The sequence below is a fragment of the Canis lupus genome, chromosome 1 (genome assembly GCF_003254725.2).
Source record: "Canis lupus dingo isolate Sandy chromosome 1, ASM325472v2, whole genome shotgun sequence".
In the NCBI taxonomy this organism is placed as follows: domain Eukaryota; kingdom Metazoa; phylum Chordata; class Mammalia; order Carnivora; family Canidae; genus Canis; species Canis lupus.
Window position 1 is genome coordinate 101,764,133 of NC_064243.1, and position 71,852 is coordinate 101,835,984.

The window sequence follows — 71,852 nt, forward strand, 5'->3', positions numbered from 1 at the left end:
TAAATAAAGGTGATGGAAGGTAAGGAAGAACCTGTGATGTTGGATTGATATAAACTCATGATTTAAAATTTGAGTGTCTTATCTAACTCAGGTGCTCAAGGTTAACATCAATATTGATAGTTCATACTCTTGATGATATATTATGAAAATGGCATTCAACCTCTGTGGTCTCACTCTCCAAAACACATACCCTAGTGTAATAAGAAAACATCAGACAAATACCAATTCAGGAACATTCTACATAAGATCTGACCAGAAAAAAAAAAAAAAAAAAGACCTGACCAGAACTCCTCAAAACTGTAAAGGTTTTTAAAAACCAGGAAAGTCTGAGAAACCATTACAATGAAGAGAAGCCTAAGAGAGTGTGACTGCTAAAAATAATGTATCTTGAAAGAGATCCTGAAACAGACAAAGGGCATTACATTAAAAACTATGAAAAATGGGATGCCTGAGTGGCTCAGTGGTTGAGCACCTGCCTTTGGCTCAGGGCGTGATTCCGCAGTCCTGGGATGGAGTCCCACATCTGGCTCCTTGCATAGAGGCTGCTTCTCCCTCTGCCTGTGTTTCTGCCCCTCTCTGTGTGCCTCTCATGAATAAACAAAATCTAAAAACGAAGAAAACAACCTAGGAAAACTCCATATGAATAAAGTATGGAAATTAGTTAATAATAACATATCAATGTTGGTTCATTAATTGTAACACAAGCACTATACTAACATAAGATGTTAATAATAGGGGAAACTAGGTACAGGGTAATTGGGAACTCTGTACTATCTTTGCAGCTTTTCTGTAAAACAAAAACGTTTAAAATAAAACTTGAATTTCCTCATTAAAGTCTTAACTATTTCTTTTCAAAAAATGTGGTTTTGTATTTTCTGTTTCTATTTGGTGAATGATGCCTTGAAGTAATGAGCATAAACCTAGTGCCCAGACCTTGGTTTCTAAATACCATTCTCTAAGAAAAGAAACCAAAGCTTCTTGAAGTATCTGATTCTAGGACTGGGGCAAGGAAAGCACATGATAACAAAACTAGATAATGTGTAGGAAACAAGTCTTTTCAGATATTGGACAAGTAGTACAAGACTTTGATCCCTGAGAGAAGAGAAATAAATGAGATCCTATAATTGCAATGGCTTTCTCTCTGAAGACATATTACATTCCACAAAGTACAGAGGAGGAACCAAGACAGAGCACTGATTAGCTAAGTTGACACAAACCAATAGTTTCAGGAAACCAAAGTGACTATATTTATGGGACAGAGTGTGGAAGAGGAGTTGGTATTTCCATGAAACAAGACCTCAGTACCTGCGGGTGGAAGAAACTCTACCTCTGCCCTCTGAATTATGGAGGAGCCAATGTGGTGGAACCTTAGAGGAAAGCATCTTTGGAGACAGACATTTGCTTCACGACTCTTCATGGAAACAGAACCAAAGAATCTGGGCTGGGACCTGGAAGAGATAGGGTGTGAGGGTTCCCAGAGAAGAAGATCACTGGGCCCTTTCAGGCTTGTGGTAGGCCAGACATTTCCAAGAAATGACCATAGAGGATGAAATTAACATCAGGGCCTTTGGTCAGGCTTGTAGGGTGGATGGTTTGGTGGGCCTCTGGAGGCCGTTAGCATTAGGCAGGTGGATGACCTAACTGGGAACAAATTTGAAGGCATGAAGCCCCAGATCACCACATAGGACAGGTGCAATAGCCTGCCATTATGGCCAGACTGGGTTCAGATATCAGGTAGTTTATATAAACTGAGCTGCTTTCTCTGCTTGTCCTGACTTGTGGGGTCAAGACCTACATTTCCCATAAGCGGCTGTTGCTCCAGGCCAACCATCTCATTCTTTCCCTGAATGTCCACCTCAGGCCTAATCTGGGAACAAAATTAAGGAGGTGAAAGGGGGTGGAATTTTTTATTTTATTTATTTTAAAGACTTTATTTATTTATTAGAGATAGAACTAGCACAATGTGGAGAGGGAAAGGGAGAAGCAGGCTCCCTGCTGACCAGGGAGCTTGACTTGGGGCCTGGCCCCAGAACCCTGGGATCATGATCTGCCTGGAAGGCAGATATTTACCCAACTGTGCCACCCAGGTTCCCCAGGATTTTGTATATATTTTAAAGGTGGAAGTGTAGTAACAGGATTGGCTGATTTATTGGGTGAAATAGCTAGAGAAAGAGCAGTGGTGAAAGATCACACCAGGGAATTCTGAGATTAATAACTGGAAGAACAAAAAAATATATTAATTAGTTAAAATAACTGGAAGAGCAAATGTCATTAACCAAGATAGGAACAGCTGGAGAGGAGTACATCTTTGGAGATAAGATTGGGGATTTGGTTGGGAGTATGATAGTTTGAAGTGTCTATGAGACAAAGAGGTGCAAATATTGAGTACCATTTTAGGGGCAGTGTCTGGGCTAAAATATTAAGCTAGGAAATATTTTTATCATGTAGCTAGTTTATATTCTGTTATGTAGAGGCAAATCAATATTATTCATTCATCCTCTCTACTTTTTTTGCTCAAAAGTTGTTTTTCTACCCTAAATTATAAATGTATACCTTTATTTTTCTGTAGAATTTTATCTGGGTGTTAAAAAATGCATTTACTTCAATCTCTTTCCAATTTGTTATGCTGCAAAGTGTGATGAATCAATGTTATCTGTAATATTTCTATTTTGAAATTTTATTTATTTATTCATGAGAGACAGAGAGAGAGACAGAGAGAGAGAGAGGCAGAGACATAGGCAGAGGGAGAAGCAGGCACCATGCAAGGATCCTGATGTGGGACTTGATCCTGGGACTCCGGGATCACGCCCTGAGCCGAAGACAGACGCTCAACCACTGAGCCACCCAGGGATCCCTCTCTTCTAGTTTCTTGAGGTAGGAACTTAGAATAGTGACTTGAGACCTTTCCTGATTTCTAATGTAAGCAATTTAGTGCTATAAAGTTCTCTTAACACTGTTTTAAATGCATCAGACATATTTTGTTAAGTTATTGTAAAGGCAACTTACACTCTTCCTCTTGTATTTCTCCTTTACTACTCACACAGAACATCTCAGTATACTTCTGACACCAGATATGTCAGAGTTCCCCTCACACACACACATCAAGCAATTTTGCAACACTAGCTGAATGTCCTACAATTTAACTAAATTCTGATGCTATCTACCCAAAGATAGTATCAGATCCCACAGACTAAGGGCTCAGTCCCAACAGACTCCAGACTCCCCACTCCCCACCCATGCCAATCACAAGCCCCATGTAATATTGGGACACCTGGATGGCTCAAAGATTGAGCGTCTGCCTCTGGCTCAGGGCATGATCCTGGGTCCTGGGACCGAATCCTGCTCATGCTGTGATCCCAGGATCCAGGATTGAGTCCTGCATCACGATCCCTGCAAGGAGCCTGCTTCTCCCTCTGCCTATGTCTCTGCCTCTCTCTGTGTGTCTTTTTTTTTTTTTAAGATTTTATTTATTTATTCATGAAAGACACACAGAGAGAAGCAGAGACACAGGCAGAGGGAGAAACAGGCTTCATGCAGGGAGCCCAATGTGGGACTCGATCCCGGGACTCCAGGATCATGCCCTGGGCCAAAGGCAGGCGCTAAACCGCTGAGCCACCCAGCGATCCCCTCTCTGTGTGTCTCTTAGAATAAATAAATGAAATCTTTAAAAAATAATAAAATTAACATGGAAAAGCATAGGCTCAAAAATAGCTAAAATAATTTTGACAAAAAAGAATAAAGTGGGCGAAATTACCCAATATAAGTACTTACTCTATTGGTACAAGGCAATGTATAAATGGACATGTAATCGAGGCCATGAAGCATAGACAAAGGGATATAAACATCGGTCAGAGGAACAAAAGAGAATCTAGAAGTAAGCCCACATAAATACGCTCAACTAATTTTTTACTTTTTATTATTATTATTATTATTATTATTATTATTATTATTATTATTATGAGAGAGAGAGTGTGTGCACAAGTGCAAATGGGGCAGGGGCAGAGGGAGAGCGAGAGAAAGAATCCTAAGCAGGCTCCATGTCCAGCATGGAGCCCATGCTGGGCCTGATCCCCACAACCCTGAGATCATGACCTGAATTGGAATCAAGAATGGGACATATAACTGACTGAGCCACCCAGACACCCCTCAGCCATTTTCTAACAATTGTATTGAGATATAATTCACACACCATGCAATTTTCCTATTCAAAGTGTACAATTTAACATTTTTTTAGTATATTCATAGGGTTGTGTAACTCACCACAGTCTAACTGTAAAATGCTTGTTGCCACAAAAAGAAATCCTGTATCCATTAGTGGTCATTCTTTATCTACTCCCTTCAGCCCTAACTAACCACTAAAATGCTTTATGTCTTTGTGAATTTGCTTATTCTGGTTATTTCACATAAATAGACTCATACAATACATGATCCTTTGTTACTGGCTCCTCTCACATAATGTTTTCAAGGTTCATCCATGTAGAATGTATACTGGCACTTCTTTATTCTTATCACTTATGGCTGAATAATATGGGCACTTGGGCTGTTTCCACTCTTTAGCTACTATGAATAATGTTGCTATGAACATTTGTCTACTAACTTTTGCATGTATGGATGTTTTCGTTTTTCTTAGGTATATACATAGGACTGAAATCGCTGGGATCATACGGTAACTCTATGTTTAACTTTTTGAGGAATTTCTAGAACATTTTCCAAAGTAGCTGCATCATTTTAACTTCCCACCAGCAATGTTATGAGGGTTAAATTTTTCACATCCTTGCCCATATTTGTTATCTAACTTTGATTTTAGCCATCCAAGTGAATGTGAAGTCGTATGCCAATGTGGTTTTGATATGTATTTCCCAAGGGCTATGAATGTTGAGCACTTTTTTTTTTAATTTTTATTTATTTATGATAGTCACAGAGAGAGAGAAAGAGAGAGAGGCAGAGACACAGGCAGAGGGAGAAGCAGGCTCCATGCACCGGAAGCCCGACGTGGGATTCGATCCCAGGTCTCCAGGATCGTGCCCTGGGCCAAAGGCAGGCGCCAAACCGCTGCGCCACCCAGGGATCCCTGTTGAGCACTTTTTTATGTACTTATGGAGCATTTGTCTATCTTCTTTGGAGAAATGTTTATTCAATTCCTTTGCGGATTTTTAAACTGTTATTTGTGTTTGTGTTATCTGTAAGTGTTCTTTACATATTATGGATACAAATCCTTGTTAGATATCTGAACTAATTCTTTTCTTTTCTTTCTTTTCTTTTCAGACAGAGAGAAACCAGAGGAGGAGGGGCAGAGGGAGAGGGAGAGAGAATCTTAAGCAGGCTCCACGGCTAGTGTGGAGTCTCATGCGAGGCTCCATCTCACAATCCTGAGATCATAACCTCAGCTGAGATCAAGAGTTGGACACTTAAACGAATGAGCCACTCAGGTGCCCCTGAACTGATTTTTGACAAAGGTACAAAAGCAATTTAATGGAGGAAGGATAGACTTTCCAACAAATAGTGCTGGAGCCATTAGACATCCATAGCCAAAAAGGAAAAAAAAAAAAAAAAAGACAGAGAGAACTTTAACCTCATGCTTCTTAAAAAATTAGATTTATTTATTTTTTTAAATTAGACTTAAATTTGCTCCAGTAATCACCAATGAAAAAATAAATATATTGCATCTTCATTGTGACAATTAAAGACAAAATAAGTAGGTCCTTCCATCTCTCAGTAGTCTATATTTATTTCTGCTTCTGAAGATTATGTGATTAGATTAGGACATTAAATTTAGTTGCTGGGGAGACATCTGTTGATTACCGTTTGAAATTAATGTATTTCTTATATCAAAATAAATTTGATTCACTTAGTGACTACTGTCAAGCTTTGTAGAGGGTTTTTTCCAACAGAAGAAACCTAAAAGATAATGGCTGGAATGAAAACTTACCACAAATTTTCCGGATAAAATATACCCTATCTCTGGGGCGCCTGGGTGGCTCAGTGATTGGGTGTCTGCCTTCAGCTCAGGTCCTGATTCGGGGGGTCCTGGGACCCAGTCCCACCTCCTGCTCCCTGCTTCTCCCTCTGTCTCTGCTTCTCTCTCTGTGTCTCTCATGAATAAATAAAATAAAATAAAACTTAAAAAAAAAGATACTCTATCTCTATACATTTGTGAAATGTGGAAAAGGCTGCAAAAACCTGGAAGTTTACTGATACGTCTTAACTTACATAAGGTTTGTCTCTACGGTCTGAAAAAGCAATGAGGAAGATATTCAGAATTTCAAAATTCAAACACAAAACCGACTTCATTTTCGTTGACTGTGTTCCTTTTACTTTTTACACTGGAACGTTTTTCCAATATTGCTGTCTTAGTTCAACTGTAACAGCTTTGTTCCTCCTTTAAAAAACACAGAACTCAAGTATTTGGAGATATTGCTTCATCACCGCACAATTTTTATTACGTTGTATGATTTTCAAACCTATAGATGTACTGTTAATCATACTCTACTCATAGCCATATTGTTTATAGTCAACGTTTTATTACTATAATTGTTTCAAAGATCTTCTGAGACTGTAGTTGCGTTTTAAAAATTTCCTCAGTTTAAAAGTTCCCATCTCCTATGCTTTTTGTCATCGTGCCTCTGGCGAGACGAGTTGCATGGAAGCACATAAAGGCATAACCCAATTTCGGAAGGGTTGAAACATTATTAGGAGTTAATGAAATATTTCAAAGGTTGAAATACAGGAACAATAGGGTAGGTAGAACGGAAAGTATGACCCATAAACTGCTATTTTTCTTTATAACACGTATCATTTCCAGGTATATATCTTTTCTATTTTTTTTCCTTTTCTATTTAATTTCTCCTGAATTAAAATGTCAGCCTGAGAATGGAGAATCGTTATTACGTGTTCAGGTGTGTCCCCAGAGCCTCTAACAGTGCCTGGCATACAGTAAGCGCCCAATAAGTGGAGGAAAGACGCTAAGGAAAGAGCGTTAAGAACCCCGGCACGCGATGCTCTGACCCACTCGCACACCTTCCAGAGGCCCCCGCCCCCTGCAGCTGGGGATCGGGACGCTCGCGCAGAGTAGCCAGCTCCACTCCTGCATCCCTTCCAGCCCAGCCCGCGCAACCCCGCCCACTGTGCCTGCGCAGCCCCCCACCTCGCCCATTGCGCCTGCGCATCCCCGCCCCGCTCTGCACGCGTGTCCGGCGCGTACCCAGGCTTGAGCGCCTACTGGGACCGGCCCGCTGCGCCCGCGTACTCCGAGCCGTCCCGTCCAAGCCTGGGCGGGACTCGGTCGGCTGGACGGGGTTGACGCGGCCCTGGTTCTGAAGTGGGAGCTCCCAGGCTGGGGGAACGCGTCACACGACTGCGGGCGGAAGCAGGAACCACCGGCCGGGTCCGCGCCTCCGAAGGGCCGCCCCAGGATGCCCCGCGCCGCGCCCGGCCTGGACTCCATTTCCCAGCGGCCCCTGCGGCCGGCCCCGCTGCCCGCCCGAGCGTCGCGGCGCCTTTGTGAGCCCGCCGGTGAGGCCGAGAGCGAGGCCCCGCCCCGGCCCTCGGGGCGTTGGGCTCCAGGAGGCAACGGCGCGGCGGGAGTTGCCAACCCGCAGGGAGGAGGCGGTGAGCACGCCGCGGGCGGGCGTGAGCCCTGGCGGGCCTGCGGGAAAAGAGCGGATATGCGAAGGGGCCTATGACCGTGGGAGAGGGTGTCACTGTGTGTGAGCCCCTGTGACCCCCTTGTCACCGTGTCCGTGCTTCTGTGTGTGACACCGTGTCACCGTGTGTGTGTTCTCGTGTGACACCGTGTATATGCCGTGTGTGTCACCGTGTGCGTGCCCCTGTGACTGTGCGAACGTCTGAGATTATGACAGCGGCGGTGAGTGCGGCTGTAAGGTCGTGAGACCCCGTGAGGTTGTGTGACATTATGTTCTGTGACGGTGCGACCCACTGTGAGGTGATGGATGCCAGCTCCAGGATTGTGTGGCTCCTGCAGTGAGAGGGCGACATGCTGGGTGCCTGGGGAGACTGTCGTTTAGGAGAGCCTGGGAGGGGCCGAGATGATGGAGAACACCTGAGTGGGAAGGAGAGGGGAGCCGCCGCCCCAGCTCTGGAGCACAGCAGAGGAGGCTGCAGGACTTTAGCCCTCCATGGCACAGAAGGAAGGTCTTTCCCTTCCTCTCCTAGGTTCTGCCCTATGTGAGGAATTGAAGAGGAAGAAGAGAGGCCTGCCGTGTGCTATTTATGAACATAAACACAGGACTGGTGTTTACTGAGCCCAAAGGATGTGCTAAGCACTATGCTAAATGCTTCATATGAATCATCTCAGGATCCTCCCAACCATTAATAGGGAATGGGTACCATTTCACAGATGAGGAAACTGAGGATTGGAGCGGTTATCTAAATCATGGAGGTTGCAGAGCTAGTGAGTGGTAGACAGGTTATCTGAGGGGAGGTGTTCTGATCCTAAGAACCTAGTGGTTCTTACCATTATGCTGCTTCTGCCTTAGTCTCCAAGGCAGAGAGGTTTAGTGGAAAATAACTCATGATTAGGGGTTTCTGTGACTGTTAATGCATAGTCCCCTCCTTCATCTCTTTGAGGAAATTGCTCAGAAAAGTTAAGAGATTGGTTTACAGGTGCAGTTTGTCATAAATCAGGACTTCAAGCAGAGCGTTCTCTTTTGCTCAGTGTCCTCCAGACCACAGGACCCCACTGATGCCTACCCTGTGTAAAGATGTTTTTTTCTGAGGCATTGTTTGTAGCTTTATCTTGTTTTGTAGTAAGGGTGGTAACATATTCTCTTTTACCATCATTATTTGGTGGGAAGACTATAAAAAGTCAGATCTAGATTCCAGTTGGACTCATTTATTACCACAAAACCTCGGAAAATTTCGATAATGTCATTGATAGGCAACTTTCATATGTGAAGGGGGGAAATAATCCTTACTTGATAGTACCATTTATGGTTTCTTCCTCTCTCCAGGTCTATTTTTCCAGACACTGCCTTTCCAGTGAGGAGCCTGAAGTAGGAGGACAGAGGAAGTCATAAATTCTTAAATTCTTAAAGCCATGTCCAAGGTAAAGAAAGATTTCTTCTCCCTTCTGCTTTGTTTTTTAGGTTTCATAAGAACATCTTGCTTTTCTTCTGAAATTCCCCAGCTAATAAAGCCCCATTCAAGTGACTTTGTCTCATATTCTCCCAGTCCAGTAAAGGAGGTTCCCCAAAGCCCAGCGAGCTTTTTTTCCTCAATCAGCATTTTCATCTTCATTCAAGAAATAGCACTCCTACAGGTTAGGTTTTCTGTCAGGAGCTCTCAGGAAGCAAAAATGCACTCCTTAGTGGGATATGATAGCCTTCAATGTAAGGGATTTGATTTATTGAGGTCATGGTGTATTCTGATGTGACCATTAGCTTAGAGCTTCTTCACAGACTTAAGTTTGGGAGGAAGGCAAGACAAGGGCTATTGGACAGTCCTGGTCATAGCACATGACAAGATCCTTTGCTCAAGGTGATCTTGAAGAAGAGTATGTGTTGAGTTTTGAGTATTAAAGTGAGGGTCAGCTAGGGCACGGATTTTTTTCCAAGATACTCTGGGTTTTGAAGAATAGGGATCCATGGGAGTAATAAGGTCCTGACATAGGGACATTCTGAATTAATAGTAGGCTACAGCTAGCATATTCTAGGTCATCCAGCTAAGATTAGTGGAATTACTTATGGAAAAATAGGACATTTTCTGAAAAAACAAGAGAGTACTTGAATCTACATTTTTAAATGGTGGCATACACATCTATAATGAAAACAATACAAAAAAAAAAGTACATAGTATGGAATGGGAGGCAGAAGAAACAAATGAAGAGATCAATATAAAGTGTCCAGAAACAAATACAAGTATAAATAAGAATGGAATATATTTATTCATTCACTGAACATAGAGTTATTAAAGACTTATTATATACTAAATGCAGACAGTACTGTGGTAAATGAAAACAAACAATGTCTTTGTTTTCATGTAGTTTAATGTCTACTAATTTATTATATGATGTGATAGTATTTCAAATCAGTGGAGACAGAATGGATTATTCATTTAGAAAACACACATTGAGTTAAATATATTCTGTAGGTTAAATGTAAAAAATAAAACCATATGAACTGTTGGATGAAAATATAGAGAATGGCTGTAAAGAGGAAGATGAACCAGAAGCAGAAAACCACTAGAGCAGCTCTGTCCAGTAGAACTTCCTGTGATGATTGATGATAGAAATGTTCTGTATCTGCACTGTCCAATACAGTAGCTACCTGTGGCTGTGGAACACTTAGATATACTAGTGTGACTGAGGAACTGAATCGTTAATATTTGATTTATATTTAAATAGCCACATGTAGGGCAGCCCTGGTGGCACAGCGGTTTGGCGCTGCCTGCAGCCTGGGGTGTGATCCTGGGGACCCGGGATCGAGTCCCACATCAGGCTCCCTGCATGGAGCCTGCTTCTCCCTCTGCCTGTGTCTCTGCCTCTTTCTCTCTGTGTCTATGAATCAATAAATAAAATATTAAAAAAAAATAGCCACATGTGACTAGTAGCTAGTGTATTGGGCAGCACAGATCTAGGCTAATAAAATAATAGCCAGGAATCTTCCTAGTGGAAGTGATCTTGTGGTCAGTGGTCAGTGATCTTGTCCATGTCACTCATTTTACAGATGAGGAAAAACAGGCCTGTGAGGAAAAGGACATGCCTATGTCACCAGTTAGTGATTATATCAGATGCAGGAAGTTGTAATATATGTTGAGGGTCAGTATAAATAGATGATGGTGAATGATAATTTGAAGAGGGTGGTAGAAAGTAATGAAGGACTGTGGAACAGTGATGAGTTTCCCTTTGCCTGGAACCTCATTGGCTTCTCATTTTACTAGGAATGAAATCCAGTGTCCTCTCCACAGTTTGTAAGGCCCTTGTATGATCAGCTCCTGGCTACCCTACTCCTGAACCCATTTCTCCAAGTCTTTACCTTTCTGTGTTGCAGTCACACTGGTCAGTTGTTCCTCAAGCTTACTAAGCTCTTTCCTATCTCTGAACCTTTGCATTTGGTCCTCCCTCTTCTGTAATTCTCTTCCCTTAGATATTGGCATGGTTTATCTCTCACTTTTGGATTGTTGTTTAAATATTACTACTTCATTGAGGTTTACCGTGGCCATCTTATCTAAAACAAACAACTTTGTCACTCTAAATCACCTTACTTTGTTTTTTGTCCTAGTGTTTAACACTACCTGACATTGTATACCTGATGTTTAATGTCTTTCTACTTTGTTAGAATATTAACTCCACAAGCAGAGGGACTATATTTTGTTCACCTCTATGTTCCCAAAGCTTGGAGCATTGTAAGTACTAGGCATTCAGCAAATCGTTGTCAAATTAATATATAAATGAACAAGATTGTGAATTCCTCATCTATGAGTGAGACCAGAGAGGGAAGAACCACCTACCTCTTTTCTCCTGCTGCTAAATTGGTAATGGAAAAAGAGAAAGCAGAGGTATAGATGTATATAGATGTATTTAATGTATAGAATAGACAGAGCCCATCAGTCCAAATGGTATTTCTGGGACCCCACCCCAGACCTTCTGAATCTCTGATGGTAGGCCCCAGGAAACTGCATTTTTATTAAATCCAAGTATACTTTTAAAGCACTTTTGAAAGCCTCTTGTTTCTAAAGATTATATTTAAAGTGCACCTCTTAAAAACAGCACTTTGTTGGTTGTTAGCTGTGTGCCTGTCATAATCTCTATGCTTGCCATGATTCTCTATACTCCTAGCAAGGCACTTGAGTGGCCTGTGTACCTTCCATGATTCCCTGTGCCTCCCAAAATCCCACGTCTCCTTCAAACATTGATTTTTTTAAGAAATCCAGTCTAAGAATCTTTGTCTTTTAATTAGTGCCTGGTACATTTAATGTAATTACTGAATATTTGTGTTTAAGTCTATAATATTGCAGTTTGTTTTCTACTTATTCCATCATTCTTTGTTCCTTTATTTCTTCTTCTTTGCTTTCTTTTGGTTAAATCAAGTACTTTCTCCTTATTATCTTGTTAATTATACATTATTATTCTTTTAGTTACCATTATAGGATATTTACCTGTTTCTCATTATGTAATTATCTTCTCTCTTCCTTCTGTAATCTTCCCTCTATAATTAGCATTCTTACACTTTCTGAGCAAGATGGGACCCCTATAGTCTTACTGTCAACTCTAATTTATTATTAGTAGTAGATATTATATTTATAGTTATTCCTTTGGGGCTCTTGATTTCATATTGATTTCATTTCCATTTTCTTCCAGTTTCCTTTTACTCGTAAAACAATTAGTATTTCTTTGAGGGCAGGTCAACACTTTTTTCCCCAGCATGAACGAACTTTTCATTAGCTCCTATTCTTGCTAGGTCAAAATAGTGTAATTTTAAATTTTTTATGAGGTTAAGTAAGTTTGGGAAATCTCAGTCTAAGTGGAGAGAAGATCTAGGATTTATTTTAAGGAAATAATTAGAGACCTCTGTTGAATTCTTAACATAAAGTAGTAGTATATGAGAACTGCACTTTAATGTTTATAAATAGCATCAACTATTCTTACATCATAGTGAAAAATTAAGATTCATGTAAATGAAAATAAACAAGGCATTAGTATATAAGATATAGCATATTTATACCATGTAATGTTTGCTATCCATCTAACAAAAATGTTAAAGTGAATATGGATAATCATCAACATGTCTGTATAAGGAAACATTTGGACAAATATATACTAGCTATAAATTTAGATTGCTTTTAGGAAGTGGGGTGACATGGTGGATAGTTGTAGGGATGGAGGACTTGCAATTCTTTTAACTTTTATAAAAAGGAAAAAAATCACTAAGGGTAGAAATACTGGACATTATTTGCTAAGCTTCTTTAATGATTACAAATTGTATGAAGTACCTGTTTGCTCAAATTAAAATAAATATTAAAGTATTTGAAAGATATTCAAGTCCCATTGGCCAAGAGGAAAAGGTCAGACAGTTGAAACCATTAGTTTATGTGTGCACCTAAAAAAAAGGTCTTTAAAGAACTTTACCTAGCAAAAGCTGCCTCACCTCTGTTTACAAAGGAAAGGTATGTAGAACACTTTCATTTGAATAAAATGTTAGTTTGAAGTGTTTGAGTTTTATTTTTTTTTAAGATTTTATTTATTTATTTGAAAAAGAGAGAGCACAAGAGGTATGGAAGGGCAGAGGATAGGGAGATGCAGGAAGCCTGACATGGGGCATGATCCCAAGACCCTGAAATCAGGACCCGAGCCAAAGGCAGACGCTTAACTGACTAAGCCACCTTGAAGTGTTTAATAGCATTGACGATTGACAGTACCCAGCCTTATCTAGGACAAGTTTTATCTTTTAAGACTCGGTCTGTGTTCCCCTCCTTCCCTGAAGCCTTTACTCACTTTCCATATTTCCCTTTATTAAGTATTTTAGAGATGGAGGCCTGTAAGAATCAAGCTGATGACATAACTGACATTCTTTGAAGGCATAATTCTGCTTCCCTTATAGCCTCCTTAAATATTTTTATCCATTACTTGGGCACTAGCAGTTCACATATTGACTCATTTTTTCCATTAAAAATATTTCTGCAGGGGCAGCCCAGGTGGCTCAGCGGTTTAGCACCACTTTCGGCCCAGGGCGATCCTGGAGACCTGGGATCGAGTCCCACGTCAGGCTCCCTGCATGGAGCTTACTTCTCCTTCTGCCTGTGTCTCTGCCTCTGTGTGTGTGTGTGTCTCATGAATAAATAAAATCTTTAAAAAATAAAAAATAAAAATATTGCTGCATAGTATCATTGATGTGCTTAAATAAATCTTCAATAGGACCATTACTCTGCAGAGTCACATTTAATAGGAGTGATGTTCATATTTGATAACCAGTAGGGCAAGGGCACACACCAGAACTTACCCTAGCTGGGATACTGGAGGCTTCTGCTGTGCTGGGCATTCCCCTTAAGTTGCTGGGTTGTGGGGAGATCTGGAATGGTCACTAGAAGGGCTCAGTGCACTAGCTGTTTCCCAACCACTGTGTCAGTAGTTTAATATTTAACAAGTCAGTTCAGCTCTTCAGATGTGTACCATTAAGTGCATCTATTGTATCAGCTCAAATAAAGAGTAGGCTTTGCTCTGTGACATGCCAAACCTAAGAAGCATATAGCAAACCACATGCAAGCCCGGATAAGTCTGGAGCAGATTTACCTCATTAGAAAGAGCACACATTTGGAATTTTTACACTAGGTCTTATTCTATTTTTTTATTTTTTATTTTTTTGGTCTTATTCTATGTTATAAAGATCCTTAATTCAACATAGTATTACTTGTGAACTGTCCTTTACCAAAAACTCTCACTCATTAGATCCGCACAATTGGGTATGTTCCTCTAGTGAGAACTATAGGGATTTTTTGGTGCCCATCTGAAATGTTCATAAATAGTGCTTAAAAATACTATTATTTTGTCTCTACATGAGAAATTACCAAACTGTCTGAAACTCAGCAGAGTTATCAGGAGCTGTTAGATCATCTTTTATTGCCCCGATTGTTCTGTTACGGCATACACTTGTTTGTTATACTTGTAGTGTAGTGTCGTGTTTTTATTACCTATATTATAAACATTTATTTATGTTCCCACTTGATAAAGCTAGAACATTGGCCATTCCATTGAGGAGTTTGGAAATTGTAGATTTAGACCATATAAAATTCATAGGGCTAAACTCCTATTCCTGCTGCTTCTTTTAAAGCCTTTCTTCACTGCTCTAGTCTATCCTGATTTTCCATATTGACAAATGCATTAGCATTTAGTATGAATAACAATTATTTTGCTCTTGTTTACTTGCTTGCTCTTTTCCCCCTCAGTAGAGACTGTTAGAAACTGCATACTTTCCATGACAATATTAAAACTAAGCACAGAGAAGTCATTTTAGCAACTGCTTGATATATGTTGCACAGAACCTAAGATACTGCCAGAAGATTTCGCTATATACAATATTTCTCTCGAAAAGTACAGTTTAACTCTTCAAACTATGCCAGTCTGAGGTGAAGAACACTAGTTGAGCATAAAAGAATATGTTTATGTCATTTCAGGATTTGGTGACATTTGGGGATGTGGCTGTAGATTTCTCTCAAGAGGAGTGGGAATGGCTGAACCCTGGTCAGAGGAATTTGTACAGAAAGGTGATGTTGGAGAACTATAGGAGCCTGGTATCACTGGGTAAGGAGGTTCCCCAGAATTCAGAATCTGCACATAGGGCTGCTTTCCAGTGTTGGGGAAGCCTCTGATGTACTTCAATAAATTTCCCCTTCTTGTGCTCCCCAAAATAGGTTGAGTGTTGTAGAACTGGCAGCTTCATTGGACTATTCATACAACTTCATCTTCCCCATTCTTGAGACTACTTCACCTCTTCCTCTACTCCCTTCTTAATACCCTTGACTTTCTGATGACCAAGTACCTTGATCTGATTTATGGGCCTGGCTAATTCCCTTTTTATTTCTTATAAGCAGGAGTTTCAGTTTCTAAGCCAGATGTGATCTCATTATTGGAACAAGGAAAAGAACCCTGGATGGTGAAGAAGGAAGGGACAAGAGGCCCATGCCCTGGTGAGTGAGAAAGACCTAGGGAGGTAGAAGAGGACATTGCAAGGAAAAACTCAACTATTCTGAGAGGTTCCAGCTTATAATTGATATTTTGTGGGTAATTTTTCTTAAAGGCTCAAGGTCTGGTAGGAAGCACTGAGGTGCCATTGGCATGAACTCCCTAACTTACTGTCTTTGTATATATTCTCTCACAAATTACTGTCTTCTCTGACAACCTTTTCCTATTCTCTGGGTCCAAGATGTCAGTGTCTGTTTGTTCTTGGTTTTTAGTTTTGCAGGGGTTGCTCCATCATATTTTTTAAAAATCTAGACAGCAATGTCAGTTTTTTTTTTTTTCCTTTTCAGTCACTCATTCCTTTTAGAGTGAAGGTTTGATTCATTTATTCACTTATTCTTTTACCAAGATCAGTGAGTTTTTACTTTGACAAAATCATTCTGTTAAATTCTTGAGGTTATTCAGAAGCTTATTAATCATCAAAGAAAGATTTCCAGTTATTCAAGTCTGGGTAACTGAAAATAAGTTTAATAGAAATAAGTCAGAAGAATATACTGGTAGGGGGAAAATAGTGCACAAGATGGAGACTTCTGAGTGAAGAAATGCAGCATGCCACTAGGTGGGGAGAGGCTCAGAAAAAAGTCTGATTTAGAGATGCTAGTATGATTGGATGAGATCACTTAGTTTTATAGTTTGAGATAAACCCTGGTTATTGGGGCCTTTGTGGGAAAGTCGATCTTTGACAACTTTCTCAGTGTTCTGTCTGGTAAATGATCTCTTTACAGTTTCTGTCTTGGGTGAAATTTTATAAACTTTAAGTTTTCTAAACAATTATAGTTTCATTTAGTTATCAAATTTATTTTCATAAAGTAAAAGTAAAAGTGATTTTTTTTATATTTGTACTTTCCAATTTTAATTTAGATAGCTATTTTTTAAATTATTAGGTAAGTTAGTCATTAATTCTATTTTAAAAATCCAGCTTATGGATTTATTAGTGTTACCATTATTCTCTTTTCCAATTCTTTATTTTCTGCTTTTCATTAATTCTATCATTCTAGTTTTCTTAAGTTTTGTTCTCTGGTTTGCTGAAATAAATGCTTATCTATTCATTTCATTCTCTTATTCACTAAATATTTGAAGGACTGCGAATTTTCCTCGGAATATACCTTCAGCTATCCTCCAAAGATTCTAATATTTAATGTTTTTATTATTGCTTTTTCCTAGATAACCTACTTTTGAAAATTTTATTTTACTTGAGAGTTGTTTAAAAGTGTAGTTTTATGCGGGCACCTGGATGGTTCAGTTGGTTAAGCCTCCAACTCTTGATTTTGGCTCAGGTCGTGATCCCAGAGTCCTGGGATTGAGCCCTGAGTTGGGTTCCCCATTCAGCAGGGAGTCTGCATGTCCCTCTCTCTCTCTCTCTCTCTCTGCCTCTGCCCTTCCCCCAACACTTGCTCACTTTCTTTCTCTTTCTCTGCAATGAATAAAGAAATCTTAAAAAAAAAAAAAGTTTGGGATTTATTAACATACTATTATATTTGATCAGATAAGAATTAGCATTAATTCTTTGAAAACTTAGAATTTTGTATGGCATAATATGTAGTTGGTGTTTGTAAAATGTTCCATAGGTTCCAAGGTGTCTTTATTTTCAGTGTTAAGAGCTTGTTACATGAGTTTTACTTTTTTATTGTTATTAAAGTCTGTCTTTACTTATCTTTCTTATTTCCATCTATTTTTTCTTAATAGCTTTATTAAGGAATTATACAGTAAATCAGATCCATGTACATCATAAAATGTGATGAGTTCTGACTTTGTATACACCCATGAATCAAGACATAGAGCATTTCCATCACCCTGAAAGATTGCCTCTGCCTCTTTGCAGTTTATTTTTCTCCACTCCTGGCTCCAAACAATAAATGATCTTTGTCATTTTAGACTGGTTTCCATCTAAACTAAATGGAATCATGTAGTATATATTGTTATGTCTGGCTTATTTTACTCATAGTTTTGAAAACCATACATATTTTTGCATGTATGAATACTTTATGCCTTTTATTGCTGAGCAGTAGTTTATTGTGTAAACATTTTATTTTTCCTTTCATCTGTTCATGCACATTTGGGTTTCTAGGTTTTGGCTATTATAAATAAAGGGGCTCTGAAGCTGTCATTTACAGGACTTTGTATGTGCATGTATGTTTTCATTTCTCTTGGGTAAATACCTAAAAGTGCAAAGAGTTATACAATAGGAATAGGTTTAGCTTAAGAAGCTGCCAGTTTTCCAAAGTAACTGAATTTTAATTCAGTTATTTTTAATTCCCAATAGCAATGTATAAGACTTCCAGTTAACTCCATAACCTCACATCTTTGTCAGTTTTTTACTTTTATTCATTATAATGGTGTTGTATCTCACTGTGGTTTTAATATGCAATTCTCTGATGATGTAATGTTGAACATCTTTTTGTGTGTTTATTGGCCATTCTTTCATGAAGTGTTCAGATCTTTTGCCCATGTTTTTTATTAGGTTGGTTTTCTTGCTATTGAATTGTAAGAGTTCTTTATATAGTCTTCATATAAGTTTTTTTTTTTTTTTTTTTTTTTGCCATTTATATATATTAGGATATACATGTGCCAACTCTGGCCTATGTTTTGGTTTTTCTGCTACTGTCTTTTGAACATCCAAAGCTTTCGATTTTCATAAAGTCCAATGAATTTGTCATCTTTGATACTTTTTGTGACATATCTAGGAAATTCTTGCTATTCCTTAAGTCACAAAAATTTTCTTCTGATTTCTCCTATACATTTTGTAGTTTTAGCTTTGACATTTTGGTATATGACCCATTGAGCTAAGTTTTGTGTTTGAGGTTTTAGGTGTCTGTCCCCCCCACATTTGGATATTTCAGTTACTCCAGTATCTTTTTTTTTTTAAGATTTTTTAAAAAAAATTTTTGTATTATTATTTATTCATGATAGTCACAGAGAGAGGAGAGAGAGGCAGAGACACAGGCAGAGGGAGAAGCGGGCTCCATGCTGGGAGCCCGACGTGGGACTCGATCCCGGGACTCCGGGATCACGCCCTGGGCCAAAGGCAGGCGCTAAACCGCTGAGCCACCCAGGGATCCCCTTTTTTAAAGATTTTATTTATTTGAGAGAGTGAGTACATGAGCCAGCGGGGGAAGGAACAGAGGGAGAGGAATAAACAGAGTCCCCAGGGAGTCTGATGTGGGGCTCGATCCTAGGACAGCAGGATCATGATCTGAGCCAGAGGCAGACCCTTAACCAGCTGAGCCACCCAACCACCCCAACTCCAGTATCTTTTCTTGAAAAGACTTAACATTATACCACCTTGTTGGTACCTCTGTACCAAAAGCAGTTGACTTTATCTATATGGGTCTAGTTCTGAACTCTATTGTCACATCAATCTATATGCCTATCATTTCAACAGTACCAGTCTTGATTACTGTAGCTTTATAGTAACTTTTGATATCAGTTAGTTCAACTTGTAAAATCACTTTAACTACTTAGATCATTTGCATTCTCAAATAAATGTTAGAATGAAGTTGAGAATTTCTACCCAGAAACCTGCTAGGATTTTGATTTGAATTATATGGAATCTATATATACATCAACTTGGGAAGAACAGACATCCAAATTAACATCAGTTGAATTTAATTCATGAATATGGTTTATTTAGCCATTTATTAGTCTTTTTCTTTTTTTGTAAAGATTTTATTTATTTATTTATTCATGAGAGACAGAGACAGAGAGAGAGAGGCAGAGACACAGGCAGAGGGAGGAGAAACAGGCTCCAGGCAGAAAGCCTGATGCAGGACCCAATCCTGGGACTCCAGGATCACGCCCTGGGCCAAAGGCAGGCACTAAACCGCTGAGCCACCCATGGATCTCCTGTAAATTGATTTTTATATTAACTTTGTATCTTACTATCTTATAGGTTTATTTAATAGCTGTTCTAGTACTTTGTAGGTTTCTGAGGATTTTCTGCATAGACCATCATGTTATCTGCAAACAGTTTATTTCCTCCTTTCTGATCTTATAACTTCTTTTTCTTGACTCAATGCAATAGTAAGGACATCCTCTACAATGCTGAATCAAATGATTAAGAAGAGATACACTTGCTTATTCTCAATCTTAAGGGAAAATGTATTCAGTCTTTCACCATTAAGTTGATGTTTCATAGATGCCCTTTATCAGTTTGATATTTCTTTTTCTTTTAAAAATTTTATTTATTCACGAGAGACAGAGAGAGAGAGAGAGAGAGAGGCAGAGACACAGGCAGAGGGAAAAGCAGGCTCCCACAAGGAGCCCGATGTGGGACTTGATCCTGGATCTCGGGATCAGGACCTGAGCCAAAGGCAGACACTCAACCGCTGAGCCATCCAGGTGTCCCAATATATATTTCTATTCCTGGTTTGCTAACAAGTTTTATAATAAATAGATGTTGAATTTAGCCAAATACTCTTTCTACATATATTGAAATGATTATATGATTTTCCACCTTTAATCTGTTAATGTGGTGGATTACACTGTTTTTCACATATTAAACCAATCTTGAATTCCTGGGATAAGTTCTACTTGGTAATCATGATGCTTTCTTTCATAGTTCCTGGATTGGATTTACAGTAATTTTATTAAAGGTTTTACATTCATGTTCATGTATTACATTGGTTTTGTAAAGCATAATAGGAATTTTGGCTTTATTATAAATGTGAGAAACCATTGGAAAGTCTCGAGCAGAATAGATGACTGGTGAATGGAAAGAAGGCAACAAATTAAGACCTGTGGCAGGTTAATAAAAATCAAGCAGTTTGATACAAAAAAAAAAAAAATTTTTTTTTTCTTTTTTTTAAGTAGGCTCCACACCCTGGAGCCCAGTGTGGGGCTTGAACTTCATGACCCTGAGATCAAGACCTGAGCTGAGATCAGGAGTCAGACACTTAACTGACTGAGCCATCCAGGCACCCCTAATCAAAATTGCTTTTATGTGAAGGCATTTTAGCTTTGGGATCAATTAAAAGTTTACATTTGGTTGGAATATATCACATAGAAAAAGCCTGGCAAGAGACTTTTTAAAAAGTAGGCTGCATGCCCAGTGTGGGGCCTAAACTCATGATAAAGAGTCGCATGCTCCACTAAGCCAGCCATGTGCCCCCAAAAGACAGTTTTTAGGCTACAAAAGTTTAGCCATAGTTGCATGTACAACCTAAGGCAACCAATATTATCTGGTATATCTTTGGGTCTAGGGATCTTATATGGAAGTTTTTTAGTCACATTGACATTATGGAATTGGCTTTTTAAAAAATAATGAACTTAGCTTGAATTCAGGATAACCTGAGGCAAGACAGGACAGTTGTTTGGAAACTGTAATATTAGATATAAAATTATTGTTTTTAGGTAACTTCTTCAGTTCCTATTTATATCCTAACTTTTAAGTTTTTATTCTTTATAATCTCATACTTTTTAGACTACATCTTACAACTATTAAGTCCCTAACTTTCCTATTTTCAATTTTTGTTTGGAAGTTCTTCTCTTCGGATGAACAAATACAAAAAACCTTTGTTTTCTTGATATCTTTTAGATTGGGAGTATATATTGAAAAGCAATGAATTTTCATCAAAGCAAGTTATTTATGAAGAAACATCCAAAGTAGTAAAAATGGGAAGAAGCCATCTTACTTATAGCCTTGACTGCCCCAGTTTGAGAGAAGACTGTAAAAGTGAGGACTGGCTTAAGAACCAGTTAGGAAGTCAGAAGGTACATTCCAGACAACTGATCATCACTCATAAAGAAATCCTCACTGAAGATCAAAGTAATGAATATACTAAATCTTGGCAAACTTTCCATCAGGATGCACTATTTGATATAAAAAAGACCTGTCCCACCAAAGAAAGAGTACATAAGCATGAACCACAAAAGAGAAGTTACCAGAAAAAATCAGTTGAAATGAAACATAACGTTTATATACAAAAGAAACTTTTGAAATGTAATGAATGTGAGAAAGTTTTCAACCAGAGCTCATCCCTTACTCTTCATCAGAGAATTCATACTGGAGAGAAACCCTATGCATGTGTTGAATGTGGGAAAACATTCAGCCAGAGTGCAAACCTAGCTCAACATAAGAGAATACATACTGGGGAGAAACCTTATGAATGTAAAGAATGTAGGAAAGCCTTCAGCCAGAATGCACACCTTGCTCAACACCAGAGAGTTCATACTGGAGAGAGACCTTATCAGTGTAAAGAATGTAAAAAAGCCTTTAGCCAGATTGCACACCTGGCTCAACATCAGAGAGTTCATACTGGAGAGAGACCTTTTGAATGTATTGAATGTGGAAAAGCCTTCAGTAATGGTTCATTTCTTGCTCAGCATCAGAGAATTCATACAGGAGAGAAACCTTATGTGTGTAATGTATGTGGGAAAGCCTTTAGCCATCGTGGATACCTAATTGTACATCAAAGAATTCATACTGGAGAGAGGCCATATGAATGTAAGGAATGTAGAAAAGCTTTCAGCCAATATGCACACCTAGCTCAACATCAAAGAGTTCATACTGGAGAAAAACCTTATGAATGTAAAGTATGCAGGAAAGCCTTCAGCCAGATTGCATATCTTGATCAACATCAGAGGGTTCATACTGGAGAGAAACCCTATGAGTGTATTGAATGTGGGAAGGCCTTTAGCAATAGTTCATCACTTGCACAACATCAGAGAAGTCATACTGGAGAAAAACCTTATATGTGCAAGGAATGTAGGAAAACATTCAGCCAGAATGCAGGCCTTGCTCAACATAAGCGAATTCATACTGGAGAGAAACCTTATGAATGTAATGTTTGTGGGAAAGCCTTTAGCTATAGTGGATCTCTTACTCTACATCAAAGAATTCATACAGGAGAGAGACCCTATGAATGTAAGGATTGCAGGAAATCTTTCAGGCAGCGTGCCCATCTTGCCCAACACGAGAGAATTCATACTATGGAGTCATTCTTGACTCCTTCCTGTCCTTTACCCTCCATGTCCAGTCAGTTACCAAGACCTGTAGGTTTTATCTCCTAAATATGCCTCAAATCTGATTCCTTTAATCCGTTTCCATCCCATCCTCTTTATCCAGTACACAGTATTGGTAGTCCTATTTCAGTATGGACTATGGAAATACCTTTCTGATTGGTCTCCCTGTATTTACCATTTCCTTTGTCAGTTGCCTATGAAGCAGTCAAACTTGTATTTTAAAAGTTTGATAATATCACTTCCTCATTGATACCCTTCATTGGTTCCCCCATAGTTCTTGGGTTGAAGAATATATTTCTCAAAATAGCCTAAAAGACTGCTCTGCCCCAAATTCTTTGGATACGTATCCAGAATTAACTCGTATTCCAGCATCAAATAGATCTGGCTTTTAATCCTTGCTCTTTCCATTTTCTAGCCCTCTAGTTTCAGGGAAACATTTTGTTATTTTTAAGGTTCAGTCTTCTTATTTATATTATGGGAATAATAATGGTACTACCTCAAAAGTTGATGGGAGAATTAAGTGAAAGAATGCATGTAAATTGCTCACAGTGCCTAGCATAAAGTTAATAAATGTTACCATAAAATGAAAAGATACTGTGGTATACAAACAAGACTTGATCATCTCAGCAAGATTCATCTGAGAAACAAGCAGCAGTTCAACACTTAAGAGATTATAAAGATTTTTGATTAGGAACAGTAGTTATTGTTCTAAAGGTGGGTAATAAGTGTATCTAATACAGTAGCATTGATGTTAAAGTCCATAATGATATAGAGTAAGATTATCTTTGTTCGTAAGAAAAACCAACTTCATTAGATACTCAGTAGTTCTAAGCCAGATTTTAAAAATTACTAGTGAGAAGTTGAACTTACTGAGATGTATTCATTTACATTTACACAAAGGCAAAATAGGTATTTTTAAAAAGAAAAAGATCAACCACCAAAGAATAGAAAATATAAGTTTGATGCCCTCTCTTTCAGGTGGTTGAACTGTATGAAATCTATGTCGTTTAAAACTGAAAAAGGTGTTAAGCTAGTCCTAATCTGTAATTCCAAAACTACAGGGGAAAAGAAAACTATAGATCAAAACTAAAGAAAACTATTCATAAACTGGAGCCCCACAAACATGTCTTATTTGGTACTCATCAGGTTTAAAATGAATACAAAAAATATATATATCTTTATGTGGGTATGTGTTTTCCAGTTATCCAGTTAAAACCACTCCTTCCCTTACATCTGACTTATTTTATGCTTTATGTTACTGCCTGAGTCCTGGAGGCTTTGAATACACAATCAATTCAGTAACCAATTCACATATAAATATAGGTACAAATAAAATAATGAAATGGAGGATAAAAAGGAAGACTTGAATAGACAGTTTATCCTTCTGCAGGGGAAGACTATTCTCAAGATGTTGGAGGCCCAAAATTAATCTGCAGATTTTCTGTACTTAACAAAATCCTAAGAATATTTTTTTTAAGGTTTGAAACATTGTGTGCATGTGAATATACACACACATACATTCATACAAACACATAAAATACATAAATAAAGGTAATTTGTCACTGGCTTCACAGTATTGGTAAAATTGATTCTGTCCTGTACAAAACCAATTCCTCCATTCTTTTATCCAAATGTGAAAAAATTATTAGAAGACATAATAATATAATTTATAATCACAGAGTGAAAACAATCTTCCTAACAAGACATGAGATCCAGAAGCCACACACAGATTTAGATTGGACTGCATAAGATTTATGCTATACTTTATGCTATACTTTGACTATAGTCAAAGACAGTATAAACAAGGTTTTAAATATCAGTATTGCAGATGATTATTACAACATATATGAAATTCATACCCTTAACATAAAAGTGCTCCTACAAATCACTTAGAAAATGACATTACTATTCCCATGGGCAAAGGATTTAAAGAGGCAACAGGTGACTGATGAATATATGATGAATACATATCTCACTAGACTTGGAAGAAATACAAGTTAAATCAATGAACTATCCATCTGTCAATATCAAATTGATACTGATTCCTGCAAAAGCAGGAAAGGAGATACATGTATGAACTGATGTGTAGGAGTATGAATTTGTATAAATTTTCAGAAAGTCAACTTGTCGATATCAGAATTTTCACTGGGGAAACCCAAGATTTTTTTTTTTTTTTTTTGCACTTAACAGCATACAAATTTATCTTTTTTCCATATCCCATAAAGTAGATAAAACAATGTAAGAGATAACAAAGATCAAAAAGGAGAGGGTCATCAATGGATGAAAAGAATTGAGCAAGTAAAAGACAAAATGGAGGAAAAGTGTTCATTCATGAAATGTAGCAGAGGCTGCTTTGACCTGAAATGTTTGAATGACAGGGATTTCAATAAGAGGAACTACTCTGCCCAAATGCTGTGTACAGAACATCCCTAGACAAGTTAAGGCTTCAAGCTGGTCGTGTATAGAGGCTGGGGAAGGGAAGTTGGAAATAAGGAGAAACAATGACAAGACTATTAAATGCTTTTCTATTTGGAAGCCAACAGCTTCTTCAGTCTACCCTCTTCTGTGAGTAAATGGATAGGATCCTTACATCACACCATCCACAAAAATCCAGTTAGGGCAGCCCAGGTGGCTCAGCGGTTTAGCGCTGCCTTCAGTTGAGGGCATGATTCTGGAGACCCAGGATTGAGTCCCACGTCGGGCTCCCTGCATGGAGCCTGCTTCTCCTTCTGCCTGTGTCTCTCATGAGTAAATAAAACCTTAAAAAAAAAAGAAAAAAAAAAAAAAGATCCAGTTAAATAAAATCCTAAATGTAAAACTAATGAGTAAAAGTATTGTAGTATAGTAGGATATGTTTACTAACTCATGTTGAACATGTTTCTAAAAAAGAAAATGCTCTTAAAATTCAAAACAGGAAGAGAATATTTGTAATATAATACAAAGGGAAAGATGTAAGAACACCTATAAAAAAACAAAGGACACCTAAGCAAGTATAAAAATGGAGAAAATACGAGAATAGGCAAATCACAGAAGAAATACAGATGGTTGATAAATAGAAGTCCCTGCTTAACCTCACTTGTATTTGAGATGCAAATTTAAATAACGTACCATCAAAAAGTGATAGCTGTATGGAGCAATGAGTACTTCTCACTCACTTTGGAGGCAATGAAATTTTTTCACATGTTCAGTATAGTCGCTGTGGAGGGCAGTATGGTTAGTACATGAAACTGTGGAAAAAATCTAAATTTCTATGAGGGATGACTAGAGATATTAGTAGCAGTTGGAAAGAATGGACCGGTGATATTGACTGACATGGATGGATTTGACTAAAGGACATTGAAACAGCATATTCTGCAGATTTGCATGGTATTATATATTTTTAAAACATTTCTGGGCAGCCCTGGTGGCACAGCGGTTTAGCACCGCCTGCAGCCCAGGGCGTGATCCTGGAACCCTGGATCGAGTCCCACATCGGGCTCTCTGCATGGAGCCTGCTTCTCCTTCTGCCTCTCTGTGTCTCTCTGAATAAATAAATAAAATCTTTAAAAAATAAAAAATTAAAAAAATTAAACATTTCTAATATATTTAGATAAGTATGCAAATGCTTAGAAAAGGTTCTGGAGAGACACACGCAGAGAAGACCTAGTGTTATCTGTAGTATTTGAAGTTCTAATAATGTAATAATATAAGAAACTTTATGAAAAAATTATCTTTTTTTTTTTTTAAATGTTTATTTATTTATGATAGTCACAGAGAGAGAGAGAGAGAGGCAGAGACACAGGCAGAGGGAGAAGCAGGCTCCATGCACCGGGAGCCCGACATGGGATTCGATCCCGGGTCTCCAGGATCGCGCCCTGGGCCAAAGGCAGGCGCCAAACCGCTGCGCCACCCAGGGATCCCCTGAAAAAATGATCTTATGGAAACTTGGGTAGCTAGCATGAGAGATGGTGGCTAAGTCAAAATCTTTTTGGAATTTGGAGAATCTCTGACTTGGCAGCCTTTCCCATGCATACAGAGACCCCAGTAACCCTTCCTCTTCAGGAAAAATCATCTACAGCTTCCTGCAGTAATCAAGCCATTTTTTTTTAAGTAATTTTTACACCCAGCATGGGGCTCAAACTCAAAGTTGAGATCAAGAGTAACATGCTCTGCTGACTGAGCCAGCCAGGCACTCCAAGCCATTATTATTATTCTTTTTTTTTTTTTTAAGATTTTATTTATTTGTTTGAGACATAGAGGGAGAGAGGCAGAGACACAGGCAGAGGAACAAGCAGGCTCCATGCAGGGAGCCTGACGCGGGACTTCATCCCAGGTCTCCAGGATCACACTCTGGGCTGAAGGCAGCGCTAAACCGCTGAGCTACCCGGGCTGCCCATGCCATTATTATTCTTAAATGCTTATTAGACAGTTAAGGATCATAACATATGAAGAAAACTATCAGCATAATAAGGACCAAGAGACAGAACTAAACCTACAGTTGAGAAAGTTTCTGTAATGACAGAAGAAAACTAAAAATTTATGTTAGGTTCCAACAGGTAAAAATGGAACGCTATCAAAAAAAGAATTAGATAATAGTGTATACTTGAAATTAATTTTTAAAATATTTCATCCATTTATTCATGAGAGACACAGAGAGAGGCAGAGACATAGGTAGAGGAAGAAGCAGGTTCCCTCCAGGGTGCCCAATGCAGGACTTGATCCCCATCCTGGGACTCTGGGATCACGCCCTGAGCTGAAGACAGACACTCAACCAACCACTGTGCAACCCAGCCGTCCCAAAACTAGTATTTAAATACTGTTAACTATACTGGAAATTAAAATGTTTAAAAATCACTTTTTTAGGGCAGCCTGGGTGGCTCGGCCGTTTGGCACCGCCTTCAGCCCAGGGCATGATCCTGGAGACCTGAGATCGAGACACAAGTCAGGCCCCCTGCATGGAGCCTGCTTCTTTCTCCCTCTGCCTGTGTTTCTGTGTGTGTGTCTCTCTGTGTCTCTCATGAATAAAATCTTTTAAAAAATGACTTTTTTAAAGAAAAACATGAATAGGAAAAAAAAAATCATGTTTTCTGGAAAGAAAAAAGAGAAGTCAGAACTCCTGAGAATGAAATACTATTGCTGAAATAAACTTAATAAAAGTTTTAAAGAAAACAGAGGAAACTTTACAAGCTCATAAATTAAAAAGAAAATAAGAAACAAAAAAGACATAGAAGTTTAATCAATAGGAGTTCCAGAAAAGTTTACATAGAAAATATAAGGGATATATCAAATAAATGATTGAGAATCTTTCTAAACTGAAGCAAGTTATGAATATTCAGCTTAGAACAACTCAGTTTTGGGCAGACTGAACTGGCAAAAACCACAATTACAATAGAAAAAAAATATCCAGAATTATGCTTGTGAAATTTCAGAATACTGAAGATGAAACCATCCTGAAAAGCTTTTAAAATATGTGAATGTTTCCTAAAAAGAACATTAAAGTTAGTGTTAGTTTTCTCTCCTGTTAGCAATATTAGATAACAGAACATAGAACAGGATCTTCCAAGTTATAAGGTAAAATCACTTTGAATCTGGAAATCTATACCCAAAAGCATAAGGCCAAAGACTGATACTCTGTATATGCAGTTTGCTTCAGTTTACTCTCATTTACCCTTCCCTAGGGTATTAAAGGATTAGGTTTAGTAAAATTTGGATAGAACAGGAAGGCAGTAGCAAGAAAGGCTTCAATAAACAATGGATCTAACCTGAGAAAGTGTTATTGAGGATGATGAAGATGATTGTTTTACAACCATCAGACCAAATTACTGGTAGGGGAGGAATCCAGGGACTCAGTGAAGAAAATCTTCAGAAGGATTGGAAAAGGTTACATTACATAAGTATGAAGTCGGATCATTTTAGCAATATGGTAAAGGCAAGTCTGTCCTTAGGAAAACGGAAAGAAAGGCAATTACTGGCTCTGGGAAAAACAGAGGAAACCATAGCAGTTGTCAGATCTGAATACAAAACAAGCCCCCATGAAATGTGGTATGATTTTGGAAAATAGAATATAAAAAAAGAAAATCCAGGGCACCTGGGTGGCTCGGTTGGTTGGGGATCTGCCTTTGGCTTGGGTCATGTCCCAGGGTCCTGAATCAGGGGTTCCTGCTCAGTGGGGAGTCTGATTCTCCCAATTCCTCTCCCCCTAATCATGCACTCTCAAATAAGTAATCTTTTAAAAAACTCCATTTGATTGGGCAGCCCAGGTGGCTCAGCGGTTTAGCACCGCCTTTGGCCCAGGGCCTGGTCCTGGAGACCGAGGATCGAGTCCCACGTCGGGCTCCCTGCATGGAGCCTGCTTCTCCCTCTGCCTGTGTGTCTACCTCTCTCTCTCATTAATAAATAAATGAAATCTTAAAAAAAAATTCCATTTGATTGATATTAGGAAGAGACTCACTCCTTTAAGCACATACCGGGATAATAACATTGGACCTACAGAGAAGGATATGTAATCACATATTGCTTGGCTCTGACGCTTCAGAGAATATTTACATTGTGATAATGATCAAGTGCTATTTTATTTCCAGCTTTATAATATATAGACAAATCACTTAAGTCTGTCTCTGTATGTATATAGACCTACTGTCTACTTAATGTAAAAGGCAAATGTAGCTGATAGACTGGATGGTGGGAGGTGGATAGTAATAATGAGACCGAATAAAGCAAGGGTAAGGGGCAATATTCCCAGAGAAGGGATTCAAGAGATCTAAAATTGAAGAAATTAAGAATGAAGATTAAGAAATATAGATTAGCTATGTTTCAAAGTAAAATACAACACAGTAGTGAATATATAATCCATAATCATAATATATGATTATGAATATGTAATCATAGTAAAGATTACTAAAAGGGTGCCTGAGTGGCTCAGTTGGTTAAGCGTCTGTCTTTGGCTCAGGTCATGATCTCAGGGCATCCTGCTCAGCGGGGAGTCTGCTTCTCCCTCTGTGTCTCTCAAATAAATAAAATCTTTTAAAAAATATTACTAAAGAGTCTATAAAGTTGATAAATGGAGAACAAGCAACTGTCATAAACATTCTGACAGAGGGGTGCACAAGTGGCTCAGTTGAGCATCTGATTTTGGCTCAGGTCATGATCTCAGGATCCTTGGGTCAAGCCCTGCATCAGGCTTCCCACTCAGGGGCAGTCTGTGTCTCCCTTTGCCCCTGCCCCTGGTCAGCTCATGCTATCTCTCACAAATAAAAAATCTTAAAAAAAAAAAAAAAAAGATTCCGATGGAACCCTAATCCCAATTAGCTTAGAATAAAGGTTTTTATTAGTACCTATAATTGAAAGGTATAATGTATATATGGTACAGCTTCAGGCAAGTACTAGACTCATGAGATTAGTAGCTCTGCTCTGTTTCATACTCGGGCAAGCTCTCTCTTTGTGAGGGAAAAAAATGGCATCTGATATTAGACTTAAAATATCCTTCGAGCTTTTAGTCTCAAAAGGAAGGTGATTTCATTGCTCTTAGCTTCCATGTCAATCAGAGAAGAAAAATACAACTTGTTCCAGTTTAGGCTATGTGTCCACTCTGGATCAATGACCGGATCCATATGAGATACTCTGGCCAGTCTAGGTTAAGTGCACATACTTCCAGCAGCAGGACTGGATCACTGGACTGAACAGTTCACAAAAATTCACATGGAACAGAGGCAGTGTGGATGCTGGTTAAGATTCTGTTCGCGTAAAGAAAAAACTTGACCAGAACTGACAGGAGGGCATTTATCAACTCACTCACAAAATATGTGAATATTCCTATCTTTTGCTACAGAAAGACTGTTTGATTAGGTAGTGCTGACTCAGATCCTGTAACAAAGGTAAGTTAAATTGCCAAGAGTGAAGTGGACTCAGTACACTGTAACTTATAATTTAGCTATCTTGCCACTAATCCTAAAACAGCTGCATGCTAGTTAAGGCCACTTCAAGAGCCTAGGGCTTGGGTGACAAGTGGTTGAGCCTCATCACCTGAACCATTCATGCTAGAAGTTCTTTTAAAACCCTGCAAAGGGAGCACCTGGGCTCAAGCCTTGGGCTCAAGGCATGATCCAAGGGTTCTAGGATCAGGTCTTGCATTCATTTCCCGACAGGGAGCCTGCTTCTCCCTTTGCCTATGTCTCTGCCTCTCTGTGTCTCTCATGAATAAATAAAATCTTTAAAAAATAAAGAGGTGGAACCAAGATGCATCCAGCCATTTCTCCCTTTTGTAACCAAATTAAAACAAGGAGAGTAAGAAACATGTAAGAAATGTAAGAACTTCCATCTTTGATGAAGTCAAAAAATATCTACAATTCTGAGCTTCAAAATCCATAAGGAAATACTGCTAAAATGTGGTAAATTGATGCTGTATAGAAGAGTATGATATCCCTCCAAAGCAGTGTCATATCTGGAAGGACAAAAGAAAAGGCACCTTGAGGGGTGCCTGGGTGGCTCCGACGGTTGAGTGGCTGACTCCACATTCAACATGGAGTCTGCATGAGATTCTCTCTCCCTCTCTCTCTGCTTCTCCTGCCCCCATGCTCTCAGATATAAATAAAATCCTTTTAAAAAGGCACCTTGGGATCCCTGGGTGGCGCAGCGGTTTAGCGCCTGCCTTTGGCCCAGGGCGTGATCCTGGAGACCCGGGATCGAATCCCACGTCGGGCTCCCGGTGCATGGAGCCTGCTTCTCCCTCTGCCTGTGTCTCTGCCTCTCTCTCTCTCTCACTGTGTGCCTATCATAAATAAAAAATAAAAAAAAATTAAAAAAAAAAAAAAAAGAGGCACCTTGATTGGAACCTTCAAAGTGTTACTTCAAAAAGTCTGACTTTAGAAGCCTTCCTAAACTGTTTACAGTTGCAGAGTGGCAGGGTGAGAAGCTGAAGGGTTCAAGGAGGAAACACTTGGGTTTTGAAAAGGATCTATCATGTCATGGGAGAAAAACTGTCAATGATATGCAGGACAGCAAGGCAAAGGCTAAATCTTTACTACTCAAGATGTGTGAGCTATGGACTGGCAGCATCAGCATTACTTGATAATTGGTCAAAATTCCAGAATAGTGGGCCCTAATCCAGACCTAGTGATTCACAATCTACATCTCTATAAGATCCCCAGGTGATCTGAATACACAGTAACATTGAGAATCACTGGGCTAGGGATTCCTGGGTGGCTCAGCAGTTGAGCATCTGCCTTTGGCCCAGGGTGTGGTCCTGGACTCCCAGGATGGAGTCCCACATTGGGCTCCCGGCATGGAGCCTGCTTCTCCCTCTGCCTATGTCTCTGCCTCTCTCTCTGTGTGTCTCTCTCATGAATAAATAAAATCTTTAAAAAAAAGAGTCACTGGGCTAAAAACAAATTTCCTGCCAGTCTGGAGTACTGACCTTGCATAAATAGCTAGATAAAGAAGAGCTCTATTTATTCAAAGATTTAAAAGTCTAGCCTTTCAAAGACTCTATGGAATAATGTTAGACTCAGACTTAACAGAACTTCCTTCTACCAACACTGAACAAAATGAACAGCAACAAAAAATCTCAGCATCTAAAAGAGCAAAGTGATATCACCTCACATCACACAATGAAAAGTTGAATACAGAAACAACGGGACCACACTAAAAGGACATGCCAGGATCTTTGGCACTTTCTGCCCTCTGGTAGGACTAGGAATAATGGAGAAAAAGCAGGTAGAAGAAATTCTGAAAAACTATACTAATATGTATATATTCTAAATTGAATATTAGAACTTACCTGTTTTTTGATCCAGGAACTTCTCCAAAAATATTGGTAAAAATTTTCAAAAGTTTATGTACAAGAATATGAACTGAACATTGTATTTTATTTAAACTCTACATCCATAGGGATTCCTGTTCTCACTAAATGTGTACTTGAGATAATGCACCTCTGGTGAAGATGGAATTATGGGGGAATAGTTTACCCTCCCATCTGAAACACTATAAAAACTGGACAAAATATATGAAACCTTGGTTTCAAGACACTGGGCATCATTTCAACGAAATGAAAAAATGGGAAACAAATGAAAGGAGTACTAGGACTTATCCAAATAACTGCATGAAGAGTTTCCAGATTATGGTCACTCTGAGTTGAGAAGACAGATCTGGGAGTCAGGGAGATTGGGATGGCTAGAGTTCCCAGGAACTGCCTGAGAGCTCTTAGAGAAAAAAAAGACCTAGACATAGAATTTTTCATCTGTGTAAAAACTCTAGTTTTTACCAGAACAATGATCAGTGTGCATGCATGTGAGGAGGAAATCACCTGAATTACCTGGGGAAAGAATGGAAATATCTACAAAGAGAAATGAACAAATCCAAAATTATAATAAGAGATTCTGACACAGATTTCTCATAGCAACAAGCAGAGAGAAATCATAAGGCTACTACACAACCAACCAACTTTACCTAATTGACATTTTGAAAACCCTCCACTCAAGAACAGAACACAAATTATTTTCATATATACCAAGAATAGTTACCAAAACAGATCACATCCCAGGCTTCAAAATATATCTCAATTAACTTAGAAGAATTCAAGTCATACAAAATATGTTTCCTGACCAGAGGGGATTAAATTATAAATCCAGTAACAGAAAGATACTTGGAAAATCTCCTAATGTTTGGAGCTAGGTAGTATCCCATTGGTCAAGAGAGAAATCTAAGGGAAAACAAGAATTATTTTAAGTTGAATAAAACTTAAAACAGGCTTACAGCATGTCAGAATGTGTGGGATGCAAATAACAGTTCATAGAAGGAAATGTAATAAATAGTACCATTATAAAATTTTGAAAGATCTTAGTGACTTCAATTTCCACCTTAACTAGAATATGAAAAGCAATGAAATGCAAAGTTAGCATAAGAATGGAAGTAATTACTAATAGAAATCAATGAAATAGGAAGCAAAAATAAAAGGTCAATAAAACCAGTAAATCTTAAGAATACTGGAAAAAAAAATACTCAAGGTACCAATATCTAGAATGCCAGGGGTGACATCACCACAAACTCTGTTATGAAATGGGTTGAGAATGTTGTGAACTTTATGTAAATTATTATGTAAATAATTTAACTAAGATGAAATGGGAAATGTTCTTGAAAGAAAATAACAAGTTTCTAAAGAAATAATCTGAACAGTTATTTAAAAACGTATTTATGAGGCACTTGGGTAGCTCAGTGGGTTAAGCATCTGCGTTTGGCTAAGGTTATGATGGGGGGAGGGGGAGTTCTGGGATCAGGTCCTGCAACAGACTCCCCTGCGCAGTGGGGAGCCTGCTTTGCCTTCTCCCTTTGCTGCTTGCCCTGCTTGTGCTCTTGCTCTTTCTCAAATAATCTTTTTTTTTAAAAAAAAGGAATCTGTAATTTAACTCTCCCAAATATTTCCAGATGTTATTGCTAGTTTAGTTCTGCTACTAAATACCAAGGAATATACTTTATATAACGTTTTAAAACTCAAATTTTGTTGTATGGTCTTGTGTACTCCTTCATGTGTAATTGAAAAGAATGTATTCTGCTCTTGTGTTTTATAAATGTCAACTAGTTAACTTGGTCAGTTGTGTTGTTCAGGTCTATATTCTGATTTTGTGTCTATTTGTCTTATTGATAGCTGAAAGACAAAGGAGAAATCCCTTGTAATAGTGGGTTAATCTATTTGCCCATTTTGTTCTTTTTTTCACTTGTGTAATTTGCACCTCTGTAGTCTAATACATAAACATTTAGGATTGTTACATTTACCTGGAAATTGATCCCTTTATTATGTAATGTTTTTCTTGATCACTGAATACATTTATTGTTCTAAAGTCAGCTTCGGGATCCCTGGGTGGCACAGCGGTTTGGCGCCTGCCTTTGGCCCAGGGCACGATCCTGGAGACCCGGGATCGGGTCCCACATCGGGCTCCCGGTGCATGGAGCCTGCTTCTCCCTCTGCCTGTGTCTCTGCCTCTCTCTCTCTGTGACTATCATAAATAAATAAAAATTAAAAAAAAAATAAAGTCAGCTTCATCTGTTATTTCTATAGTGACTCCAACATTTTTTAATTTTCAAAATATTTTAATTTATTCATGGCAGAGACACAGGCAGAGGGGGAGGCAGGCTCCTAGTGGGGACCCCGATGTGGGACTCAATCCTGAGCCGAAGGCAGACACTCAACTGCTGAGCCACCCAGGTATCCTTCAACTTTTTAATTTAAATTCAATTTGCCAACATATAACCAATCCAGTGCTCATCCCATCAAGTGACCCCCTCAGTGCCTGTCACCCACTTCCCCCAACTTTTTTGTTTGTATGATCCTTTTCCCCACTATTTAACTTTTAATTAACTATGCCTGTATAAAATACGTTTCTGCTAGCATCTAGTTGGGTCCTGCTTTTCCGTTCAGTCTTAAATGTCTTTAAGTATGCTTAGAGTATCTGCTTTTTTTTTTAATTTTTTTTTAATTTTTATTTATGATAGTCACAGAGAGAGAGAGAGGCAGAGAGTATCTGCTTTTGATGTAATTAAAAAGTATATTTGCATTAAAATCAACCTACCCTCAACCACTTTCTAATTGCCCTTTGTCTTTTGTTCTTTTTCTGCCCTCAACTAAATACTTTTAAATTATTCCATTTTATTCTATTAACAAATTTACCTCTTTACAATATTTCAGGGGTTATCCTAGTGTTTAGAATATATACCTTTAATTAGCCAGAATAGATCTTCAAGTTATACATCACCTAACAAGATCCTGCACAACATATTCCGTTTCTCCCTCCCACCTTTTGTACTTGTCATGCATTTTGCTTTTATATGTGATAAACACACAAAGCATGTTACTGTTTTAAAGTTATCTTTTAAATATTTACATAAGTGAAGAAAAATTATTTTACCTTCATTTATTCCATTTATCTTCTTTCCTTTGTGTATATCCAAGGATCTGTTGTGATTTCACGTTCCTTCTTCTTCAAGAGCTTCATTTAACATTTCAAATAGATCTTATGGCAATATATTGTCTTTATTTTGAGAAAATCTTCATTTCTCTATCAATTTTGAAAGATTTCCATGAACAGTTTCACAAAGACAGCTTTTCTTCCAGGACTTTACAAATGTCATTATCCTCCAGTTTGCATGATTTCTAAGTCTATTGTAATTCTTTTACTCTAAGTCTGCTGTAATTCTTATCTTTGTTCCTCTGTAATTAAAAAAAAAAATCCTTCTTCGTATTCTGAGCTTTATATATGCATGTTCTGGTGTCATCAGCCATTGAATTTCCAAATATTTCTTCTGCTTCATTTTTTTCTATGCCTTTTGGGATGCTAGTTATGTGCTGACCAGATCTTTCCCCACAGCTCTTGGATGTTTTGTCACCTCCTCCCACCCCACATCCCCCTTTGGTTTGGTTTGGGTGATTTTTATTCCCCTATCTTCAAGTTCAATTATTCTTTCCTTGGCTGGGTCAAGTATGTTGAAGGCACGGTTTGTGTTCTAGTATTTCCATGATTCATCTACTCAAATGACCCATGTAATTTGCCTGTTGTGCAACTTTATTAGAACCTTAAACATATTATAGTTTAAATTTTGTCAGTCCAAGTGATCTGTGTCACTTCTGAGTAGTTCTAGATTGTTCTGTCACTTGGTGGGGGTGGGGGGTGATTTTTTTTTGTTTTGTATGCCTTGCGATTCCACACCTCCCCCCAGCCCCAAAAGCTAGGAATCTTGTGTAGGACAGTAAAGAGGTAGATTTCTTGGAAATAGTCATTCCTTCTGTTAAGCCTATGTAGGTGTGTAGAGTAGGGTCATTAACAGAAAGGAATCAATTAGGTTTAAGTTTGGTTGGATGTGGTTACCCTGAGTTCAAGACAGTTTTAAAACATTAGTGATTCCTTAGAACAGGAGCCTGTTTTCCCAGTGGTTTATCTCAATATCTGGGTCGCCTTCAGGGTTGTGTTCCTTGTTATGTCTCAGAGAAAATCCGGTTATGCTAAAACATTTTCATTAATTCATTTATTCACTATTTAATGAGCGCTGATCACTTATTTACTAGTCACTGTACTAAATACTGGATTACAATTCCTTTAATACTCCACAACCCTCTGCCATTATGTTGTGCATTTGTACTTTGGCTTCAGCAGCCTTCCAACTTTTGTGTACCTAGTCATCTTTAAAGTCCTGTTCTTCCTTTAATATGGTCACTATCTCCAAGGGATCCCTGTCCACATATCCTCCATTTACCGGAGTTCACCATTCTCTCCGATATTACCTGTGTATATGTCTCCACATTTCAATATCCTGTATGCCCTTATAAACTGTGTCTGCAGGCAAAAATATCTTATTAGTTTATATATATTAGGTTCATGACCAATGATTTGGAACCATCTTATGGCAGATCTGCAAAGTAATTAAATAGAGGGGTGTAGAAGGGGAAGGAGACTAGACATGCCTCTCCATGAGCATTCTGTTATGTGCTCCTGTATTTGTATGTTCACTCTTCACAAATCTGGATATTTGTCTCTCATGAATAAATACACAGTCTTTAAAAAAAAAAAAAAAAAAGCTATTATATATAGTGATTAGCTGACAGGAAAATAGCCAGGTACATAAATCCAGGGTTTTCCCCCAGGGATTAGTCAGCTTGGGCTGCCATAACAATATACCACAGACTAGGTGACTTAAACAAAAGAAACTGAATTTTTACTTTTGGAGGCTAAAAGTTTGAGATCAGGGTGTCATATGGTTGGATGGTACTGAAGGCTAGGTTCCTGGCTTGTAGACAGCCATCTTCTTGCAGTATCTTCACATGGAAGAGAGAGCAAACTCTCTGGCATTCTTTCTTTTTAAAATACTAATCCTATCATGATGCACCCTCATAACCTCATCTATCACTAAATATCTCCCAAAGATCCCATTTCCAAATACCAACCACATTAAAAATAGGGGTTTGAAATCTGAGAGGACACCTTCAGGGAATTGCATCTCATTCTCCACCAATCACTTATTGCACACCAGTATTCTTACATGAAAATACCAATGTTTATTCATATAAATATAAACACATTTATTTTCAAACAAAACAGTAACAAATAATTTTTCCCTGCTTTTAAGTTCTCATTCTTCAGTATATCCTGGTTTCCTTTCCCAATAGCCCATCACAGGCTTGTTAGATTTTACACACAACGAACATCATATATCTTCATATGGAAACAATATGGTAATGATTCACACATTTATGAGTGAAACCTTTATCTACTTCAAGACTCACTCTTTTTTCTCAGCCATAATTTTCTGTCAGCTGGAAGCAGCACACTGGTTTGCCCAAGAAATCTCTTATATGTGATAGTTCCAGTCCTAAGGGACAACCTCAAACTCTTTCTTCATGTGACCTTAAACCAGGCTCAAAGACCCATCTACAAATACGGACTTAGCAGATGTACCTTGTTTTATGTGACTAATGAAATACCTTTAAATTACAATGGAAATAAAACATCAGTAATTCTTATCAAGTGAAGAGTGGTCTTCATTAAAAATGAGTGCTCCAACTGTCTGACCTTACTACTTTCAACTTAAGATCTATGATAAAGTCACTGCCTCACTGATTACAAATCATCTGGTCAAAGTCACCAGTGACTTTTGTTCTTTGGCTTTCAAAATGAGGCACATTATCAAGTGGTCCCATTTTTACAAAATTTATCTTATAGACAAATGCATTTTCCATGCCTTGGTCTCTGCTACTTTGACAGCCTCACTCTATGCTTTCACATATTAAAAAACTTAGGCTTTTTCTTCAGAATGTGTATTCTGATGTCGGATCAGGGATGAACTCCGACTATATGCCTTCCCACATTTACTACATTCATATGGTTTCTCTGAAGAATGACTTCTCTGATGCCGAATAAGATCCGAGCCACTGCTAAATGCCTTCCCACATTCATTACATTCATATGGTTTCTCTCCAGTATGACTTCTTTCATGTAGAATAAGGGATGTGCGTTGACTAAAGGCCTTCCCACATGTTTTGCACATATATGGTTTTTCTCCAGTGTGAATTCTTTCATGTTGGGCAAGGTGTGCACTCTGGCTGAAGGCCTTCCCACATTGATCACATTCATAGGGTCTGTCTTCAGTATGAATTCTCTTATGTCGAGTAAGAGATATTCGATGACTAAAGGCTTTTCCACATTCCTCACACTGATAGGGTTTTTCTCCAGTATGAATTCTCTGATGTTCAATAAGAAATGACTGACGGCCAAAAACTTTACTACATTTATTGCATTTGAAGGGTTTCTCTTCAGAATGAATATTCTGATGTATTTTAAGGTTGGCAGTTCCAGAAAACATCTTCCCACATTCCTTACATTCAAACAATTTCTTTTTCCTTGTATGAACTTTCTGATGTAGAATAAGGGATGAATGCCGATTACAAACCTTCTCACATTTACTGCATCTATACAGTTTCTCTCCATTATGAATTCTTAGATGTAGAATTAGAGTTGAATGCCGCCTGAAGACCTTCTCACATTTATCACATTTGTAGGGTTTCTTTGACATGTGACATCTCTGATGAAGCATAATGGATGAAATCCTATTAAAGGATTTTCCACATTCTCTGCATTTATAAGGATTCTCTAAATGATAAATTTTCTGCTGTGGAATCAGACTTATAGCCTTCTTACTTTCATGGGTTTTCTCTCCAGTATGAATTCTTTTATGTATAACAAGGGCTGATTTCTTATTGAAGCCTCTCCCACATTTATTGCATTTGTGTATTTTCTTTCCACTGTGAATTTTCCTATGTAGTAAAAGGGATGACATCCGAATGAAGTCTTTCCCACACTTTCCACACTGGTGGATGTTCTCAACAAAATTAATTTTCTGGCCCACAGTGAGAGGTGGGCACTGACTCAAAGGCTTCCCACAGTCTAAAGTTTCCTTTCCATTATGAACTTTCCCATGTAGAATAAGAGATGTTCTTTGAATGAAGCTTTCTCCACACTTATCACATTCATAGCTTTTCCTTCCATTGTGAATTTTCTGATGAAGAATGAGGGAGGAGATCTGCCTGAAAGCTTTTCTACAATTGCTGCATTCATAAGGCTTCTCTCCAGTATGAGATTTCTGATGAAGTTGAAGGGATAAACTCTGACCAAAGGTTTTCCCACAGTCACTACATTTTAAAGATTTCTTCCCTGAATGCACCTTCTTGGGTTTTATCGGGACTGAACTTTTCTTGCAGCTTCTCTTTCCTGTGGGAATGTTTTGTGATGCAGACACTTGTTTCTGATAGATACTTTGCCCAGATTTGATGCCCAGATTTGGAGGTAACTTCTTGGTCTCACATTTAAACCCTGAGTCTGAAAGATAGCAAGAAATTCAGTATTTGTTTTTCTATGCTGAAAACTGAAGTTTCTGTGCAGTCATTATCAATGATAATAATAATAACCATTACCATACATAATAACAATAACGACAGTCAGTATAATTTTATCATAGTAAGGACTTTATAGAAATATTTAATAATTAGAATTTAAGAAATCTTGGCAGCCCCGGTGGCTCAGTGGTTTAGTGCCGCCTTCAGCCCAGGATGTGATCCTGGAGAACCGGAAGCAAGGCCCACGTCAGGTTCCCTGCATGGAGCCTGCTTCTCTCTCTCTCTCATGAATAGATAAAATCTTAAAAAAAAAAAATAAAAATAAAAAAAATACAGGCATACCAAAAGGCAAAAAACACAATTTGAAAAGACAGAGCAAGCATCAAAACCAGACTCAGATATGGCAGGGATGCTGGAATTACCAGACCAGAAATTTAAAACTAATATGTTAAGAGCTCTAATAGATAAAGTACACAGCATATTAGAACAGATGGGCAATGTAAGCAAGAGATGGAAACCTAAGAATCAAAACAAAACATTAGATAAAAGACACTAACAGAAATAAAGAAATGCCTTGAATGGCCTTATTAGTAGATTCCACATAGCTGAAGAAAAATTCTGTGGGCTAAAGGATTCAATCAACAGAATCCTTATGAAAACCAGAAAGCAGGGGCGCCTGGATGGCTCAGTCAGTTAAGCGTCTACCTTCAGCTCAGCTAGTGATCCCAGGGTCCTGGGATGGAGCCCCACATCCAGCTCCGAGCTCAGTAGGGACCCTGTTTCTCCCTCTCCCCTTGCCCCTCCCCCCTACTCATGCTTGGTCTCTTTCTCTTTTTCTCTCTCAAATAAAATCTTTTTTCGGGATCCCTGGGTGGCGCAGTGGTTTAGCGCCGGCCTTTGGCCCAGGGCGCGATCCTGGAGACCGGGGATCGAATCCCACGTCGGGCTCCTGGTGCATGGAGCCTGCTTCTCCCTCTGCCTGTGTCTCTGCCTCTCTCCCTCTCTCTCTGTGTGTGTGACTATCGTTAAAAAAAAAAAAAAAAAAAAAATCTTTTTTCAATGATTTTATTTATTTATGAGAGAGGCAGAGACATAGGCAGAGGGAAAATCAGGCTCCCTGCAGGGAGTATTTGTTGCCAGTAGCCCTGCCTTGCAAGAAATGTTAAAAGAGGTCTGTTAGAAGGAAACTAATACATCAGAAACTTGGATCTATATAGAGAAGGGAAAAGCAATAAAGAAAGAATAAGTAGGGATGCCTGGGTGGCTCAGTGGTTAAGCATCTGCCTTCGGCCTAGGGCATGATCCTGGAGTCCCAGGATCAAGTCCCACATCAGGCTCCCTGCGTGGAACCTGCTTCTTTCTCTGCCTCTCTGTGTCTCTAATGAATACATAAATAATGGAAGGAAGGAAGGGAGGGAGGGAGGGAGGGAGGGAGGGAGGGAGGAAGGAAGGAAGGAAGGAAGGAAGGAAGGAAGAAAGAAAGAAAGAAAAGAAAAGAAAAGAAAAAGAAGAAAGAAAGAAAGAAAAGAAAAGAAAAGAAAAGAAAAGAAAAGAAAAGAAAAGAAAAGAACAGACAAAGAAGAAAGAAAGAAAATAAGTAAAGGCAAAAAAACCATTTTTCTTCTTAATTGACTTAACAGTTTGTTCAAAATAACAGCAACAATGTATTCAATTGTGTATGCTTATATATTTATTTGATGTATACACGTAAATATATATATATATATATGCTTGCTTACATGTATTTTATATATAAATTAAGTGAATGATAGCAGTGATACAGGTGAGGAAGGAATCAGCATTATTTTGTTATTGTAAGGTACTCACACTACCCATAAAGTGGTATAGTGTTATCTGAAAGTGGACTTGGATTAGCTGCAAACATATAGTGTAAATTCTAGGGCAACCATGTAAAAAAAAAAGTATGTGCGCATACACACACACACACACACACACATATGATATAAGGAAGAACAGAAAATAGAATCATATAAATCTTCTTTTAAAACCACAAACAAAAAAGTAAAATCACAATAACCAGAAAAAGAGTGGAAGACAAACAAAAACAGGAATAAAGACATCAAATAAAATATTTACTTTATATATAGTAAATATCATCCAAATATATCAATAATCACTTTGAATGTCAATCAAAAGCCTAAACCAATCAAAAGAGATTGAATTTGATTTTATTCAGAGTGAATTAAGAACCATGGCCCAAGTATGTGTTGTCTCTAAGAAACTCATGCTAGATATAAAGACACAGATTAAAAGTAAATGCAGAAAAATAGACCATGCTAACAAGAGAACAGGAGTAACTCTATTAATTCTGGACAGAGCAGACTTTTAAAAGCACAGAAGTTACCATGGGAAAAAAAAAAAAAAAAAAAAAGAAGTTACCATGGATAAAATGAGGCATTACATAATGACAAAGGAATCAATTCTTCAGAAGCTATAAATTCTTAATGGGTATATGTCAAGCAACAAAACATGAAATAATAAGAGACAAAAACTGATAAAACCGCAAGGAGAAATATATGAATCCACTATCATATTTAAGACACTTCAACATCCCTCTCTCATAAATGAACAGATCCAGGAAGCAGAAAATCAGTTAGTAGAACTCAACCATACCTTCTTTCAACTGGATATAACTGACATCTATAGACTATTTCATCCAACAATCGCAGAGGTCACATCGTTCTCAAGCTCACATATAACATTCACTAAGTGGACCACATTCTGGGCCTTAAAAACACACCTTAACAAATAATAGAAATCACACAATGCTCTCCGACCACAGTGAAATTAAACTAGAAATCAGTTAACAAAAGATGACTGGAGGGGTATCTGGGTGGCTGAGTCAGTCAAGTGTCTGCCTTTTGCTCAGGTCATGACCTGGGTCCTGGGATTGAGCCCCACATTGGGCTCCCTGCTCAGCAAGGAGTCTGCTTCTCCCTCCCTCTGCCTCTCCCCCTACTTGTGCACGCTCTCTCTCTCCTATTTAAATAAATAAATAAAATCCTTAAAAAAAAGATCAATCAATCACTAGAAAATCCCTAGCTACTTGAAAGTTAAATAGTACATTTCTAAATAAGTGTGAAATCACAAAAGAAATTTTTAAATATTTTAAACGCAATGAAAATAAAACATAACATCAGAATTTGTGGGATTCATCGGAACCAGTGCTTATAGACAAGTCTGTAGCACTATATGCATGTTAAAAAGGAACAAAGATCTAAAATTGGTAATCTAAGATCCCCTCTTAGGAAATCAGAAAAAGCTAATTAAATCCAAAATAAGCAGAAAAAATAAACTGAAATCACTGAAATTGAAAACAAGAAATAGAAAAGTACAACAAAACCAAAAGCTGGTTCTTTCAAAGTCATTAAAGTTGATAAGCTAGGGATCCCTGGGTGGCGCAGTGGTTTGGCGCCTGCCTTTGGCCCAGGGCGCGATCTTGGAGACCCGGGATCGAATCCCACGTCGGGCTCCCAGTGCATGGAGCCTGCTTCTCCCTCTGCCTGTGTCTCTGCCTCTCTCTCTCTCTCTCTGTGTGTGACTATCATAAATAAATAAAAAAAAATTAAAAAAAAAAAAAAGTTGATAAGCTAAGAAAAAAGAGAATTCTGACACAAATTATTGTTAGAAATAAAAATTAGGACAGAAATATGTATTTCATGGAAATTAAAAGAATAAAGGAAAATTACAATTTCTTTGCCCATAAATCTGAAAATCTAGATGAAAGAAAACACTTTGTTGAACAGTCTTCCAAAAGTCACATGATAGACAATGTGAATAGGCCTTATGTATCCAAGAAATTAAACCAATAATCAATAACTTCCAAAACAGAAAGCACCAGGCCTAGATTCATCTGCTAGTAAATTCTACCAAAAATTTAAATAAGAAACCATACCAATTTTTTATCATCTTTTTCAGAGGATAGAAGCAGAGAGAATACTTGCTAATTCATTATATGAGGCCACCATTACCTTAATACCAAAATCAGACAAAGACAACACAAGAAAAGGAAACTACAGGCCAATATCTCTGATGAATTTTTTTTCCTCTTTTTTTTTGTTTTAAATTTTTTATTTATTTATGATAGTCACAGAGAGAGAGAGAGAGAGAGGAGGAGACACAGGCAGAGGGAGAAGCAGGCTCCATGCACCAGGAGCCCGATGTGGGATTCGATCCCGGGTCTCCAGGATCCCGCCCTGGGCCAAAGGCAGGCGCCAAATAGCTGCGCCACCCAGGGATCCCTGAATTTTTTTTTTAAAGATTTTATTTATTTATTCATGAGAGACACAGAGAGAGAGAGAAAGAGAGAGGCAGAGACACAGGCAGAGGAGAAGCAGGCTCCATGCAGGGAGCCTGACATGGGACTCAATCCTGAGTCTCCAGGGTCACACCCTGGGCTGAAGGCGGCGCTAAACCACTGAGCCACCAGAGCTGCCCAACAGCCCTATTTTTAAAACTGGGCAAAGCACTTGAATAGACACTTCTCCAAGGAAGATAGACACATGGCCAATAAACATATGTAAATATGCTCAATATCATTAATCATTAGGGAAATACAAATCAAACCCACAATATCATCTCACATCCATAAGGATGGCCACTATAAAAAAAAAAAAAAGACAACTTGACAAGAAGTCGAAACACTTGTATACTCTTGGTGGAAACGACAAATGAAAAACAGTATGGAGGTTCCATAGATAATAAAAAACAGAACTATCATATGATCCAGCAGTCCCACCTCTGGATATATATCCAGAAAAACTGAAATTAGGATCTTAAATACATCTGTACTCCCATGTTGATTATTGCATTATTCATAGCAGCCAAGAAGCAAAACAACCCAAATATCTATTGATAGATAAGGAAAATATGATATATACAATGAAATATTATGCAGCCTTAAAAAAAAATCCTGGCACATGCTACAACATGGATGAACCTCAAGGAACGAGCACTCAGGAAAAAAAAAAGATTACAAAAGGACAAATACTCGCTGGAGTGGGGGAGAGTAGAGGGGGGATGGGGTAAGTGGATGATGGACATTAAGTAGGGCATGTAATGATTGCTGGATATTATATAAGACTGTTAAATTACTGATCTCTACCTCTGAAACCAGTAATACATTATATGTTAATTACCTGAATTATATTGAAAAAAAGGGGACAAATACTCTTTGATTCCTTTCATATAAAGTATCCATGGGTAATCAAAATCAGAGAAATACAAAGAAAGGTGGTTAACAAGGACCAGGTGGAAGAGAGGAGGAATATTAGTGTTTAGTGAGTGTAATTTCATAAGTTATGACAAGGTGGAAGAGTTCTGGATATCTGTTGCACACTTAATTATACATTTAAAAATGGTTAAAAAAAAAAAAAAATGGTTAAGATGATAAATTCAATGTTATGAATTTTTTACAATTAAAAAAATTCAGGGGTGCCTAGGTGGCTCAGTCTGTTAAGTGTCTAGCTCTTTTGATCTCAGGGTTCTAAAATCAAGCCACTAGGTGTGGACCCCACTTAAAAAACAAACAAAACAAGGGATCCCTGGGTGGCGCAGCGGTTTGGCGCCTGCCTTTGGCCCAGGGCGCGATCCTGGAGACCCGGGATTGAATCCCACGTCAGGCTCCCGGTACATGGAGCCTGCTTCTCCCTCTGCCTGTGTCTCTGCTTCTCTCTCTCTCTCTCTCTGTGACTATCAAAAATAAATTTAAAAATGTAAAAAAAACAAAAAAACAAAACAAAAAAAAAACACAAAACAACAACAACAAAAAAAAAACCACTCGTAGGGATCCCTGGGTGGCTCAGCAGTTTAGCACCTGCCTTCTGCCGGGGCGTGATCCTGGAGTCCCAGAATCGAGTCCCACGTCAGGATCCTTGCATGGGGCCTGCTTCTCGCTCTGCCTCTCTCTGTGTGTCTCATGAATAAATAAAATCTTAAAAAAACAAAACAAAACAAAAAAACACTCATAGAACTGTTAAGTAAGTAAGTAAAATAAAGAGAAATCTATCAGAAAAGGGAATGAGTTCTTGGAAAGTAGTCAAAATGAACAGTAATGGAAAATATTTTCATTTTTTTTTTAAAGAATGAAGAAAATGATGCATGTTTGAACATTATCAATGCTATCATGAGAGAATTGGAATATGCTTTCTCTGAAGGAAAATGCTGAAGCAGGGAATATGATAGGTACATCATAAGGGCATTAAGAGCTGAGCTTCTGAGACAAGAAGCTGGGGTTCAAACCTAGCTCTGCTGCCACTTCCTATCTGGGTTACCTTAGACAAGTTATTGAACTCTGATTTTTGGTGTCCTCATATACAAAACAGGAATAATAATAGTACCTACCTTATAGGACTGGGAGGAACCTGTACTTAGAAGTTTGTCTGGTACCTAGTAGAGGGTTTATTAAATGTTGGTTATTTTCCTTCTAGGAGCTCACACTGAAAGAGACCAGAATTTTCATCACAGGCCTGTGGCCTTTAAGGCAGGGAAAGCGGCAGCTTGCAAACATCTTTAAGAGGTTGCCTTCTCAAGATAGAGAGTGCTCTTAGAAACAAACAATAGCAACATGTAAACCTTGGTTCTCTGTCACTCACCCAAGCCCCGGCGTTTCCTCACTGGCTCCACCACCCAAGGTGCTTTCCCTTTCTCCAATAAGGTGATCACATTTGGCCTCCGAAAGGAAAGTCCTGCATTCAGGAAAAACAACAGAACTGAACATGATATGCATGCCACAGAGCCAAGCCCCATGTCAACGGGAATGAGGGTTTATGAGCACAAAGGGAGTACAAAGGGTATGAAGGGCAGGCAGTGGAGGAGGAAGATGAAAGTTCAATTACAGTGCGCTGAATTGTTCATTTCTAACTCTACAATTGCTCATTTCTAACTCTACAAACCAACTATTCTCTTGAAAAATCAGACCACAGGGGCACCTGGGAGGCTCAGTGGCTGAGCATCTGCCTTTGGCTCAGGTTGTGATCCTGGGGTCCTGGAATCAAGTCCTGCATCGGGCTCCCCGCAGGGAGCCTAATTCTCCCTCTGCCTATGTCTCTGCCTCTCTCTCTCTGTGTCTCTCATGAATAAATAAAATATTTAAACAAAGCTGCAGTGGCTTCTATTTTCCTAACTAGGCTGATTTCTGTCCCACAAAGGGTTGGTTGTGGATTACGGAGAGAGAGCCTTACCGAGAGAGACCAGGTTCTGGTAGTTCTCCAACATGACATCTTCATACAGATCCTTCTGAATGGGGCTCAGCCATTCCCACTCCTCCTGGGAGAAGTAGATGGCCAAATCCCCAAATGTCACTGGCACCTGAAATAGAAGATCACATGTCTTTTCACCACAGGCTTACTTTCCCTCGGCTGGAGACAACAAGGAACTTGTCCCAAATACCAGAAATCTATGGTGCCAGGAATCTCTTCAGAAACATTTGAGGTTCTGAGGCCAGGACAAACAGGTATATAAAATAAAATAAATACAACACAATACGATATGATATAGCTATTAATTAAGGACAATGTCCCATAGAAAGCATTATCAACTTGGATTTACTGGGCATTGACAAAAGCCATTTTTCTAAGCACTCTACAGGTACTGACTCATGTGAGCCAGTGACCTGGCTGGGGCACTGCTAAGAGAATCACAGTAATGTTACAGATGAGGAAATGAGATGCCCAGAGAGGGGAGATGATGTACGGAAAGTCCACAACTAGTGAATGGAGGAGCTAGAGTTCAATCTGGGCAGCCCGACTTCTGATTCATGCTTAAGTTCATACTCTCTAAAGAGCACGTGACTCAACTACACAGGGCCAAAGGTTCTTTGTAGATGTAATTAAGGTTACTGATCACTTGACATTAAATGGGAAGATTATCCTAGATTTTGTAGGTGGGTGATGTAATCACAGAAGCCCGTAACAGTGGAAAAATTTTCCCCTACTGGAAGAGGAGAGTGGAAAGAGAAGTCAAGATATTGGAAGCCTGAAAAAAAAAAAAAGATATTGGAAGCCTGATTTGACCTGCTACTGCTGGATTGAAGATGGAAGAGGGCCACATGGAAAGCAGAAGAAACTGAATATGCTAATAAACAGTTTAGAAGAGCCTCAGATGGGGATCCCTGGGTGGCTCAGCGGTTTAGCGCCTGCCTTCGGCCCAGGGCGTAATCCTGGAGTCCCAAGATCGAGTCCCACATCGTGCTCCCTGGATGGAGCCCGCTTCTCCCTCTGCCTGTGTCTCTGCTTCTCTCTCTCTCTCTGTGTCTCTCATGAATGAATTTAAAAGACTTTAAAAAAAAAAAAGAAAGAAAGAGCCTCAGACGTGACCACACACCCAGCTAATACCTTTTTTCAGCCTTGTGAGACCCAAAGCAGAGGACCCAGCCATGCACTGTGCCTGATTCTGACCCACGAACTATGAGCCATAAATACATGCTGTTCTGAGCAGCCAAGTTTGTGGAAATTTGTTATAGCAGTGACAGGGAACACATAACTTAAGAGGACAAAACTGTTTGGTACAGAAATTGTGTTCAAGATATTTATTTTAGAAAATCACTTCATCATCTAAAGTGGTGACGCAGGTTTTTTAACAGAAGGTTGACTCACTGGCCTGGTTCCAATTAACCCAACCTAAATACAGGGTTATATGGGTCTCTTAAAAAACCAAATTTCCTTCTTGTAAATATGCGTTGTACAAGTAAAAATAGAGACATTGACAGATTAACTTTAGAGCACAACCTCAAGTCCTCCTCTGCCTCAGCAGATCCCATGTAGGCACTCACGTCTACCTTGAGAAATCACAGTGGCTCTCCTCTTCCTTCTAGGGAGCAGCCCAGTCAAACACTCTGGAGATACTAAACAAATAGGTCAGTGGCCATGTGCACACAGAAAAAAAGGAGAGAGCGCTGAGTGGTTACATGGGTTCCTAGAGTTCTTCTCATGTTCCTACCTTTCACGGTGATGGGAGGAAACAGACCAGGTCTTGGATGGGATTCCGTCAGGCAGAATTTCCATGGAAAGAAAGCAATGGCCCCTATCTTACAAGATGGAACTTCCTTCCAAGAAGAATCACTATTTACCTTGGACTTGGACTTCCCTCGTGCAGCAGGCATCCTTTCCTCCCCCTTGAGAGTCCAAACTTGAAGAAGGGCAGAGTGCTGAGAAGGTGGGGCTGTGGGAGAAGAGAAGTCATGAGGATGACAGGGCCTTTTAGGTGGTCCTGGAGTCTCTAGGATAATAATCCCCTGCTCCTTCATCCTGGTCACACATGCACATGCATGCACACATACACACAGGTACACAGATACACATCGAGAAAGGTCAGGACATCTGCAACATTTCTGCCCCTTCTCAGGGTCAGGAAGGGGCAATGGCCAATGTTATCTGCTCCCAAGATCACAAAAGGCTCTAGATCAGGCGGCAAATGAAACATGAAGACACCTATTCATCCATTTGACAAGCATTTGTTGTGTCTACTATGTGCCAGGTAATGTCCCAGGTGCTGGGCAAAGAGCAGATTTACCACAAAGAAGGACCAGCAACCCTGTACCTTACATCCCAACAGGGATAGCAAGTTTATATAGAAAAAGTGTCAGTTATGGGATCCCTGGGTTGCTCAGCGGTTTTGCACCGCCTTCGGCCCAGGGCATGATCCTGGAGTCCCAGTATTGGGTCCCACATCGCGCTGTCTGCATGGAGCTTGCTTCTCCCTCTGCCTTTGTCTCTGCCTCTCTCTCTCTCTCTCTCTCTCTCGAATAAAAATCTTAAAAAAAAAGGGGGGGGGGTCAGCTGAGATCACTGCTTAAAAAAAAAAAAAAGGATCAGAGCAGAGGGTGGAATGATGGGATGGTTGAGGGAGGCCTCTCAGAGGATGCAACATTGAGTTCAGGTTTGAATGTAGTGCAAGTATGAGGCACTTGGGGAAAAGCATTCTGGGTAGAGGTACAAAAGGTACAAAGACCCTGCAGCAGGTGTGTGCTTGGTATATGGATAGAGTGAATGGTGTGCTGAAGTAGAACAAGTAAGGTGGGGAGTGGTGGTCTGTGAGATGGCTTAAATCAGGAGGGCCACATCATGAAGGGGGTCACGAGCAGTTTGGAACTGAACCTAAGTGTGATAAGACATCACTGAGGGAGCAGGAGTCTGAGGAGTGACATACCTACCTAACTTGACATTTAATAAAATTTGTTGGGCGGCTATGTGGTGAATAAAATGTGTATGACTGATAAGAAGTGGAGGGGATGCGAGAGCTGAAGAGGGAACTCACTAGGCAGGTATGTGTAAATCCAGCAGGGAAATTCAGTGGGGTGGATTAGGCCCCTCTATCACTGAGTCACTCTGCACGTATGCTGCTCTATATGCATGCCATTAGCTACAGGTGACAAGTGAGTTCTGGAAATAGGGCTAGCGCAACTGAGTGTCTAGTGTTATTTAGCTTCAACTGATTTATTACTAAAGTCATAATTTGGGATGCCTGGGTGGCTCAGCAGTTGAGTGTCTGCCTTCAGCCCCAGGGATGATCCTGGGGTCCTGGGATCGAGTCCCACATCAGGCTCTCTGCATGGAGCCTGCTTCTCTCTCTGCCTATGTCTCTGTCTCTCTCTCATGAATAAAATAAAACCTTAAAAAAAAGACATAATTAAATATTAAAATCAGTGAATTGTTTTATTAACCTAAATTAAAAACTAATCCTTGATTTAGTTAATGTAAAACTTTGAAGAATATTTGAAACAACTGAGTTTGTGAATCTACTTTTCCAATGATAAGTTTTATGAAATTTAAATATAGATCAAGGGATGCCTGGGTGGCTCAGTTGTTGCTTAAGGGTCTGCCTTTGGCTCAGGTCATGATCCCCAGGTCCTGGTATCGAGGCCTGAGTCAGGCTCTCTGATCAGCAAGAAGTCTGTTTCTCCTTCTCCCTTTGCTGCTCTCCCTGCTTGTGCTGTCAGATAAATAAATAAAATCTTCAAGAAATGAAGAGATTTAATAAAGCGTCTGAACTGAGGTGTACTACACGTGCAAAACACAGATTTAAAAAACTTAGTATGAAAAAAATATAGGGCAGCCCCGGTGGCGCAGCGGTTTAGCGCCGCCTGCAGCCTGGGGTGTGATCCTGGAGATCGGGGATCGAGTCCCACGTCAGGTTCCCTGCATGGAGCCTGCTTCTCCCTCTGCCTGTGTCCCAGCCATTCTCTCTCTCTCTCTCTCTCTCTTTCTCTCATTCAATAAATAAATAAAATCTAAAAAAAAAAAAAAAAAAAAAGATTTAAAAAAAAATATAAAATACCTAATTGATAATTGTTTATACTGACCATAAGCTGGTATTTAGGATACACTAAATTAAATAAAATGTGCTGAAATTAACTGCAATGATTGTTATTTTCACTTTTTTCAATACAGCTGCTAGAAATTTAAAATCTATGTCTTGCATTACACTTCCACAGGACCACACTGCTTTATACTAGAGTCTACACCATTCTATTGCTGCATTTTCTTCACACCACAACCTGCCTCCCGAGAAAGGCTTATTTACATTTTTGTTTGTGTGGGACAATCTCCCACACCTTGACAGGGGCTTCATGAAAGCAAGCACTTTTAGACTGTTTCACTGTTCTCCTGGGAATTGAGAATGTGCCTGGCACAGTGCAGTGCTCAAGAAATACTGGCTGACTGAATCAACAACAGTCCAGAATGCTTCCTGGCATGCTGAAATTGGGGTGGAGTGTAACCACATTTTATGCCAATATCATCTTACAGAGAAACACTTTTGCTGACAGTCACTCCAAGCTCTCTAAACTTGTCTTTTGGAAAAGGTCAGGGTCTAGAAAAGGCAGAAATCGGAGTATACTTTATATATTCCCTTTTGAAAAAATTTGAAATCTAGAGAAAAGAACAGTATAATGAACACCTCATTACCTTTCACCAAATGTTAATATTTTCCTTAAAATATTGAAATCATTTCAAAGTTATAGACATGATCAAAGTTCATGCCTAAATGGCTCAGCACATACCTCTAAAGAATGCCTTCTGAAATCATTTCAAAGTTATAGACATGATCAAAGTTCATGCCTAAATGGCTCAGCACATACCTCTAAAGAATGCCTTCAACCCACTCCAGTGCTAACAATAGTAAATATTTCATAAAAAATTTTTGGTGACTTTTCTATGAAAAAGGTATATAGCAGCACAGTCTGGAAAATGGAAATATGAATGCTTCTCTCTACAGCTGTTCTTTTTTTCTCCCTTAAGGGTGCAGTTAGGGAGGATATATGAAACCCAAAGTCATAACTGAGTTCAGAATTTGAGGGACGCCTGGGTGGCTCAGCAGTTGAGCATCTGCCTTCAGCTCAGGGCGTGATCCTGGAGTTCCAGGATCGAGTCCCACGTCAGGCTCCCTGTACGGTGGCTGCTCCTCCCTCTACCTATGTCTCTGCCTTCTGTGTCTCTCATAAATAAACAAATCTTTTTAAAAAGAAAAAAGTTTGGAGATTGATAATGGGTATGTTTTGATTCAAAATGCAAGTCCTAAAATGACCTTTTACTATACAAAGGAACCCAGCCAGAAGAACATTTGGTTTATCATGCTTCTCTCTTTACAAAGAGAAAAGCAAAGTAATAATACTAAGATTAATACTAAAATGAATAAATACCGAGTGCTTAAACATGCTAGGTACCACTTTATGAAGGTAACAATTGAATCTTCACTCCTACCCTGGTGGGGCAGGTACTCTCACTGACACCATTTCCAGATGAGTAATATAAAGCACAGAGAAGTAGGGATCACTTGCCCAAGGCTATAGGGCAGGAAGTGGCAGAGCCCGTATTCAAGCTGATGTTGACCCAGATACCCTGATAACCCTCTGGGTCAGAGGTAAGGGCTGTATTAAACATACCACTTTTGATTTCGGCTCAGGTCATGATCCGAGAGTCCTGAGATGGAGCCCTGTGTTAGAATCCACATTCAGCAGGGAATCTGCTTGAGATGCTTTCCCCTCCCCCTGAGTTCTTGTGTACTTGCTCTCACTTCTAAAATAATCTTTATTATTTTTTAAAGATTTTATTTATTTATTCATGAGAGACACAGAGAGAGAAAGAGAGGCAGAGACACAGGCAGAGGAAGAAGCAGGCTCCCTGCAAGGAGCCCAATGTGGGACTTGATCCCGGATCCCGCCCTGGGTCCAAGGCAGAAGCTAAACCGCTAAGCCCCACAGGCATCCCAATAAATAATCTTTAAAAAATAAGTAAATAAACATATCACTCTGGAGTCCGACCACCTGGGTGTGATGACTATTTTCATTAGCTGTGTTACCATGGGCATGTTAGTTAACCTCTATGCCAGTTTCCTCCTCTATTAAATGAGAATACAGAACTACTGGAGTTGTTGTGAGGATTAATAGAAGTTAAACTCAGGTCCTCCATCTCTCTCCTTCCTTGTGCAGTCCTTCTTGCTGGCCTCAGAACGTGCTAGAACAGCCCGACCTCAGTTCCCCACTCCTTTTGCTCTATGCTCCAATCTCACTTCTCTGCCAGTTTTACTGTAACCTTTCTAATAACACTACAAACCTGCCTTCCACCCTCCTATCACTCCCAGTCTCCCTTGTCTAGCCTTGACTTCTCTTTTCTCCATAGCTCTCATCACTAATGCTCTAGGTTTAAGAGAATAAAAAAGATAATATAAAGAGTATATTGGTCTCTGCCCCCTTCCTTGGTAGCACAGAACTCCTAAAACCCTTGTAAATTCTTAAGTGATAAGAACACTAGAAATGTCTGTTGTTCTAATGAAGTGACTCTGGGTGGTCTCCTGGACAGGGCCTGGTCACCAGAAAGACCAAGTCATGAGCAGAAGCTTGAAATTTTCAGGCTTACTCTGCCATCTTCCAAAAGAGAATCTGCAATTAATGTCTGATCATGCTTACAAAATGAAGCCTCCATAAAATTCCTACACAATGGGGTTTCGAGAACTTCCAGGCTGATAAAGACATCCACACTGGGAGGGTAGCACAACCCAGTTCCACAGGGACAGAAACTCCTGCACTTGGTATCCTCCCAGACCTCATCTATGTAACTTACCTATGTAGCTCTTCATGAGACTGTTAATCTAGATTCTTCATTATAGCCTTTAATAAAAGGGCAAATGTTTCCGAGTTTGATGAGCTACTCTAACAAATCTTGAGAAGAAGGTCACAGGAACCTCTGATTTGTAGCAAAGTTGGACAGAAGGTGTGGGTAGCCTGGGGACCTACTATTGTGATTGGTCTGTGAAGTGGAAGGCCAATCTCAAGGACCTGAGTCATAAACCTGTGAGATCTGGCACTCTATCCAGGGAGATAGGGTCAGAATTAAGTTACACTGTAGGACAGCCAGTTGGTGCTGCAAAATTGCCTCACAGAAAAAATCCACACACCTGCGCCAGAAGTGTCATGCTGCAGCACTGTGAGAGTTAAGGACACACACACACACACACACACAGGGGAAGACTGAGTTCTTCCCAAAACACTATGTAACTTGTTTTTTCTGTTTGGTGCTACAGTCTGTCTCCAAGTGCCCTATATCAGTGCCTTCACTTCAAGAAGCCATCCTGGGATCCCTGGGTGGCGCAGCAGTTTGGCGCCTGCCTTTGGCCCAGGGCGCGATCCTGGAGACCCGGGATTGAATCCCACGTCGGGCTCCCGGTGCATGGAGCCTGCTTCTCCCTCTGCCTGTGTCTCTGCCTCTCTCTCTCTCTGTGTGTGACTATCATGAATAAATAAATAAAATCTTTAAAAAAAAAAAAAAAAAAAAAAAAAGAAGCCATCCTGGCCCCATTGGTTGGGGCAGGGGGGCCTCTTCAACCTGGATGCAGTTCATTGTGTGGGATACCAATATCATGGTCAGTGCTCAAGTAAGGAGAGCTGTATTTATCATCACTGTTTTTGTTAGAGTGGGGGAGGGGCCAGTGTTATGGGCTGAGAGTCTGGAGAAGGCTGAATCACTGTGCTGTCCACTTGCTCTGGGGAAGTACTCAGGTGTGTATGTTGAATACACTCATCCCTGGGTGACATCACCACCTCCTAGTTAGTAAGTACAAGAATGTGGGATGTACTAAGTATTTTTTTAAAGATTTATTTATTTATTTATGATAGACAGAGAGGGGCAGAGACACAGGAGGAGGGAGAAGCAGGCTCCACGCCGGGAGCCCGACGCGGGACTCGATCCCGGGACTCCAGGATCGCACCCTGGGCCAAAGGCAGGCGCTAAACTGCTGAGCCACCCAGGGATCCCCTGTACTAAATATTTTAAATGAATACATGAACTCTTTTCACCTTTAAAGCAAACTGACCACCTGGGGCTAACATTTTTCATTTTGAGAATGAAAACGGAAACCTCAACATGGGCCTGCTTATAGGTTTCAGCCCCTATCGACATGTAGCACAATCTGCCCTCCTGGTATGAGACAGGACTCTACACAGGAAGTACCCCCGCTGTCCTCTATGGCAGGGTCTAAAAGACATCAGTACATAACCATGGTTATGAGACATAAACCATTGTTCTATCAGAATGGCCACAGGACTTGGGGAGATTTACAGCACAGGACATTAAGGTGAAGAGTTGTGGCTCAGTGACAGACTAAGTGGCCTGGCCTTCCATTCTGTGACTGTGCTAAGTAAGCAAGGCTGCCCTCCTCCAGAAAATGGAGCCAAAGGGGCCTACCCAGAGTCTTGTGATGCCTGAATTCTCTCTGCATTAGATTCCAAGGCAGGGGTATGCTGGGTGATCTGTAGCATCTGCTTAACTAGTATCTCCAAACTATAGAGGTAATGCCTAGTTCTGTGGTCTGGGCATAACCCAATGCAGCTTCTTCACTACAGAAAACTTCTGCTGGTTGGTTCTGTTTCATTTTGAAACATCCACATGCCTTTGGCATCCTGTATCTTAATAAATCTGAGCTTGTGTCAATATAAACATCATATTTTAAACTATTTATCAGATAAGTACATCCCATGGCTTTCGCTTTCCGATTCCTCAGGTAGAATAGATTATTGCAACAAATGGTACCCTGTCCGTCCTGTGATTTCTTGTAACTGTACTCAGCCATGCACCCCAATTAGAAAAGCACAATTCCTGCCCACAATTTTTTTTTTCTGAGGAACTCAGCACTGCTGGGGAGGAAAGAACGGCAGTTTGATATCAGATAATTCTGGATTCAAAACTTGCTTCTGGGGGATCCCTGGGTGGCGCAGCGGTTTGGCGCCTGCCTTTGGCCCAGGGCACGATCCTGGAGACCTGGGATCGAATCCCACATCGGGCTCCCGGTGCATGGAGCCTGCTTCTCCCTCTGGCTGTGTCTCTGCCCCTCTCTCTCTCTCTGTGACTATCATAAATAAATAAATTTTTAAAAAATAAAAAAAAAAAAAAACTTGCTTCTGCCAGGGCACCTGGGTCACTCAATGGCTAAGCATCTGCCTTCGGTTCAGGTCATGATCCTAGGGTCCTGGGATGGAGTCCTGCATTGGGTTCCCTGCAGGGAGCCTGCTTCTCCCTCCACCTGTGTCTCTGCCTCTCCGTATGTCTCTCATGAATGAATAAAAAACCAAAACAAACAAAGAACTTGCCTCTGCCAATTTTAGGGTAAAGAAAATCTACCTCATCCTTAGCTGTTAGGAAGTGTATATGAACTACCTTTACAAGAGCTATCTTCAGCCAGAGGCACACACTAATTTCTCACCTTCCTTATCCTTTTTTTTTTTTTTTCAGTATACACCAAGCATCCAAAGGACCAAAGAAGGGGATGCCTGGGTGGCTCAGCAGTTTAGCGCCTGCCTTCAGCCCAGGGCGTGATCCTGGAGTCCCAGGATCGAGTCCCACATCAGGCTCCCTGTGTGGAGCCTGCTTCTCCCTCTGCCTATGTCTCTGCCCCCGCCCCCCCTCTGTGTGTGTGTGTTTCTAATGAATAAATAAATAAAATCTTAAAAAGAAGCCCAAAGGACCAAGGAAGCCTGAGACCCATTCAGAAGGCTGTGAGTAGAATTCTCATATACTGCAGGCAGGAAAGAAATTAGCACAACCTCAGTGGAGGGTAATTTGGCAATCTGTGAAAATTGGAAGGACACACACCCTCTAACACAGTAAACCTCATTTCTGGTATTTGTCTTTGGAAATCCTTGCATGTGGATAAAATGAAACACAAAGGTATTCATTGTGGCAAGGCTTGTAGGCAGGGGTAGTAGAGTCCTACACTGAATGGCATGAACCTGGAAGCTGCCTGGGTTCAACTTCCAACTCTGTTACCCTTGTCTGAGTGACCTCTCATGTCCTCTTCTCTAGGCCTCAGCTTCCTCAATTGCCAAATGGGGCAAATAACAATGACTTCACAGGATTGTTAGGATGATTAAGTGTGAAAACAGGTAACAAGCTTAGAGCAGTGCCAGTGCTTACCAAATATAAGTTATCAAGAGAATGGAGATAACCAAAATGCTCACCAATAGGAAAATGGCTGAGTGTTATGTACACACAATGGGACACCATGTAGAACTTAAAAGGAACAAAGTAGCACTACTTCAGTGCTTCTTCACTGGGGGCAACTTTGCACCCAGGGGACACCTGCAATGTTGGAGGACATTTGTGGTTGTCATAACGGGGGTGGGGGGGTGTTCCTGGCTTTTAGTGGGTAGAGGCCAGGATGCTGTTCAACACCCTACCTTCCAGAGGATAGCAAACCCTACCCCCCCAAAGCAAAGAACAATCTGGTCCAAACATCAACTGTGCCAAAGTTGAGAAACCTACTCTACCGGCATTGTATGAAATGATCTCCATGATGTGGTGTAATGATAAAAGAAAGGGTAGAGGAAAACTTAGGAAAAAGGAAACATGGAAAACCAATTCATGGGACAGCCCAGGTGGCTCAGCGGCTTCGCGCTGCCTTCAGCCCAGGGTGTGATCTTGGAGACCCTGGATCGAGTCCCACGTCGGGCTCCCCTACGTGGAGCCGGCTTCTCCCTCTGCCTGTATCTGTGCCTCTCTGTGTGTGTCTCTCAGGAATAAATAAATAAAATATTAGAAAAAAAGAAAAAAGTAAAGAAAACCAATACATGAGTGTGAAAAGGCAGACAAGTTCTGGAAAAATAATCAAGAAGTTGGTAGCACTGATTGTCTCTGAAGAAGGGAACTGGGTCACTTGGCATGGGAAAGGAAACTCGAAACTCAGTTTTCCTTATCTACACTTTGGCACTTGTGTTTCATGCATAGTAACTACCTCTTCAAAACAACACAAATAAAATAGCATGAATCTCATACTACCTCAGGCTAGAGCTGTATGCCTGGCCTGTCTTCTAAATCTCCAACATAGTGTGAGAAAAGGGCTCTGCCATTTAAATTCAACACTAAATAGATAAATAGATAGACAGACAGACAGATAGATAAATTTAACACAAAGCTAAATTCCTCATACTAAAGTGAGCACAGCAAAAATCTGGATGGAAACAAGTTTCAAAGATGTACTGGGAGTGGTCATGCCTCCCCTCAGAGGAAGACAACTAGGTTCCTTCCTCTCAGCCCCAACATTTCTGTGACCCTGGGGGGATGTTTGTGTTAATATAAACATATTTTAAACTATTTATCAGGTAAGTACATCCCATGGCTTTTCCTTTCTCCTCAAGTAGAACTGATTATTGCAGCTGAGCACTGAGTACTTGAGAACTCAGTCAACTCTCAAAGTACTTGAGAACCAGTCAATTAATGTACAGTCTCGCTGCTTCCTTTCAAAGTTTGATTTTGCTGTACCATCTGTCAAATATTTGAAGATCATCCCTACTCTGAACCTGCCAGCCTCAAAGGCCAAGAATATTGAAGACATTTTCCTTAAAGACGCAAATCCAACTATAAGAGGAAACACGGGCTTTGAATGTGATGTGAGCCCTGATGTTTCTCTGCTTTACATGGTAATAGATCTCATTCAGAGGACGGAGCTAGGAATATCCTTATTGCAGGAAAGCACAGCTTTCAAGACTGCCTTAGACAAAATACTGAAAGCACTGGTCACTCATAACCCTCCCCTCCCTCTACCAAATTAATTTACCTTATTCCTCAATCCAGCTCTCAGAGCTAAAGCTCTCAACCTTGTATATACTTTAGAACGTCTCAGGAGGGCAGCTCCGGTAGCTCAGCGGTTTAGTGCCTGCCTTCAGCCCAGGGCCTGATCCTGGAGACCCGGGATTGAGTCCCATATTGAGTTCCCTGCATGGAGCCTGCTTCTCCCTCTGCCTGTGTCTCTCATGAATAAATAAATAAAACCTTAAAAAAAAAAAAAAAAAAAAAAAAAAAGAATGTCTCAGGAGTTTTTTAATACATACCAATGACCGAGCCGGATGGCAGATCAAAATCTCTGGGGACCAAGCCTGGAATGTTTTAAAGTAGGCTCCGCATCCAGTGTGGAACCCAACTCAGGGTTTGAACTCACAGCTCCACAATCAACACCTGAGTTGAGATCAAGAATCAGACACTTAACCAACTGAGCTACCCAGCTGTCCCTGGACATTTTTTTAAAAAGATTTCCAAGTTGATGGAGTGCCTGGGTGACTCAGTTAGTTAAGCGTCTGCCTTTGCTCAGGCCATGATCCCAGGGTTGTGGGATCAAGCCCCATGTCAAGCTCCCTGCTCAGCGAGGTGTCTGCTTCTCCTTCTGTCTCTGCCCTCCGCCCCCCATCCCCAGCTCGCCCCCCATCCCCAGCTCGTGGGTGCCAGGGGGTGCACTCTTTTTCAAATAAATAAAATCTTTAAAGAATAAATAAAAGCCATAGTTTATTTTATTAAGATTTATCTACTTAAGAGACAGAGAAAGCACAAGCACCTCTACACATGAGAGGGAGGAGGGCCAGGAGAGGGAAAAGCAGCCGCCCTGCTAAGCAGGGAGCCTGATGGGGGTGGGGGTGGGGAGCTCAATCCCAAGAACCCAGGACCCTGGGAGTGGGGTCAGACACTCAACTGACTGCCACTCTGGTGCTCCAGGAAGCCATAGTTTGGAACCATTCCACCAGGGCAGCCTGGGTGGCTCAGCAGTTTAGTGCCTGCCTTCAGCCCAAGGTGTGATCCTGGAGTCCCAGGATCAGGTCCCACATCAGACTCCCTGCATGGAGCCTGCCTCTCCCTCTGCCTATGTCTCTGTCTCTCTCTGTGTGTCTCTCATGAATAAATCAATAAAATTTTTTTTTTTTTTAAAAAGAACCATTCCACCAGTCTCTATGAGCCTCAGGGAGTAGGGCTGAAGATCTGACCTCCCTCTGCTGAAACTCAAACCTCAGTGCTGAAGAAGAAAAGTCTGTGGTAAGCTCAAAACCAAACTCTTGGATTCCCAGTCAAAGGACACCAAGTCACTGCTGGTGGACATTACTGGCTTTGGAGTTAAATGAGATGGGAAGCCTGGGTGTTGATCCCGTTCTTAATTCATAATCCCTTCACTCCGCCTTATTTCTCAAAATACTTATGACCGCTTAATATGAACTGAATTGTCTTCCTATCAAATGCAAACTCCAGATGAGTGGTAATCTCTGTCTTGTCAGTTAAGCACAGTGCCTGAACCATTGCAGACCGTTACACTACAAAATGAGTGAAGCCTCTCAGAACCTACCCAACCTGCAGAACACACTCTTTCTTTTCATCTAGAGATCATCCCTTTATTACCTCTTTCCTCCAGCCCCTTTACTCTCCTCCCCATACTCACACCTTCGTATAGTCCATAGTGTGCCCTTATCAAAGCTCTATACGCCAGTGATTCTCAACTGGGGTGATTTTGCCCTCCAGGGTACACCTGACAATACGTGGAAACATTTCTAGTTTCACAGTTGTGGGGGGAGGGTATGCTACGGCCATTTGGTGTATAGAAACCATGGATAATTCTAAACATCTTACAATATGAGGGCAGCCCCTGCCCACCATATACACACAACAAAAAATTATCTGGCCCAAAGTATTCACAATGCAAAGAATGAGAAACCCTGGTCTAGACACAGAAACATCTCCAGATCCCTGTGTTATTGCAAAATACTTCCCACCCTGGGGCCCAGCTACTACTTCCCAACCCAGGTTATTCACCCCACAGGTTTCCTAGGGACATCTTCATCCTGGAAGACCCTGTACTCCTTGTCTCCCCTCCCACAACCAACTACTGCCCCCTCAGGACTCTGACCAGAAAATTCTGAACCTAAGCTCCTCCAGCCTAGACTTCAGGATTATATGTTGACCTGAAACGTTTTACTCTGGGCTCAACTTCTGCTTTTCTTCCCCTAGCTTTTACTAAGTGGGTGTGAGATCCTGGGGGTCATTATTTAATAATTACGCATTCATTTATGTGTTGCTTTCTTGCGTCAGGCACTGTTCTACTTAACACTAGCCACAAGCCTAGGATCAGTAGGGCTACCAACCCCCGTTTGGGGAGTGAAGGGAGGGGCAGGTTTCAGAAACCTCTCCTGAACTCTCAAGATTAGTGAGTGATGGTTCCTGCAGCCCTCCGCAGCCATAGGTCCCAGAGGCCACGGTGGGCCTTGCCGGCCCTCTAAATGCACACTAAGGCCGTCTGGCCTGCTGGGGCACCACTGTTGCACTGGGGGAGGTCGTACCCTCATCTCAGGTTCTAAGACAAATGTTGCCTTAGCATTCACCACCACGCCCCCGCCTCCGCCCAGGTAGGGGACACGCGACCCCCAGCACCATGACCCACCGCACCAACCAGCTCTGCCCTGGGTGTCTCACCCGTGTCACCCCCTTACTTCTCGCTCGCTGGGGTGCCCGCCGTTGCCCGCCCTCCCTCCCTCTCATCGCTGCCTTCCTTCTCATCACCCACGGTCGTGGGCTGAAGCCCACACCGCCCCGGGACCTCTCACCGCCTCACGACCCCGTGCTGCGTCACCACCCCGGGACCCCTCACCACCTCACCACCCTGAGCTGCGTCACCACCCCGGGACCCCTCACCGCCTCACCACTCCGGGACCCCTCACCACCTCACCACCCTGAGCTGCGTCACCACCCCGGGACCCCTCACCACCTCACCACCCTGAGCTGCGTCACCACCCCGGGACCCCTCACCGCCTCACCACTCCGGGACCCCTCACCGCCTCACCACCCCGACTGCGTCACCACCCCGGGACCCCTCACCGCCTCACCACTCCGGAACCCCTCACCACCTCACCACCCTGAGCTGCGTCACCACCCCGGGACCCCTCACCGCCTCACCACTCCGGGACCCCTCACCACCTCACCACCCTGAGCTGCGTCACCACCCCGGGACCCCTCACCGCCTCACCACTCCGGAACCCCTCACCACCTCACCACCCTGAGCTGCGTCACCACCCCGGGACCCCTCACCGCCTCACCACTCCGGGACCCCTCACCACCTCACCACCCTGAGCTGCGTCACCACCTCGGGACCACTCACCGCCTCACCACCCCAAGCCCCATTACCACCCCCAGATCCTTCACCACCTCACCACCCCTCACCGCCTCACGACCCAATGCCGCACAACCCCACCATCTCACAGCAGATACTTACATTCCCCTCAGTCCTCAGGGGTCGCGGCTCCGCGGCGCCCACTAAGATAGCTGCGCAGCACCAGACCCTGGCGCCTGCGCACTCCCCTCCACAATCCCCGGCGCCACTACCGGCCCCGCCTCCTCACGCGAGCAACGCGTAGACCGGCCACGGCCCCGCCCCCTTGGCGACCCCGAGAGCTCCCGGCCCCGCCCCTAAACAAAGCCACGCGGCGCGCACGCTCTCACGCATCTCTCCCGGGATCTTCCCACCAACAGGGCTTGAGGTCGTTCCCCTCCCCGGCCCCCAGCCGTTCGAAAGCACGTTCACGACATCAGAGCCGTGCCGGGGCCGCCGCTGCGCGCGCAACGCCGAGACCCGGCCCCCTCACGTCTCCACGCATCTCGCCGGGCAAGGCGCACGCACGGACCCTACCGTGCACTGCGGTAGTGTCTTCTTTCTGAGTCACGTAGATGCACTCGGCGCTGTCTTCCCGTGATCCGCGGACTAAACCCAGCCTCCGCAGTAGGCTGCCCTCCGGGCTTGCACACTCACCGAAGAGGCCCCGCGCTTGCGCACTGCGAGCTCAGTCTGCAACCCGCCCCCCCCCCCGGAGCCTTTTGGGGGGCCGTGCGCTGCGGCCCTGGTCGGCCAGGCCCCAGACGTGCGATTGAGGGACCCGGGCCTGCGGTGGCAGAGATCTGTGCGGCCTGGAGTCGAAATGACTCGCACGAGGCACGTAAGGAGGCTGCACCAGACTAGCACTAGAATCTCACTTGCCCCCACGTAGACCGAAGGACCCCCAGTGTCCTTTGCGCCTTCCCGGCCCGCTGCCTACATTTCCCAGGAGGCCCCGCCCCGCGTGCGGTCGGGGCCCAGAGCGTCCGGGGCGCGCGCGGTAGTCAGGAGTCTCAGAGGTCGGGAGTCTCAAAGGTGTGTAGTGTGGCCGCCCTGCTCCTGCTTGGGGGTCTGCGTCGTGAGGCCCGGGTTGTGTCACTGTGTTGTGAGACTGTTTTTGTGATCCTCTTGTTTTGCGTGTATGTGACCCGAAGGTATGTCGTCTGTGGCTGCTTTTACACAACGGCAGCGTTGAGTATTTGTGTTACGAGTTGTATGGCCCACATAAGTGTGTGTGAAACCAATGTTTGTGACTGTGGTGTAGACTTTTTTGTGTGTGTTTTAAGATTGTATTCATTCATGAGAGACACAGAGAGCAGAGACAGGCTGAGGGAGTAGCAGGCTCCCTGTGGGTAGCCCGATGTGGGACTGGATCCCAGGACCCCAGGATCAGGACCTGACCCGAAGGCAGAGGCTCAACCACCGAGTCCCCAGGCGCCCCCCATTTTTCCGTTTTTATTCCTGTTGCGGTGTGTGGATTTGCTCCCCATCGAGCAAATCTCCTCAGTCCTGTACACGAGCGAGGTGTCCTACGGCTATATTGGATTCTGACATGACCTCTCTGGGCCAGCTCAGATGCCCCAGGTCAAGCACCGTCCACAGGACTGCTCCCACATTAGACGCTAATTACCAGCCCGCAGGTCAGAGTCTCCGATGGCCCGCCTCCTTGTTTGATTAATAGGCTAAGAGCGGTGCGCAGGACTCAAGAAATGTTTTACTCACCGGATCACCAGTTGTTCTAAAAGGATGTAACTCAGGGATGGCCAAATAAAGTACGTGGGAAGGGGCTCCGAGCCTCCACTCTTTGAGGACCCCTGCTTGTTCACCAGCCCGGAAGCTCTCTCAACTCCGCCTTTTTGGGATGGAAGCTTTGTTACATAGGGATGATTGATTAAGCCATTGGCCATTGGTGATGGAACTGAATTTCCAGCCCCTTTCCTCCTCTAGGAGTGGGGGGTGGGACTAAAATTTCTAACCCTCTAATCTCTTGGTTGGTTCCCCTAGCAACCAGCCCACCTGGTTAGGAGTGATAGCCCCCACCACCAACACTCCCGCATTCCAGTTCCTTAAGTAGCAAAATACGCCCTTCACGCTCTCATCATTTAGGAAATTCCAAGGGTTTGGGGAGCTCAATGCCAGGAAGGTGCAAACAACAAATGTATTTCTTATTATAAAGCACAATATTACAGCACGTATGGGGGAAACAGGATTTGTGATTGTGCTGGTGTGACCCTATGAATGAATGAGTTTCTGGGGCTATGTGTTAAGAGTGAATGCATAAGGGACTAAATTTTGGATTCCCATTTGTATGACAAGGTAGTGGTAATAATCAAAATAGTTAACAAGTATTATTATAGGACTTTTACTACCACCACTGCTAGCAGCTAGCACATTGTAGTCACTGGTGAAAGGTGTCATTTCCACTTCAGGTCTTACTTAATCCTTTTAACCCTATTTGTGGAGGCTGAGAAAATTAAGGCCATTCTACCTCAAGTTTAGCATTAGCACAAGTACAGCCATTTTAAGCCCCTGTGAATAAGAGCTGAACTTTACAGGAAAAACTGCAGAATGCCCTTGGCAGAGAATCCCATATCAGATCTTAAGAAACTCCCCCACCCTTTCCCCCATATTGGAATGGGAAAAAAATTCCTCCACCTCTTCTGAAAATCCCCTAGACCAGCCTATAAAAAACCCAGCTATAACCCATTTTGGCATCCAACCCCCCTGCACTGCTGTGTGGAGTATACTTGGACCCAAGCTCGAGCTTGCTAATAAACCCTCGTGTGCTTGCATCGGTGTCAGCTCCTTGGTGGTGACAATCGCAATCTTGGGCACAACATATTCAGAGTTGTTTCTCCCAAATCCAGGTGCATAAACAGGCACAGGGAGGTTAGGTAACTCACCCAAAATCACACAGCTAATAAGGGTTAGAGCTGATTTTTTTTTTAAGATTTTACTTATTTATTCATGAGAGACATAGAGAGAGAGGTAGAGACTTAGGCAGAGAGAAGCAGGGTCCATGCAGGGAGCCAGATGTGGGACTCAATCCTGGGACTCCAGGATCACGCCCTGAGCCAAAGGTGGCTCAACCACTGAGCCACCCAGGCATCCCAGAGCTGATTACTTAATCCAGGTCTTGCTGGCTCCAAAACCCCCTGCTCTTTCCACTCCTTCAGGGTTTTTTTTCCCTACAGCAAGCTGCTGCTTGACCCGGAATTCTTCTGAGTACCTGGTGGTGCTGGAACAAAGGGGATGGCCAAGAGATTGATGTAGGAAAGGTGTTAAGGTTCGAAACCGATAGCCAAGAAAGAATTCTTGAGACGTCTCTTTGGTGCAAAAAAGGTGATTTTATTAAAGCACAGGGACAGGATCCAAGGGCAGAAAGAGCTGCACTAGGGTTTTGAGGACTGATTATATAGTTTCATGTTGGGAGGGGATTAGGGATAGCATAAGCTTCCCAGGTATTTTGGAATCAAGGTTTCCAGCACCCTGAGGGGGCTGGCTATTGTTATGAAAAGGTCATTTATTACTGTTTAGTAAAAACTCTGTCATGAGACACTTCAGATGTGTATCAGTGGGCCATATGCTTAGAAGATGATTCCTAACATTGTTGGGCTGGCGGCATCAAGGGGGATCAGGAGGCACCAACAAAATGGCGGCAGACCCTCCACTTTGTTGCCCCACCTCAGAACTTTCCCATCACCAGCAGGCTGCCGAAGACACGAAGACACGTCATCAGGGGGACACCGGACCTATGCAGGAAACCTGAACCTACTTTACCCAGACCCCATAAGGGCATAAGCAGTTATCACTCCATACCAATTTCACCACTAATATGCCCTAATACCTATCATCCCCTATGGACACCCAACCGCTGACCCCTCCCCTCTTAAAAAGCCCGCTTGCCCTCCCCAGCGCCGGACTTCCCAGGCCCGCAACTCCCCGCTCTCCCTCCCCTGCGGGCCACAGAACCTCGCCTGAGAGCGCATCCCATTAAAAGCCTGTTTTGGCCAACTTTTGCCTGACCTCTCTATTTCATTTCACTATCGGATTAAACCTGAAAAACATGTATTTTGGGAGGGGGAATGTAGAGAAAAAGGCTCTTCCAAAGGAATTTCTTTTTTAAAAAAAGATCTTATTTATTCATGAGAGACACAAAGAGAGAGAGAGGCACAGACACAGGCAGAAGGAGAAGCAGGCTCTATGCAGGGAGCCTGACGTGGGACTTGATCCAGGGTCTCCAGGATCATGCCCTGAGCTGCAGGTGGCGCTAAACCGCTGCGCCATCGGGGCCGCCCGCCCACTCTGCCTGTTTCAAGGACTTGACAACAAGCTGTAAGTATTTTTTTTTTTTTTTTTTTTTTTTTTTATTTATGATAGTCACAGAGAGAGAGAGAGAGGGGCAGAGACATAGACAGAGGGAGAAGCAGGCTCTATGCACCGGGAGCCCGACGTGGGATTCGATCCCGGATCTCCAGGATCGCGCCCTGGGCCAAAGGCAGGCGCCAAACCGCTGCGCCACCCAGGGATCCCACAAGCTGTAAGTATTAAGGAAATTTAACAATTTTTCTTTTCCCTTTGTTTCCCATATAGGAGATTGCAGTCAAATAAATGACCCTTACAGTAAATAAACAAAAAATAGAATTGGAGTACAAAATACATATAACACACTCTGATATAAGAATATTCTGAAAAAAAAAAAAAAAAAGAATATTCTGGTAGGTGGGGCACCTGGGGGTCTGCCTTTGGCTCAGGGCATGATCCTGGGATCCCGGAATCGAGTCCCACATCATCAGGCTTCCTGCATAGAGCCTGGTTCTCCCTCTGCCTATGTCTCTGCCTTTCTGTGTCTCTCATGAATATATTAAAAATCTTTTTTAAAAAATATTATAGTTTATCCAATACCTCATCACATAAGATGGTTTGAGAGAATCTCATGCAGTTTAGATAATGTTTTTTAATCATGATGTAAAACAGAATCTAAGACATTCACATTTATATCCCTAGGGATATTCAAAGTTAGCAACTTTCTTTAGAGCTCCTGAAATTATGCATCATGGTTTTGGAGCTAGTGGGTGGGAAAGACAATCCCTACATAGATGTCATGATTAGAGGAGCCCACCTGGGTTTCAAATGTGAACCAAACCATGTTTCCTCTGAATTAGATGATGATTTATAATTGAGCTGCTTTCCATATAAGCAACTCAATGTCAGGCACTTTATACCAGGATGAAGCAAAGATACACTTAACTAATAAAAACTTCTCTAGAGCAATACCAGGGAGAGTAACTAGTATATGAATATGTAGCTTTGAACAGAGTTTTCTGATATGTGCACTTTAATGAATCAAAGTTTAACTCCATTCCACAAATACAGGCATTCAGGACACCCTGAGAAGTAATCCAAACTGCCATTACATTGTTAGTGCACCTTGGCCTTGGCCTTGAAGAATGACTTGGGGGATAACTGAATAGGGAGAGAGGACACATAGAAGTGTGGGGCTGATTTTTTTTCTTATTCTCACCTAGATTTATTTTCTATCTGTGGTGATTGATCCCAGTTGATCACAGATTTTTCCCAGCTGGGATCTCCCTTGGAGTGGATGACCTCCAACATCCAACTGGTTCCTGAATAGGGAAGAAGAGAGTGTCATCTATGTCATCTATTTCAACATGACTTTTCACCCTAACACTGCATTTGTTTTAAATGATAGCTTTAGGGATCCCTGGGTGGTGCAGTGGTTTGGCAGCTGCCTTTGGCCCAGGGTGCGATCCTGGAGACCTGGGATCAAATCCCATGTTGGGCTCCTGGTGCATGGAGCCTGCTTCTCTCTCTGCCTGTGTCTCTGCCCTTCTCTCTCTGTGTGAGTATCATAAATAAAAATTTTTTTTAAAAAAATAAAAAATGATAGCTTTATTGAACTAGAACTCCCATACCATACAATTCATCCATATAAAATATCCATATAAAAAAATAAAATAAAATATCCATATAAAATATACAATTCCATAACATATTTTTAGTATATTCACAGGTAGGTGGTAACCATCACCACAGTTAATTTTAAAACATTTTTATTGCCTCAAAAAACCACTTGATTGTCTTTTTTTTTTTTTTTTTAAAGATTTTATTTATTTATGATAGTCACAGAGGGAGAAGCAGGCTCCATGCAGGGAGCCCGACGTGGGATTCGATCCCAGGTCTCCAAGATCGCACCCTGGGCCAAAGGCAGGCGCCAAACCGCTGTGCCACCCAGGGATCCCCACTTCATTGTCTTTGGCTCATGCTTCTTTCCTCCCACTCCCCCATTTTAAGCAAACAGTAATCAACTTACGGTATCTAAATATTTGCCTACTCTGGAGATTAAATATAGATGGAATTGTATACTATGACCTGTTATGTCTGATCTCTTGGGTTGTTTTCCATATTGTGTTTTTTAAATCTTGGGGGGCCTAGCTTGCTGGGGAGAGACTGCCCCTTCCGGGCAAGCTAATTCCTAGAGATAGTAAACTACACACCTTTCACATGCAAACCAACTAATCCCTAGGAACTCTTTCCCACCCATCTCCTTTACCTCACTCTTAATCAGTAAACCAGTATTTTCCCTTTCCTAAATCAACCCAGAGCCAGGTGCAAGACAAGAGACCAGCACTATAGCCCACAAGCCACCAACGTGAAACTATTTCCCCTGCCCTGCCTTGCCTTTCCCTTGGAAAACACAGAGAAGGTTGTGGGCCATGCTTTCCCTTCATTCCTTTCTGCCTGCTGCCCAAACCTGGGGCATCTCCACCTTGCCCTGTGTGGAGTGGTGTGTCTTCTTTTCTTGGGAAATATGAGTAATAAACTGTTAAAGATAGTTGCCTTTGCGCCTGTCACCATATGATACCCGATTAGAACAAATCCTGGGTACATTTTAAAACATCTCCTGTTGATGTAGTTTTGGAATGTTGGAGAGGTCTGGAGTCAATAACCAAGGAAGAATTCTTGAAACGTGTTTGGTGCAAAAAGGTGAATTTTTAAAAAATTTTTTATGATAGTCACACACAGAGAGAGAGAGAGAGGCAGAGACATAGAGAGGCAGAGAGACAGGCAGGCTCCATGCACGGGGAGCCCGATGTGGGATTCGATCCTGGGTCTCCAGGATCGTGCCCTGGGCCAAAGGCAGGCGCCAAACCGCTGAGCCACGCAGGGATCCCCAAAAAAGCGATTTTATTAAAGCAGACCCATGGGCAGAAAGAGCTGTTACACTGGGGTTGTGAGTGGTGATGGATTAGGGACCTGGGAGTTGGGGGAGTTTAAGGAAAAAGGGAGGTTTCCAAAAGGACTTTCATATGCTAAAGACAACCTACCAGATGCTGGAGGCCCTGCCATCATCATCAAGCCAAGGTTGTGGGCAGCCTGGGTGGCTTAGCGGTTTAGCGCCCCCTTCAGCCCAGGGTGTGATTCTGAAGACCCCGGATCGAGTCCCACATGGAGCTCCCTGCATGGGGCCTGCTTCTCCCTCTGCCTGTGTCTCTGCCTCTCTCTCTCTGTGTCTCTCATAAATAAAATAAAAAATAAAGAAGCTAAGGTTGTTTATCCCTCTACCAAAGCATTAACATTTAGTTGGAAGTTTCCTGGAGGAATGTTATACTCTACCTGACTCAAGTATTTGTCAATGGGCTGCAGATTATAAGGCAATTTTTAATTTACATTATCTTCTACCTTTGTTTCCCACATCATTGTGGAGGGAAGGGTGATGTTAGGGCTCCCGGAAATTGAGTTATGGGTCTCTGAAAATTAAGCTATTGATGACTTTTTCCTTGTAAATCACGAAGACTTTTGTAAACTGATGGAGACTCTCACCCCGAAGGACTGTGATCCCTATTAGTTAATCATTTGTTTTTCCCTTCTCTTAGTTTTAGGGCAGCCAGGAGTCCCTGAGAAATGTCACACATTGGGAGTGGGGGGTTTGCTTGTGCTTTGCCCTCAGCTTACCTTCTGCTTTCTCATCAACACTGTACCCAAGTTGAGGTTCCTGCCACATGAATGGGAGCTGGTAGAACAATCAAGTGCCCATATCTTGACCTCACCTGCCCAGAGAACTAGGCATCAGCAGCAGATAGCTGGGGGCATGGTGAGAAGCACTGCCATTTTGGACCTCTTGGGAAGATAGCCATCTGACTGGGCACTAGCAGGAAGGGAAGAACCAAATTCTAGTAGGTTATCTTGAATCAATGTTTCTTCATTTGCTGTATGTTCTTTGGACTACTTCCAAGACATCTAGTGGATGTTTTCTTTTTTAAAAATAATTTTCACCATTTTCCTGGGGTGCAGGTCTGCAGTGCTGTCATGCCAGCTGTGGAGCCTCCAGCCCCACCCCACCAACTAGTGTATCTTAAAATCACTTTGTTAATTCACCAGTGACGCACATGTCCACGTGATGTGTTTATTCCTCATCCTGTTTACTCAGGAACATTAAATTAATTCTTCATTCTTGAGATACTCTATTCTTTTGGCTTCCATCTGACCACACTTCTCTTTTGTCCCGCTCTTCTGGCTTCTGCCGCTCAGTATGTTTGCGTCCTCCTCATTCTGCATTTAACATCTGACCCCACCCCCCGCTCCACCCAACCACTGATGCTATTTCATACATAAGATGTGACTGCTTGGAGAGAATTATCAAAGCAGAAAGCTGTTGTAGACATTCTGAACTCTACCAGGAGAGTCAGTCCCACCATCTTCCAGGTCTGGGTGTCCCCCCCTCTGAAGCAGCGCTCATAGATGGTGCATGCAAGGAAAGTGACACAGATTCTCAGTGAAGCAGATACCAGTTTTTTTTTTTGTTTTTTTTTTTAAGATTTCATTTATTTATTCGTGAGAGAGAGAGAGAGAGAGAGAGGCAGAGACACAGGCAGAGAGAGAAGCAGGCTCCACACAGGGAGCCCGACGAGGGACTCGATCCTCCGTCTCCAGGATCACACCCTGGGCCAAAGGCGGCGCTAAACCGCTGGGCCACCCAGGCTGCCCAGCTACCAGTTTTGACTACAAAAGCCAAACATTAATTTTCTTCTCTCTACTCAATTTGAGCTAGTGTTTGTTGGGGCCAGGCGGGAAGGGAAACTCCTCAAGATGGCGGATACGCCAAAATGGCTGAGGTTCCTGTCACCACCTCCACTTGGGACGCCAATGGACCAATGACCTGCTGACAGCTTGAGCAGACCCTTACACCTCTCCTTTGAACTTCCCCAACTGAACCCAATGCCCTTCAAACCCCAGAGGAGGAAGTCACCTTTGACTGGTCGAATTGCAATCCTTCCTTTGCATAGTGAGGGTCACTCTGACTGGTTGGATTGCAATCCTTCCTTTGCATATGAGCCAACCAATAGGAAACCGTTCTGCCTTACAACGTTATGTAAACCCCCTACCACGTTGTCTTGGCACGACTTCCTCGACTCACTCTCTTTC

At 41.4% G+C, this 71,852-nt stretch overlaps 2 protein-coding genes and 1 long non-coding RNA gene across 15 annotated transcripts; 2 read left to right on the forward strand and 1 right to left on the reverse strand.

Moving 5' to 3' along the window:
- Window positions 1–7,169: 7,169 nt before the first annotated feature.
- ZNF583 (zinc finger protein 583) lies at window positions 7,170–24,218 on the forward strand. Of its 8 annotated transcripts, none has more exons than XM_049099226.1 (5): window positions 7,170–7,702; window positions 8,970–9,064; window positions 15,127–15,253; window positions 15,541–15,639; window positions 21,225–24,218. In XM_049099226.1, exons 2-5 carry the CDS (start codon window positions 9,056–9,058, stop codon window positions 22,697–22,699), a joined length of 1,710 nt encoding a protein of 569 aa, XP_048955183.1. In that variant the 5' UTR covers window positions 7,170–7,702; window positions 8,970–9,055; the 3' UTR covers window positions 22,700–24,218. The 8 variants fall into 8 exon arrangements, with proteins under 8 accessions (XP_048955183.1, XP_025279536.3, XP_048955227.1 ...); XM_025423751.3 differs by having other exon boundaries at window positions 7,170–7,608; XM_049099270.1 differs by having other exon boundaries at window positions 7,170–7,608; window positions 15,544–15,639.
- Window positions 24,219–37,644: 13,426 nt separating this feature from the next.
- ZNF667 (zinc finger protein 667) lies at window positions 37,645–64,254 on the reverse strand. 6 transcript variants are annotated; one of them, XM_049099108.1, is made up of 6 exons: window positions 62,943–63,035; window positions 59,064–59,278; window positions 49,090–49,181; window positions 47,204–47,330; window positions 46,616–46,708; window positions 37,645–39,984 (listed from the first exon to the last, which is right to left on the reverse strand). In XM_049099108.1, the coding sequence occupies exons 3-6, from the start codon at window positions 49,120–49,122 to the stop codon at window positions 38,405–38,407; spliced, it is 1,833 nt and encodes a 610-aa protein (XP_048955065.1). In that variant the 5' UTR covers window positions 49,123–49,181; window positions 59,064–59,278; window positions 62,943–63,035; the 3' UTR covers window positions 37,645–38,404. The 6 variants fall into 6 exon arrangements, with proteins under 6 accessions (XP_048955065.1, XP_025279532.1, XP_035568508.1 ...); XM_025423747.3 differs by lacking the exons at window positions 59,064–59,278; window positions 62,943–63,035 and adding exons at window positions 59,338–59,461; window positions 62,529–62,673; XM_035712615.2 differs by lacking the exon at window positions 62,943–63,035 and adding an exon at window positions 62,529–62,655.
- LOC118353838 (uncharacterized) lies at window positions 63,267–66,419 on the forward strand. Its single transcript, XR_004813267.2, has 2 exons — window positions 63,267–63,440; window positions 66,115–66,419. It is a non-coding gene; the product is annotated as an uncharacterized LOC118353838 (long non-coding RNA).
- The last annotated feature ends 5,433 nt before the right edge of the window (window positions 66,420–71,852 follow it).

Bases quoted from the DNA above. Each gene is read 5' to 3' on its own strand.
- ZNF583 (XM_049099226.1), top strand. The intron at 15,254-15,540 runs GTAAGGAGGTTC...ATTTCTTATAAG, and splicing joins TAGGAGCCTGGTATCACTGG to CAGGAGTTTCAGTTTCTAAG. The intron at 15,640-21,224 runs GTGAGTGAGAAA...GATATCTTTTAG, and splicing joins GACAAGAGGCCCATGCCCTG to ATTGGGAGTATATATTGAAA.
- ZNF667 (XM_025423748.3), bottom strand. From the start codon at position 49,122: ATGCCTGCTGCACGAGGGAAGTCCAAGTCCAAG. The intron at 47,331-49,089 runs GTAAATAGTGAT...CTTCTATTTCAG, and splicing joins GAGGGAAGTCCAAGTCCAAG to GTGCCAGTGACATTTGGGGA. The intron at 46,709-47,203 runs GTAAGGCTCTCT...TCCTGAATGCAG, and splicing joins CCAGAACCTGGTCTCTCTCG to GACTTTCCTTTCGGAGGCCA.